Raw genomic sequence first — 72,089 nt, 5'->3', positions numbered from 1 at the left:
CGTCAGTGCCACGTTACACTGACAAGCTTCTCCCTGGAATTTAGCTCTTATAAGAGCTGTTGGTTGTCTTCTCCTTCCTATCCTAGCCTGTCCCTGCCTACCCAGAATCTAACCCCTAGCTAACTGGACGGAAACCTCCGTCCTCGGTGAATTGCAAGCTCAGAATGACGCGAAGCTGGGCGGCGCTGTTCTTTTAAATTAGAGGTCACATGTTTTCGGCAGCCAATGGGTTTTGCCTACTTTTTTCAACGTCACCGGTGTCGTAGTTCCTGTCCCACCTACCCTGCGCTGTTATTGGAGCAAAAAAGGCGCCAGGGAAGGTGGGAGGGGAATCGAGTAATGGCGCACTTTACCACGCGGTGTTCGATTCGATTCGAACATGCCGAACAGCCTAATATCCGATCGAACATGAGTTCGATAGAACACTGTTCGCTCATCTCTAATCTCTATATGGCATTTAGACCCTGAGGAAAGATAAGTAACAACCATCATGGATGTCAACGTCTACCAGTGACGGTCATCCCTCTCTGATGGAAACCAAAATATCTGTTTATCTATTTTCTTTTACTTTAGTTTCCTCTATTATTCTTTGCTATGGGTCTCTTGTAGAAATCTGGTATATTCCACACTATTTGCTTCTTGGTAACAAAAACCTTTAAGCCCCACCCTAGAGGAACTGCATTGTCAGTAAAACCGGAGTAAGGATTGATACAAGGGTCACAATAACGTTCAGATCTTTGGATCCAACCCATTTGTCCTGGATGGTAAATATCATCACTTTTTCATTTCTCCTTTGGGGCCCCCTCATTAAACCGTTATTATAATGAAAGATATTTTTCTTCAACTATTAAATCACAAACCCAAATATGCGTTTTCTATCCCCCAATCTTGATGGATTGAATTTCCTCGGTGTAATGATATCATAATGGAATTTTTGTAAGATGTTTCTTTAGAAAAATCAAACCACTTTAAGAAAGAGGATGGAAGACATAAGCCGTAGATTTAAGACTGATGTATTAAAGTGTAATCAAAGGAGACCTATCAAAATTGAATAAGACTCTGCAACAAAAATGATTATCAGATTAAAAGAGTCAGGGATTGAGACTGACAAGGTGATTTATAATTCCAGAAACAAGGGATTTCAATCTGAAGTCAAGCGAATATTCAGCTAGGAAGACAGCAGAATATTAAACCACTAAAATAGGGTTAAGTGATATGGAAACGGATTCGATTCCATGGTATAGAGAATATGATCTCATAAAGTCATTGACTTTACAATGTACTGTGCATGGCACATTAGTAGGAAAGTTACTGTACGTCTGCAACTTGCAAGAGAACTAGGGAAAAAGTTTGCAAAGAAAAGTAGAAGAACCTACCAGGAATGTATTAATACATATATAATACATGTATTATTCCAGGGGGCCCAAAGCAAAATTATGTCTTGGGGCTCCATAATATTTTTTTTTTTTTTAGGACATGCCTCCTCTCTACAGCCCTTGCAGAGCTTAATAACCTCTTTATTGCGCCCACACAGTATAATACCCCCTTTACTGGCTCCCACATATAATACCATTTTTAATGGCCCCCACACAGTATTATGTCCCTTTATTGACTCCAACACAATATAACGTCCCACTTACTGGCTCCCACACAGTATAATGCCCTCTTTACTGGCCCCCACATAGCATAATGCCCCTTTACTGGCTCCCACATGGTATAATGCCCCCTCTATTGGCTCCCACACAGTATAATGCCCCTTTATTGACTCCTACACAATATAATGTCCCACTTACCGACCCACACACAGTATAATGCCCCCTTTTCTGGCTTCACACAGTATAATGCCCCTTTTACTGGCTCCCACACAGTATAATGCCCCCTTTTCTGGCCTCACACAGTATAATGCCCCTTTTAATGGCTGCCACAAAGTATAATGCCCCTATTACTGACTCCATCACAGTATAATGCCCCTATTACTGACTCCATCACAGTATAATGCCCCTATTACTGACTCCATCACAGTATAATGCCCCTATTACTGACTCCATCACAGTATAATGCCCCTATTACTGGCTCCCACACAGTATAATGCCCCTTTTAATGGCTGTCACAAAGTATAATGCCCCTTTACTGACTCCATCACAGTATAATGCCCCTATTACTGGCTCTTACATAGTGTAATCCCCCTTTACTGACCCTTACAATGCAAAATGCTCAATTTACTGCTCTCCACGCTGCATAATGCCCCCTTTATTGGTCCCCGCACAGTGACAATAGGATTATTCCAACAGGTAATGACCACTGCTCACCGGTCCCTGCACATATCCACACATAGAACCATTTCCAGCTTGTCTGGAGGGAACGTCACACATTATATGCTGCTGACAATGTGGTGCACTTTTTGCACAAGGCCCTTTCTTGCACCAAACGTGCACCCCAATGCCTTGTCACCACATTGGGTTGGCCGGATTGATTTATTATAATTCGCGCAAGTTTTTTTTTAGCTCTTTACTTCAGCACTGAGACGGTCCGGCAGATTTATGGAGAAGTCGCAACCTTTCTCTGGTTCTCTCCATTACGGCCATTTATTGCTGGGTGTATGCTACTCTGAATACATTTGCTCCAATGGGCAGCGCTTCATAGAAATGAACTGAAGGTGATCTGTTCTGGAGCAATACAATTCAAGGACTGCAGTTAAGACTGACACGCAGACAAAAGAAAATTTTCAAAATCTCATTGTGATATAATTGTGCATAACAATACAGAGGAATGTGTTATTCAGAGTCCGGGAAAGCTGAGTGACCCACCCTTGGGCTTTATTTTACTGCAGAGATCTGGAAGGCTTCAAGTATGAGCGAGATTTCTAGCTGTCTCACATCTTTTATGGAGCCATTTTAGGAGGAGTCCTAAAACATTTTGCAGTTTGTCATCAATTTTTATATTCACTTAATTTCTTTAATACTCCTTATCATTGATTTGCTGGCAGCTTTAAGAAAACTCTTAACTTTTATCTCCCCGGTATTGTCATCAATTCATTTTACTGTTGGCAATTTTCTTCTACCTATACAATCCAATGTGAGTGCGGCGCATAAAACAATTAATGGACCATGGATGTAAATAGCAGAAATATTTGTGTTGTTCACTCTTTGACGTTATTTTACATTTTATATGAAAAAGTTAGAATGAAGTACAAACGGATCTCGCTTTATGGCGCTGATATTGGGATGTACCAACCTTACAAAAACATCATCAACTCCCCTTTATGTTTTAATAGGATTCCGGGGATAGCAAATTTATATTGTTTTATTTAGCCCTTAATAAAGTTGGGGTTTTTTTTGTTTTTTTTTTTTTTTTTGCGGACCAGGTGTACTTTTTATAAATTTGTAGAGCGGACGGTCTCAGTCATAGGGATACCTAATGTGTATCTGTTTCATAGTATTTAAAGGGGTATTCCCATAACTCTTGTTCTGCAGCCTCCAGGCTCTGTGCTCTCTTCATTTCCTGGATTTCTCAGCACATTGGTGGGCGGGGTTTCACTGGCTTTGCTATGTTTGCAGTTAGTAAAGAGGGATTGGTTGTAAATGCATTACCACAGTATAAAGCTGATGTGGAAAATGATGTAGCAGAGCTGGATTTGAGTCAGCTTGCATTACATACAGAGGTACTGGACTCCTTATCTCAGCCCTTATCAACCAAATTCAATTAAAAAGCTGAAGAAAGACAGCACAGTAATCCCGGAGCTCTCACCTCCCCCTCCCCTATCTGAGGAGCTCTGTTGCTTGTCAGCCCCTCCCTCCACCCCTGAGAGCAGGCAGCTATGTCACTTGGGAAATGAGCAGATAAGCCCAGTGGCCATAGAAAGACAGTGTCAACAATGAAGTGAATAAATTAAGATAGTGGCCAAACAAAGCAGTTTTGATAAAGCAATGTATTTAGGAAATGTCTTAAATCCACATAAACTAGCAGTATCGATAGGATGCTTTTCATGGGACAACCCCTTTAATCTAAAAGTGTAGACTTTCCTATAACCGTATCTTGTCATCTGTCCACAGAATTGGTGTCGGGTCTGATCAGTGGGGTCCTATGACTGAGATTGCCATCAATCACACACGCAAGGTTCCATGTTCTCCTGTCTCAATGGATTGGTGTTCATGTGCATTGCCGTTCCATTCAAAGTCTAAGGGACAGATGACAACAGCTGACCTCTGACCTCCGCTTTCTCCATCAGTCCCATACACTTTGTACAGAGTGACTATTAATATTGGAGAACACAGGACAGTCTGACCTCGCAACACAACAGTCGGGTCCTTATCACCTATTTAGTTTAGAAATTTTGAATACCAAAAAACCCCTTTGGGTGAAAGGGGAAGGTGAAAAATAAAACCCACACTTACCTGTCCCTGGTCCTCCCACCCCTGTCCGATCCAGCGGTGGCCTAGGTGCTCAGAAGCCTAAGGAAAGGAATCGGGTTTTCACTCACATAAATCACCTGTGATGTCACTCATACGTCACCTGTTATGTCACTCACATACGTCACTTGTGATGTCACTCACATACGTCACCTGTGATGTCCTGTGTAGAGATGAGCGAGTACTGTTGGGATCAGCCGATCCGAACAGCACGCTCGCATAGAAATGAACGGACGTAGCCGGCATGCGGGGGGTTAAGCGGCCGGCCGCCGTCAAAGCGGAAGTACCAGGTGCTTCCATTCATTTCTACGGAGCGTGCTGTTCGGATCAGCTGATCCGAACAGTACTCGCTCATCTCTAGTCCCGTGTCCTTTCCTTAGGCCGCTGATTGGCCTCATCCGTTACGTGTGGCAAGGACTTCTCCCAGAACAAGTCCCGGGGCACTGCTGGACCAGACAGCCGTGGGAGATACCGGGGACAGGTGAGTATGGATTTTCTTATTTTTCACCTTTCCTGACCTCCTTACAGAAAACTGTAATTCCTGGACAACCCCTTTAACATCTCAATATACCAAGGCCTGTTTCACATCTGTGTTTGGGCCATTCGTTCCCCTATATGCATGAAATATGGGTCCCCAAGCAGACTCCCCAAACGGAAAACCAAATACAGATTTGAACCGGGCCTGAGCATCACATTATATAATTCAGTTCTAGTATGTATAATGGTAGACATGTATAGAAACCAACGCAGATAGATAGATAGATAGATAGATAGATAGATAGATAGATAGATAGATAGATAGATATTGATATGCTGCATATACTTACATACATACCCATCTATTCATACACATAGATTCATATAAAACATATACACACACACACACACATACCTATCTACAAACATACAGTACTCACATAGTATATAAGACACTGTAAACAAATATACACATATTTTACCCAAAAATATACACTTAAATATAGCTGAACTGCTGGGTAGACAGGACATGGGAGGAAACTCATGTGCAGCTCTGTCTGGAAGTAGAGAAAGCTGTTACATCGCACAGGACTTCTCCCCTCAGACTTCAATGAGATGGATGAGTCACTGCTGTGAAGAGGAGGAGGAACGGGACAGGAAGCTGCTAACTGCGGGAAGCTTTTACAAGAAGCGATCTAAAGCCCCTGCAACTGCCAAAGATCTTTCTGCTGCCGGTGCTTAGTCCTAACAGTAGGGAAAGTATATGGTCCCTAAGGGTGTGGGGGCCCTGGGCAATTGCCCAGTTTGCCCTCCCCTAACGTCGGCCCTGGGTGTGGATTGTGATCCCCATAAGGGTAATGCTATAGAATTAGTGGGAGGCACATAGTTATTTTGCTTTTTCTATCACTGCCTGTCTAATCCTCATAATGTAAATGTCACCATCCCATCACTGATCATATTCCGCCATCCCATAGTAGCGCTTTCGATTATCACCCATATATCTCCTCACATATCAGCACGCCACTATATATCATATTCCCATTATCACTCGTATATCTCCCTTACACCTTCATACTGTCATCTCGGATTGATCCATCGCCCAGAACGTTTCTCTATCACATTCATTGACACCTATTAGTTAACAATTATAGGCAAACTTATCTCCATGGAATATACTTACTCTGTGTCATCGCAGCTCCGGTATATACATTTGTGGTTGTCAGAGAGAGGAATGTGGTGGCTCTGACACCCTGGGGGGTTCCAAGGTTTTTTGTATTTTTTTATTTTGTGGCTACAAAGAGGATCAATGGGGCTTCTGTTTGCTGATGTTTTTGCTATATGTTGCTATAGACACTGAATGGCCACTTTATTAGAGACCCCTGCCTTTTCCCGGGTTTGGATCTTCTGTATGTAAATTAGGATCGTGACCCAAAAATACTGCAAATTTTCTGTGAACATAAATCCACGTTAGATGAGAAAATCCAATGACCTGAATGACTTAGAACAAAGCCTGGTCACCTCTGTTAGACTTGCCGGAGCCTGGATTTCATACGTTTCAAAAACCTTGTGTGTGTTTTTTTGGTGCAATGGCATACGTCCCAACTTTTGAAAAGCAGAAAGAGGGACAACATTTGGCTCCTCCCACTTTTATGTTGACTCTGCCCATTCTCATTCATTTTTCACGTGCTCCCACACAGTATAATCCTCCTACAGTCACCTGTAAATTATATGTCCCCCCTCTATCTCTCCCCCAGTTTCATATACACCCTTAATCTGCCCCAGTTTCATATACACCCTTAATCTGCCCCCAGTTTCATGTCCCCCCTCCATCTCTGTCCCCAGATTCATGTCCCTCCATCTCTGCCCCCAGATTCATGTCCTCACATCTCTGCCCCCAGATTCATGTCCCTCCATCTCTGCCCCCAGATTCATGTCCTCACATCTCTGCCCCCAGATTCATGTCCCTCCATCTCTGCCCCTAGATTCATGATCCCTCCATCTCTGCCCCAGATTCATGTCCCTCCATCTCTGCCCCCAGATTCATGTCCCCACATCTCTGCCCCCAGATTCATGTCCCTCCATCTCTGCCCCCAGATTCATGTCCCTCCATCTCTGCCCCCAGATTCATGTCCCCTCCTTCATCTGCCCCCAGTTTCATGTTTCATTACACATTCCCCCGCTGCACTCTGCGCGCCTCTCTCTCTCGCACACAGTTGTAGACGCGATGTGACGTCATCACATTGCGTCTACACAACCAGTAGCCCGGAGGACGCGGTAAAGCAAGGAGCTGAACTGTGACAGCTCCTTGCTTTAGCCGCATATGTATTCAACTCAGATCTGCATCCTCCGGATGCAGATCTGAATTGAAATTGGGACATACCTCCCACCAACCGGGACCGCGGGACACGTCACCGGAATCGTGAATTTCCTGCGGAAATCGGGACGGTTGGGAGGTATGGCAATGGTGTGGAGAGTACAGTGAGAATGGTGCAATCGAGGAAAAACAGCCAGTAAAAGGGGATCCTGTGTAAGGGTGAATTCACACTGAGTAAACGCTAGCTTATTCTGAACGTAAAACACGTTCAGAATAAGCGGCGTCTAAAGCAGCTCCATTCATTTCTATGGGAGCGGGGATACGAGCGCTCCCCATAGAAATGAATGGGCTGCTTCTTTCACTCCGTGCAGTCCCATTGAAGTGAATGGGGAGTGCCGGCGTGTACGCTCCGGCATGAGCAGAGCTTGCCGTATACGCCGGCACTCCCCATTCACTTCAATGGGACTGCACGGAGTGAAAGAAGCAGCCCATTCATTTCTATGGGGAGCGCTCGTATCCCCGCTCCCATAGAAATGAATGGAGCTGCTTTAGACGCCGCTTATTCTGAACGTGTTTTACGTTCAGAATAAGCTAGCGTTTACTCAGTGTGAATGCACCCTAACATAAGATTCTGCCCCGATTCTTTCTTCTATTGTTTGCAATGGGAGGCAAAGGTCAAAGCAGGATGATGAAAAAATAAGCAGCTCTGCTTCGACTTTCCATCATGGGTGGCAGAAAACGAAGAGAAATCTGAAGTGGATGACGGTGTGAATTTAGCCTTAGTCTAACTTTCCTCACCCTGTGTTTGTCTATTTTTGCTATGGGTAAGAAGCGCAGCCGCAACCACAGCCATGACTATCGGCCCAACGGAAAATGTGAAATTGCGAATCACACATCATCTCTGACATAAAGAGAAAATGGCCCAATGTTTGTGTTTTATAGCTCAGCGTGATCCCAATTCATAACATTATACCTGTAGAAATGGAAAGAGAGATAAAAGCAACGTGTATAAAATCATGACAAGTAAGTAATGTGCAGCCTCCCCTCCATCAGCCGCCATTATCTCCTGACATTGCCCATTTACGTGATTGGATCCTCTTACCGTAGACACAGTATTATAGCTATCGGTTACTGCAATACTACCGAATAGACTGAGATATTGAGACGTGGTGCTTATTTCTAACGCAATGCCATGTGACAGGGAGCTGGGGGGGGGGGGGGTGTTGGAAGGGGGAACCCGGACAAAAGTTTGCACCCAGGCCCACAAGACACTTGTTAAGCCACTGGCCACAAATGCCCACACACCCACCAAAATGTCCAAAAATTGTGAAAGCCATAGTATTCCTCCAAAGTCAGTCAGTATTTCATAGCTGTCCCCTCTCAAGAGATGTCAGACATAGATTAGAAGTCGGGAAATCCCGAAAAGCGTGCCAAGAGTGGCTTCAGAGCCTTAACTCCCTGGCATGGCAGCTACTGATAATCTTCCCCCGTTTTGTCTGTCTATGGCACCTGCACGCACTGATCTCATCCGTAGCTTGGCAATAAGTAAACGCATTAGGCTCCTTGCACACAATCGCATGCTAATTCAATGTGCTATCCAGGTTTCTCATGGATATCATACTGACCCATTCATATCTGTTGGGCCATGCACATGACCGTGTATTAATAAGGGTGTGTAGGGAAAATAAAGGGCATTATACTACGTATAAGGGGAAATAAGGAGCATTATACCATGTACATTGATGAACAAAGGATAACAATGTTTTAACCTTGTGACTTTCAGGCTCCATATCTCACCATCAACTACAGCTTGGAACTTGAGCCTACCATCATTCTATAGACAATCTTCTTGGCTATCTCATACATAAATGTAACTTGCAACTATTTAGCATATGCCTAGTTATAGAGATTCTTGTCATGTAACCTCATTGTTACTGTTTTGCTCCTGATGGTGGAAAAGTCTTTTATCCTGCAAATAACACCCTGTTCTCGCATTCCCTAATATCTTATTAGATGGTTCCCAAGTCAAAGGTTATAGGTAGAGTTAAGCGATCGTGTTCGGAAAAGATCGGATTCCAATCGGCGATCGAGAAAATTTCACGATCGCCATCGGAATTCCGAACACGATCTTTTTAGGCGGGATTGAGATCGGTGATTATTTCCCACAATGCTTTGCTACTGGCCAAGCATTGTGGGAAAAGTTAACAATGTTAGCCTTCATGCTGAGTATATGCTCAGCTCATTCTGAGCAGAGTGTATACTCAGTGTGAAGGCTCCGCTGCGGTTCCATAGCAATGAATGGAAGCAGCCGGCACACAGCCTTAACCCCCTGCGCATCGGCTGCGTCCATTCATTCTAATGGGAGACTAGCTAACATCTCTAGTAGTTACTTACCTGCAGAGATGGCTGGTCCGGTGCCCAGTGTTCTCTTTCTTCTTCACCTCGCTGCCCCCTCCTCCCAGGTTAGTGTTTAAAGAGCTAGGACGAAGGTGGGGCTTGTGGCTTAGGAGAATGTGGGCGGGTACAGGGCGGGGAGACCGCCGACACTCTCCTAACCCGCCCACACTCTCCTAACCTGGGAGGCGGGGGCAGCGAGGCGAAGAAGAACGAGAACACCGGGCACCGGAATGGTGGCCACGAAAAAAGGTGAAAAAGTCTCAACTACAAAATCGTCATATGAAGCTTTGGCTCAACAGGTGCCAAAAAAAGGTGATTTAGAGCAAAGGGATGGAAGACGATAGACGGCTGTAAATGGGTCTGGGAGGAAAAAGAGGACTAACAGATTAGGAAATTGAAGGATCTGTCAAGTTTGGTGGAGGAGGCCTGATGATATGGGGTTGCTTCACAGACAAAGGTGTTGGATACTTGACCAGGATCAATGGTCTCAATGCTTAGCTATATGTGAGTATCCTACAAGATGGGTTACTTCATACACTCCAGTACTATGGGTATAGAAAGGATGACATAGTGGTCCAGCAGGACAATGACCTGAAGTATCCATTGAGATTAGTGGAGAAATGGTTCAATGACAACGAAGTAGAGGTGCTGGATTGGCCCCCGCAGTCTCCAAACCTCAACCCAATCCAACACTTGTGAGTAGAGTCAAAGAAAAAGCTGTGTTCTTACCCAGTATACACCAACATTGGGAACTCATAGAAGAGACCTGGGATCAGATTTTGGTCAGGACATGCTTGAATCTGATTCAGAGCCCGGAAGGACTGGGGCAGTGTTGAAAGCCAAAGGTGAATTTACAAAATAATAAATTTAGATTTTTAGGAGCAAAACAGTAACAATGCAGTTACATGGCAAGAATCTGCATAACTAATCATATGCTAAAGTGTTACTATTGAAAACTATGTATGAGATAGCCAAGATGGTTGTCTATAACATTATGGTAGTCTCAAGTTAGAAGTTGTAGTGGATGGTCAGATATGGAACCTGAAAGTCACAAGATAAGAACATTGTTACCCTTTTGCTCATAAATGTAGAAGGAACATTGTACTGTGTTTGGGGGCAATAAGGAACATTTTACTGTGTATAGGGGTGATAAGGAACATTGTACTGTGTATAGGGGCAATAAGGAACATTGTACTGTGTATAGGGGTGATAAGGAACATTGTACTGTATATAGGGGTGATAAGGAACATTGTACTGTGTATAGGGGCGATAAGGAACATTGTGCTGTGTATAGAGGTGATAAGGAACATTGTATTGTGTATAGGGGTGATAAGGAACATTGTAATGTGTATAGAGGTGATACGGAACATTGTAATGTGTATAGGGGTGATACGGAACATTGTAATGTGTATAGGGGTGATAAGGAACATTGTACTGTGTATAGGGGTGATAAGGAACATTGTACTATGTACACTCCATCACATTCTCATCTTTGCTTGACTGTGTCCCATTATAAATGGTATTTGCTAGAGATGAGTACTCGATCGAGGAGGTATTCGATCGAGGAGGTATTCGATCGAATACTACGGTATTCGAAATACTCATACTCGATCGAGTACCACTCGCTGTTCGAATGTAAAAGTTCGATGCAGAACCAGCATTGATTGGCCGAATGCTATACAGTTGGCCAATCAATGCTGGTTCTTCTCCTACCTTTAGAAGTCTTCTCCGTGCAGCTTCCCCGCGGCGTCTTCCGGCTCTTCATTCACTTTGCCAGGCATCAGGCCTGCTTGTAGTGCAGGCATGCGCAGTCGGCTCTGCCCAGGCCCGATGCCTGGCAGAGTGAATGAAGAGCCGGAAGATGCCGCGGGGACGCTGCAAGGAGAAGACTGCTCGGAGGATCCAGCCCGACCCTCACTCGTGGACTTGGTAAGTATAATTTGATCGAACGTTGCCTACCCCTGAAACGAGCATTTTCCCCCCATAGACTATAATAGGGTTCGATATTCGATTCGAGTAGTCGAATATTGAGGGGCTACTCGAAACGAATATCGAACCTCGAACATTTTACTGTTCGCTCAGCTCTAGTATTTGCTAATTCTATTATATTTTGCTATCTCATTTCTGTCATAGATAGCAATGACCAATTAAAATAGAAGGTGATTTGGTGATCGACTGATCACTGAGGATCTCTAATCTCCAGTGACCAGACCTCTTCCCTGCAGCGGCCACTGCAGGCCACATATGGTATTACATGGAGTAATTCAAATCAGTTACCAGTATTGTGATATACTCACTGCTGTGGTGTATATAAGGCATCCCAAATAGGGACCACCCCTTTATAATGTCCATATAAGACATATGGACAGGGATTGTCTCAAAGTCTCACCCCCTTCAGTCGAAACCTCTATCGCCTTGTTTTCTCTTATACATTCATGGTGATTATGTTGCTTCAACTTTGTAAGCAACTTCAGTAAAAAAAAAAAAAAGAAAAAAATTGCTGAAAAATACGTAGAAACCAATACGTAATAATAATCCCAAGGCCTCAACCTCTTAGATTCAGCGACGTTGTTGATTCTTGATTTAAGCCGAGGGACGGATTAGAACAAACCGCACACGGAAGGAGCTAAATTTAATTTATTGTCAAAGCAAAGGAGACAGGAAAATGATCCCTTGAATTATATGTAATACAGGAATAGGGACGTATTCCATAAATAACGCGCACAGGTCGCCTCTAATAAATGCTTATGGAGACACAATCTCACATAACTCACAGATTAACTCTGTTTCCATCCCAGGAAGCTATTTCACAGATGATTAAAGATTAATCACCGTCCGGCAGAAAGGAATAGGTCGGAGTAAATTCCGAACAAATAAAGGGTAATACGACGAAACACAAGTCATAAAGCCGCAGAAGTAATGGAGACTCTGAAGATAATCCTTGTAACGGAGACGATGTAAATAATTCGGACAGACTACAAATACTTTTACTACCGGCACATTTATGGCCATTGGTGTATATGTATTTTTTTTACTTATTTATATAGCGCCAACATAATCCATTGTGTTGTACATAGATTGTCATCAATCACTTTCCTTACTGGGGCTCACACAATCTAAGTCCCCAAAATTGGAGGAAACCTGCACAAAGTTGGGGAAACCTGCAAACCCCATGGATGATGGAAGCCAAGGAAAGAGTCCTAACCATTGATCCACCGTACTGCCCCGTATACAGGATTCTGCAGTAGGATATAAGGGCATTTATCAGCACCATTAAAAAATTAAGGTAAGGGATCAATACTGGTAAAAAATAAGTACTATTCATCTCCAAACATGGCAGACTGGATCTGACTACAAGGTCCCAAGTTAAGTTATGCCCCAGAGAAATCCCATGTTTGTCATATGTTTCCAATATAATGTACGGTACAGACAAGACCAAAATGGTGAAGGGTCTTCAGGAAATGACCTATTATTTAATTCACGTGTTTATTAAAAGTAGAGTTTGCAACACAGACATCTTTGACTCCTCACTTCTCCACGCACTGGACCCCCATGTGTGTGTATATATATATATATATATATATACATACAGTATATATACTGTATATATATATATATATATATATATATATATATATATATATATATAATGTCCCACAGCGGCCCCCTGCAACCACTATTATGCCCCACAATGGCTGGAGCATAATAGAGGTTGCAGGAGGCCACTGTGGGGTATAACAGAGGTTGCAGAGTCTACTGTAGGGCATAATAGAGGTTGCAGGGGGCTGCTGTGGGCCACATCAGAGTTTACAGGGGCTGCTATGGGACATAATAAAGGTTGCAGAGGGGACAGCGGCCCCTGCAACCTCTATTATGCCCCACAGTTGCCCACCCAACTCTATTATGACACATAGTGGCCCACCCCTGAACTAGTATTATACTCAGGGGTCTTTTCATACCACCGAGTATAATAATCAGAGACCCAGGGGAGGTGAAGTAACATAATAAACAGTGTTACTTAGCTCTCCAGGATCCAATGTTACTCCTAGCAGGCTTCGGGCCTGCATGGTAATGTCCCAGACGTCACGTGGTCTGGAACCTTACTATACAGGCCTGAAGCCTGTTAGGGTTAACATCGGATCTAGGCGAGGTGACAGCCATGAGCAGGCCTGGGGAGGTAGGTAAATAGGCCGCCACCTGCTGAGGATACACCAGCAGGTAGCAGCCTGTTAACCCTTAAGTACTATCATGGTGTCTATCATACACCTCTACCATATCATGATAGAAACCATGATAGTACTTAAAGGTTAAATAAAAAATAAAAAAATAAACTAAAGGATTTACTTACCTACCTTGCAAGCCCTTACCGCTGCTGCTTCCACGCCACCCCCTCTTCACCCGGTGAAAGATGCCTGTGTCTGAGAGCGTGATTAATCTACCTGTGCTCAGACGCAGAGGCGCAAACTAGCACAGGATAGGGTCACTCAGTTAGTTTTCAGAGTGGCTCTGTCCTGGGCTAGTTTAGGAAAAAATATATATATAAGTCCCGCCGCCCCCTCCAAAAGTGCCACCTAAGGCAGCTGCTTCACCTCGCCTCATTAGAGGTGCAGCCCTTTCTTGGGCACCTCAAAAGAGAATGTACACTATAACTACAGTCCACAGTTTGGGGAGAGAAGGTGGGAAGGGGTGGGGCACTATTACAGTAAAAGTTCTCCCCCACAGCTAATTACATAATTACTTTTGTGTGGGGGGGCACTATTACTACAAACTACTGCTGCCTCCCCTTCACTGTTAATAGCATTACTTATGTATAGAGGATCCATATGCATGCAGAAACTTGACAACAGATACAAACCTTCCCTGTATAGCTAGAGGTAGATATACTGTATATACCTATATATTTTGGGGACTCATTCTACTTATATTGGTTGTTCCTGAAATTGCAAAACGACTTTTGCTTCCTGATAACTATTGCTTACTTGCATTCTCCTTGGTACTGGGCACTGGGTACTGTGTTTCCCATTCCCTAGACAATGTCTAGCTGTAGTTTTGTAGATAATTCACAAAGTCATCGTAAAAAAGACCAAAGTTCTGTTAAGTTAAGAAAAGACTTCCTCTCTTCTTGCTATTGGTTGGTGTTGGAGAGTATGGGGGATAGTTATGAGACATGAATATATCCTATTGTGTCTAGATATGAATTTTTGTTCATTGTTAGTAGTAATGTCTTGTTTTTAGTGGGAGTGTGTTCTGTATGGGTTAATTCCACATCACATTGCACATCCCTGGATCCAGGTAACTAAGTAGGGCCTGGATGTCAGTTCGGTTATAGATCGTCAGCCTTGTTTACAGGTTAAGGCGATGAACTCAAATGCCTTTGTGTGGGGGCAGGCGAGACACCACAAATGCCTTTGGCAACCTGATACCTGGGGAATTCTCTGAAGAAAGGTAAAATTATAACTTCAAAGCCACATATGTCATAATGCATGTTGTATAACAATCTGCATACAGAAATACAGTCTGGGTACACAGATGCTTCTCTGAGCCCAAGACTCAGGCTGATAACTTTCAGAACCTCCCCAATTTATGTAATATTATATAATTTGCATAATCTAAAACGATTATGATTTCATCATGTTTCCTATACCTGGACTGGTAAAAGCATTCGGAATCACATGTCTGGCATATCATTCTGATATAAGGGGCCCATACAAAGTTACAATACGTCATATCACTGTTGACTTGGTGCATGGTGCACTTCCCATGTGGGAAGTTCCCAAAAGGAGCTAAGTTAATGTTCCTACAAAAATTACTCATGGACATAACAACAGGGTTAGGTACCCGGAGACTACTACTGGGCCTATAGTTATAATAAAAAAGTAACACAAGTTAATGTGGGATGTTGCTGGGCGATTGGCATAGTTGCCAAAAAGATCCTGGGACACTTAAGTTCTACCAAAGCTCTGCTCTCAGGACTAAACTGGAAGTTGCAGACCTCCACTGGTATGTCTAGGACTGGCCCAATTTTGGGATGTGTATAATTTGCTCAAGCGCCATACCCTTGGCAGCTGGTCATTTCTCCATCCTACTTATTCCCCAAGACTGTTCAGAACTATACCATTGGGCCCTCTGAAAAACTAATAACTGGGAATCGCTGCTAACTTTGTACTGCTACTTTGCCATTGCCGGGACATGGACTATATGGCTGGCATCAAACTCTTCCATGGCCAACACCACACTGCGTGCCTTCTGTCTTCTACCAACCCCTGCAGGTCATCCAAAGCCACCAACTAGCAATGAAGGACACATACCTTTCTCTTCTCACTGAAGTCCTCTTGCAAGCTATGGAAACCTTCCGTGGCAGTGTTGTGAGGGATGCACTGCCCATCATCAGAGAACCCACCTCTTACCCAAGAGTACATTAGGTTGTCCAGTTTGCAGAACCAGATGACCTTCTTGTGCCCAGGAAGAGCTTTCTCTCCAATGCATCCTCAAGCTGATTACCTTCCAAGTCATCCTCTACTCTTAGAAGTGGTCCTCCTTATATAATGTCCTCAGAACTGGCCCATTCTGAAAGAGCATGTGAATGGGGCCCTAATTAGGGAGCCATTCTCTCCCTGAGTAATCTGGGAAACGCCAGATGTCAATGAGGTGCAACACAGGAAAACAACAAACAACTCCGACGGTGCAACTCCGACATAACTATTCTGCACCTCTTAAGAACCACTGAGCGATACAGCTTCAAGAACGTACTAGAACACTGACCACATGGACCAATGAAATTGGGCATATAACATAGCGTAAGTACATCGGAACACACTGGCCATTGGGTCTGCTCAAAACACACTGACCATGGTGGAAATTTTTGGTCAGATATCGGATGAAAATACAAGGTCAGCCACTTTTGACCAATCATCAGCCACCTTGTAGACTCAGTGCCGCTCCCCCCCCCCCCCCCCCCCAAATACAGCTAAATTGCTCCCCTGTTCTAGTAGTTTAGCTGTTAATGTTGATGGTGGGATCCCATGTTCGGACAGACACAAGACAGCTGTCTAAAATCTAATGAGTATGGGCCAGCCGTATTCTCCCAGAATACAATACAGAAGAGACCATTACAACATTGGAGCTCTGAGCAGCTGATCATAGGTGTGTCTGTCCACAGAATGTTGACCGATTCCACTACCGACAAGCAGAATTTTGATTACAGCTCCGGACTATGCAGAACACTATAAATAATTCAATGTATTTACAATGTAACACACTATGTAAACTATATGTAAGCATGAATTGTAATCTGATGGTCCACATTGGATGAGTAGCCACAAAAAGTCAACGAAAAAATTGAATATTTTTTTATGTTTGGTAAAAAATCCCCCCCCAAAAAAAGAATTGTCTTTATGTCTGAATAATATAAATGCTTAATAGATTAAAACTGACTAGTGGAGAATTGACTTGACAATTATAGGAGATCTTACGAACCTCTTAATCAAATATACATGGAGCCTCCCTTTCAAGTTGACAGCACATCTCATAATAGTCAGGTCTCACATAAATTGGAGGAAAGTACAGTCTGGCCTCTACCTAATAAGTTATTAAAGTATCTCAACTTTATACTGAGGATGACGGGCCACATCCAGGGTGCGGATGGGGAAAAGCCTTGTTACAGCGATGACCTTGGACACCATAGGGAGTCTCTTTCAAGAAATAGGTCTATTCGGTGATGCGACGGAGATTGAGATGTGGGTTTCTAATAACATTATATGACTATTAGGCACATTTTATGTCAAGTCAATCTCAGCATTCCTTATATTCTTTGTGGACTACTTTTTGGTCATCTTTTCATCAATGAGTTATCAGAGCTTCCATGGAAATTGTGGAGATCCAATGTCATCAACTTCAGACTGTGGACAACTGGGCGATAGATATTAAAGGGGTTTCCAGGCCCACAAAAGAATGGTCACAAAAGGAAATGGAAATATATAGGAAGTCCTTATACCTCTACCGTCTGCACAATCCAAAAGTACAGCAAAAGCTGCGTTTCCGCAACGTGGAGCCTCGTCCTACAGGGTTTCCATTTTTTACCTTTTCACCAGGGGTGCTCACACTTTTTCAGCATGTGAGCTACTTTATAACATGACCAAGTCTGAAGATCTACTACCACTTCTTGTGGGCGGGGGTGGGGCGGAGCAGTGGCATTCTGTGGTTGCCTAGTAATGGCCCTCGCTCAGCATGATGGGAAGCCACAGAATGCCCACAACACGGAAGCAAGGCGGCTGCTCAGAGATCCCCGGTGTCTGCTTGTTCACAGCACAGGCTGAGAGTCATCTGGAGACTCTCAGCCTGCGCTGTGAACAAGCACTCTGGACACTTGCAGGCCGGGCAGCAGCAGCTCCGGGGGATGACGTGCTCCCCGCTCTTAGGGATGGAGGGAGCAGCCGGGGTGCTGCTTGTTCACACAGCGCAGGTTGAGAGTCATCTCCGGACACTGGCAGGCCGGGACCGCCGCAGCTCTGACTGCGAACGAGTGCAAGGGCCTTGCACTCGTTCACAGTCAGGGTTGTGGTGGCCCCGCCTGCAAGTGTCCGGAGATGACTCTCAGCCTGCTCTGTGAACAAGCAGACACCGGGGATCCCTGGCTGCATCCCGCAATCGACCCATACGTCCTTTGCAATCGACCGGTAGATCCTGATCGACATATTGGGCACCCCTGCTTTTCACTCTAAGAGAAACTTCCCAATCCGTTCGGAACCTAGTTGCACATCTTTAACCCTATCCAGCTCTACGTTGCCATGTGTACTTGTTTTACAATAAATTTATAGTATGGAAATATTACATTTGAATTATAATTGGTGATACACCGTAACTTTTTACAGTAGTAGCTCTTGCAGCTGCTTCTTGACATTGAGTACTAATGCATTGTTGTTTTGCTCTATCTATGTTTGGATGTTTGTTCCTCAATCACAGGCAAACGGCTGAACGTATTGGCTTCAGATTTCACACATACCTTCAAATTCACCAGGAAAGAAACATAGGCTACTTTTTAGCTCCCACACTCCTCCCAAATCATGGCTGTGTCCCTCAAACTTCACTCCTGCTCCACTGAAGGACCTGAGATGACGTCATCGCAGGTCTTTCAGCGGGCCTCCGATTTGCTGCCGGCCATCTCAGGGCGGGCCGTAGGGGAAGCCACGTGGCCGGATAAGTTGGTGGCATTATGTGGGCGGCATGGGCAAGTCCATACCGGGGAACATGCCGACTGCTCAGGCCTCTGTCGCGAAGGTGTCATGCCGGCTGGTAACTTCACGCCCAAGCCCAGGTATGTTTACGGACATGCACCCACCCATTCTTTCGACGCCCACGCCTGCCCAGAGAGATCTCGTCTGCACGACCCGAGCATGGGGAGAGGACCGCGCCTGCCAGTAGGTGTTGCGGCCGTGTGCCGTCTACCTCCCCTCCACCTCTTCGCTGACTCCAGGGGACCGGGTGCCTGGCCTTGAACTGCAGCGTGGCCAGCCAGGTAGCACGGCCGGCTGCAGGGGGGAGTAGCATTCAGGGTGCGTGGGGCTTCGAGAGGGGGGGGGGGGGGGGGGGAGGGGCCTCAAAATCCTGACCAAAAAACCCCGTGTGAGCTTACCCTTAAAGTGCTGGTCTTTCACCCCTAACAGGTTTTCTACTGAAACTCTACCTCCTCAGATTGGCTGCTGTTTATTGGCTCAAGAAAGGCTATTCTTCTCCTACCCTTCGATGTCTTCTCCGCGTCACCGTTTGCTTGAAATCCCGTTTTTTGTCTTATGCAAATGAGTTCTCTCACAGCACTCAGGTCGGGCCCAAGCACTCCAACAACACTAGTGGCGTCCCCAATGCTGCGAGAAAACTCTCCAGCAACACCTCCATCTTCTTCAGGAACGTCCTCTTCACGCGTCTTTGTCAAACTTGTAGGCCTTGGGCAGAGCCGACTGTGCATGCCCACAGGCCACAAGAAAATGGCCGCTTGCTTACTGTGTCATTTTTCAGCTCCTGCACAGACCAAGTTATAGAGTGAAGTCCCGAAACGACATTGCGTCCTATGATCTATCCTTCAGGAATTCATCCAACAAGCTAAGGTGAAGATAACTATTAACACAGTAAATAATTCCAGAATCTGCTGCGTGAGCGCGAGGAGCTGAGCGAGTTCCAGCCGCTTATTACAATATTTTTTTTTTTTTATTTCTTTTACTTTCCCACTTTGTTAAATATTTTTATAGGGCTGTATATCAAGTGGCTGCCCTTTACAAGAAGCGCTGTTCAGAGTCTCACTCCGAGAATGGACTCGCACATTGTACCGGCATGGCGCCTCCCGGAGCTGTCAGTATAAATACTTTTGCTTCATTCTTGCTTGCCCTTTCTTTCTTAGCCATCCATGAAATTATTTTGCCAGGATAAAACAAGACAAAACACCCCGAACACCTGCAGAGACTTCCGTAACCTTGAACTGAAACAGCAATGAAATTCAGTTGTAGTGTCCAGAATCCACCACTAGGCAATGACATTAAAATATTGACTATGGGAAAATTCTTACCAAATTTTAACAATTTTTGAATTTTAATGAAAATGTTCTAAACTGTCAAAATAATTTTATGGTTAAAAAAAATTCCCATTTTTCTGCAACCCAAAAATCCTACAAAATAGAATAAGACTATATTTGTCTATACAGGAGAATCAGATGTAGGTGCTCCATAAATATGGGTCAGCCGCAGACGATCCAGAAGTACCTGCGAGGGAAACCTCCATATTTGTATTCGATACTGAACAAAAACGTGAAGTATCTGGTGTGTTTTAGCAAATATTGGAAGACGTAAAGTGTCTGTGCCTCCAGGATTTTATAATGTGATCTGTTGTGTGTACATGAGGAGTAAGACTTTCTGGTCATTATATATATATATAGCAGTTTTCACTAGAGATGAGCGAACAGTGAAATATTCGAGATTCGATATTCGTTTCGAGTAGAGCCTCAATATTCGACTACTCGATCGAATATCGAATCCCATTGCAGTCTGTGGGAAAGGAATGCTCATTTCAGGGGAAACCACTGTTCGACTAAAGGAGAGTCACCAAGTCCACGAGTAGCAGGAGGAGAGTGTTTAGGAGGAGCGCTGTGCAGTTAAAGTGCAGGGACCCCATAGACTATAATGGGTCCATACGCTTTAACTGCACAGTGCTTGCAGTTGCACTGACATCCTGTTCGCAGGGGTCCTCCTGCGGACTCCTTCCGGATGGGAGGCAAGCGCTACTGTGAACTTACTCCTCCTGCAGAACCAGCATTGATTGGCCAAATGCTATACAGCGTATCAATGTTGGTTCTGCAGCAGGCTCTTCTTTGCTAGTTGGGAGAGCTGGCAGCTTGTGGTTATGCGGGAGCTGACTTTTTCTCATAGGAATGCATTGACCAGTGTTGATTGGCCAAATGCTATACAGTGTACGGCATTCGGCTAATCAACACTGGTTCTGCCAGAGGCTCGTCTGTGAGGAGGCGGAGTCTAAGATCGGACCACAGCAGTCTCCATTGTGGTCCGATCTTAGACTCCGCCTCATCACAGACGAGCCTGTGGCTGAACCAGCGTTGTTTGGCTGAATGCTGTACACTGTATAGCATTCGGTCAATCAACGCTTGTCAATACATTCCTAAGAGAAAAAGTCAGCTCCTGCATAACCGCAAGCTGACAGCTCTCCCGACTAGCAAAGAAGAGCCTGCTGCAGAACCAGCATTGATTTGCCGAATGCTGTACACTGTATAACATTCGGCCAATCAATGCTGATTCGGAATCAAATGTTTACTGCGAATAGGAGTAGTATTTGAACGAGTAAGAGTATTCCGAATACCGTAGCATTCTATCCAATACCTACTCGACCGAATACTACTCGCTCATCTCTAGTTTTCACCTCTACATTTTATATCTGGATTTTGTAGTTCTCCCTGAACTGGTCGGTGGAGACTACCTGCCATACAGAGATCACAGTATGTAGAGGAGAATCTGCTCCATAACGGTCTCTCACTGTCCCAGGAAATATATAGCGAAGTACTAACATCTGCTGATGTTCATATAGTACTTTGGTTGTGATGCAAAGCTCTTCCTTAGCTCCAGTATCAGACAAGTCTGTATTTTATCTCATATCTCATTTTGTTAAAAGAATTCTAGCCCAATTTTAACCAAACAATAGATAGTCTAACCCTAGACTTGACAGTAAAGATGCAGCGACTTATCATCCAGCATCAGACACTGTGATAAATCTGCCACGTCTACTCACTGTCTACTTTTACTCCAACCTTTGCAAATGCTGGCTAATATTATTACTTTATGCTTCGATGTAGATACAATTTTGGATTCTGAAGGTAGAGTGGCTCTCTATGGGCAAATTATGGCTCTCTGTGGCAAGAGTAGCTCTAAAAAGACAATCTAGCTCTGTGGGTCATATAGTATACACAATATACAATGATGTGAAAAAGTTTTAGGCAGGTTTGGAAAATAAGAGCCCTTGATATTTGGCGTGACTTTTGCCTTCCATCAGTTCTTCTTGGTACTGAACTGGGCAGGGAGGTTGTTCCCGCCATCTTGGAGAACCAAGCCCAGATCTTCTATGGATGTAGGCATGTCCAATCCTTCTGTCTCTTCATGTAACCCCAGACAGACTGGGTGATGAGATGGGTCTGGCGAAATGGGACTATTTTAAGAAAAATACTATGATAGTCCAAGATTAAGTGGGAGCAGGTGACTGCCGATATTCTGCAGATCTATAAACAGGAACGTGCTGTGAATAAGATTCCGATACGAAATTTCACCTCTATCAGCGGCGCTTTCACATGTGGAGGGATATTACTAAGCGGACATGACAAAGGGATTAGCTGCAGTTACCTGGATGTGTCTTCTGCATTGCCTCATATTTAAATCGTGTCTTCGGGGGGTTGGCGAATATCCTTACGTCTGCTGTTTTATTGTCAAAAAACATTTGGAATCATTAAAGCGGCTTAACGATTAGACGCTTCTTGACATTTTACGATTTTTTTTTTTTCCCCGCACAATTCCTCATATTAAGTAACTAGGTTCTAACCACTTAATAAGAATATTACATGCAGCTGCAGCTTTGTAAGATCTGCTAATAAGTTCAAGATATTCCAAGTGGCAGACAGTCCCTACAGGCTTGGCAGCTGCAGATTGTGCTGACTTGAATGAGATACGTTGCTGCAAACACATTAGCATATCTACTTAGCTGACAGCGGGATCTGATCTGGTCCTATAACTCATACAGGTGATGTATGCCTTATATTATACATCAGTCTAATCTCTCATGATGGGGTGTTGTAAATCCTTCCGCAAAGTGCTGGGCATGGAAAAGGAAAAAATTCTGGTGATAAAAGCGGCTGCTCTCTTACTTATAGATGTCCTGCTGTAGTATACGGTATTACTGTACAGACCGAGCAGACTTTAGTGCAGCATTGCAGTGGATTTTTCGGGATTGTTTTGAACATTCTAGTGCACTATTATATGGCGGATTACAGTGCAAACATACACATTAATGTGACCACCTGTCAAAATCTAGAATAACCACCTTTGGCAGAGCGTGTCGCTGCGAGACGTGCAGGAAGAGAGGGGATGTTGTGATGGTGATCGCTGGGCCATGCCGACTCCAGTGCCGTGTCCAGCTGCGTTAGGTTATGCGGTTGAGCATGCATGGCGCGAACACCCCGATTGAGGTGGTCCCACAGATTCTCGATTGGGTTCAAGTCCAGGGAATTTACTGGTAAACTCATCCTGGTGCTCCTCGAACCACACACGTACACTGCGAGCTTTATGACACGTCACATTGTCCTGCTGGTAGATGTCATCATCCTGAGGAAAAACAATTCACATGTAGGGGTGAACATGGTCTGCAAGGATAGATGCATACTTGTGTTGATCCATTGTGCCTTCCACAATGATGACTGCACCCAGATGACTGATGACATGTGCCTTCTGCCATTGGTTATTTAACGTTGACGTCACAGTAAGCGGTGGTCACATTAATATGACTGGACTGTGTAGGTAGAATGGATTGGGTTTTTTTGTTTTTTGTTTTAAAAAAACCCTGAAATGAAATGATGAGGCTTAGACCAGTAACAGATTTGGGGGAAGGGACATGGGTGAGGGTAATTGAGCCAGTGAAAAGGGCTCTGGCTTGATCATTGCGCTATTATTGCACTGTTGTCCCTGGCCCAAGACCAATAATGATGAACCTATGACACGTATCAAAGATGAAAGGCCGAGACATTTTGGGTGACACACATCGGCATTGTGTTATTTGCAATGAGCAGCTGCCATTTTATTCACTTGTCCACGCTCTAGTCCTTGCCGTCCTCTTCTGGCTCCTCTAGGCGGCGCTACACTTACGTCACAAAACTGAAGCATTCCAAGACGCTCTGTACTGCGTCCCAGTGTTCTTAAGTGTCAACTTCAGCGCACCCTACAGGCAGCAGTTAGAGGGTGGACAGGACTAGAGCATGGACAGATACGAAAAAATTATTGGCCACTACTCTATGTGGGACTGGGGGAAAAAAGGGGGTCATATATTATAGATCGGCTTTAAAAGAGGTGTCATATACTGTATTGGGGGATATAAAAGGGGTCATAAACGGTTTGGGGGTTATAAATAGGGGGATCATATGCGGTGTGTGTGGAGGCCATAAAAAGGGAAAATATACTGTGTGTGTGGGAGGTTATATATTGTGGGGAGCACCATAAGAAATGGGGCTCACAATCTACATAAAAAACAAACACGAAAACCATTGCACACCACTCGCCGATCCTCTGTTTGCAGAGTCGGCCTGGCTTTTCATTTATAGGCCCTCCAGCTGTTTGTGCAAGGTGCCCACTCAAGTGTATCACCAGTCTTAGGGGTGACCTCTTCATAAAGGGCACATGACTCACTACTGAGGCCTATGATTGGCTACATTGGTCACCTACCATAAAAGGGACATCACTGGTGATGTCAGCCAGGGGTCTGAAAGTGGGAAACCAAATCTGCTGTTGCTAGACACGAAAAAAACCTTTAAGGGTAAGTTCACACATAGTTTTTTGGTCAGGATTTTGAAGCCGTATCCACCTCAAAATCCTGACCAAAAAGACGGCTCCTTATATTGAAATCAATGGGAGCCGCTCAGGAGTTTTTTCCGGGAGCCGTTTCTTCCGGCTCCCAGAAAAAAGAAGCTGGGTGCTCATTTTTCAGGTTGAGTCGCCTGCGATTCGGCCTGAAGACACTCCCTCCTCTGGACTAAGCCCATTCACTGGGCCTAATCCAGAGCGGAGTGCATGGCTGGATGCGGCTCACGGCTACCCGTGTGCACTTACCCTAACAGTTACTACATGACCACACACACGGCTTAGACCTTCCCCTATATATCAATTTGGCATGAACATAGAGGCCTGTCCAAGGTGTATATAACTCGGCTCCCTGCACTGACTCTTAGCTTTGTGCTATGGAGTGTGCCAGTATAAGCCTTGGGTTCCTTGGGCCCACCAGATGAAATGATCCAACAACCCCTAGGAAATAGACCACAGTACCCTTCGTAGTTCGGTGTCTTATGTTTGACCCTTATTGTGTTCGGGCCTGGACCCACCGGAGGATTCTGGTATTCTGGTAGGCCAGTCCAAAACTGGAGTCTGCGGTGGTAGCTGTTTGGCATCTTGTGGAAGTGAGGGAAAAACACACTGAAAATTTCCCTAAAAACAGTAGGCCACATCATAAACTGGATCCAGCACCTTAAACTTATGCTAACCTCGAGTACTGGAATAACTTCTATGTGCATTAGCGTTACATTGGTGTAAATCTGAGCTATTTTTATCAGATTGTGTAAGTCCACCTGTAAAGACCAGACGACCTCCGTCCGATGGGTATAGACAGTAAACATTATACTTGTAGGTTAGGAGAAGTCTCTCTTGGAACTAGGCCTATAAAATGTATTTGGGGAAGGAGAGAACATCTTCATTCTGCACTAATTACTAAGAGCCTCGGGCGTCGTGCACACAAGAGGGCATTTTGTCTTGCAATAAAGTGCACAAAATGGAACCGTTTGGAGGCCGCGTAGTTCTGAAGAAGGTTTTATGCTTCTATGGTGGAATCTGGTCTGATACATGTCGTTAGATATTTTTTTTAATGAAGAATCTGCATGTATTTTTTTGCCAGGGTTTTCTGTGAGTATGGGCGAACCTTTCAAGATTGGTTTTGGGTTCAGTGGCTCGGGTCTCCGAGTTGTTTTGATACAAGTCACACCTTCAAAATTTGCTTTAACATTGTCAGGGCTCCATCTAATTTCTAGCTCTCTAAGTCAAACACAGCCAAAGTTATGTCAATAGGATGGTGATGTTATTATATTACATGGTATCTACAGACCTCTCGTGGTCACATGAGCACACCGAGCGTCAAAAAATCATTATAATTGGCAAGCCCATGTCATCGCTATGACCCAATCACAGGCCACGGTGATCTGCATGGGCAAATGGCATCACAGAATAGTGCCGGACATCACCAGGAGAACATCGGATGGTATAAGGTGGGCCATAAGAGGTAATGGAAGGTTAGTATGAATGTTTTTTTTATTTTTTTCACCTACTCTGGGTCTCCACTTATTATATTTTGAGGTCTGAAGATACCCCAGAGTATGATGCAGTGGCAATTTGTTATTTGTTCGATTTTGGCAAAAAAAATTTTTTTCCAATATTTGAGTCGAACCGGCTTGAAACGAACCAATTTGCCCATCTCTAGTGATATGTATAGCATCAGTAAACTACAGTGATATTATAGTCAGGATCTGAGTGGTTACTGGGATTATTAAATAATAATTGTGTACATGAGACCTTTGGCGGGGTACACAGGTCTGTAATATGGACTCATTTTAGGGTCCATATTATGGATGGAAACCTCTGATTCCTCAGAGTTCTAGTGAATGAAATTATGGATATATAGAAGTCCATGGTCATCTAAATTTTGGTCAGTAGAAACCTGAGATGACTGCATATACACTGTCTACCAATAAGTATTTGGACACCCAGTAAAGTTCTGCAGAGATGGAGTTATGGTCTGGGGGTGTTTCTCCTGGTATGGACCCTTAGTCCCAGTACATGGTAAATCAACACCGACGCCTATTGCACTATTTTAGATAACAGTGTGCTTCCTACATTATGGCGGTTCTATGGATCAGACCAATGTTACTTCCAGGATGACAACGCCAGCTCTCATGTAGCGAGGTCTACCATGGCTTGGTACAGTGACAATCAGGTTAACCGACTGGACTGCCCAGAGCCCAGAGACCAGACTTGAACCCTATCAAGCACCTCTGGGATAAGTTGGATCGCCGAACTAAGGGGTGCAGCAGCTGACCAAAATCGGTAAAAGAGCTTATCTGTCTTCTCCAAGCCGAATGGAATAAAATACCACTAGCCGTCATATAAAGTCTTGTGGAAAGCCCTGGAGGGTTGAGGCTGTAATGACTGCTCGGACCACAGGTGTCCAAATACTTATTGGTAGACAGTGTACAGAAAACATGAGGGGGTAACAGAGAATCAGAGAATCATTCATAAGTACAAGTATATTTCTACTTTTCGCTCAGTTCCTTTGAATGCCTGACCCCCCCGAGTGTATTTGTAATCCTAGGAAAACCTCAGTACTACAAATTTTTAGGCAGATGTGGAAAAAATTTCTGCAATTTCTTTCTTTTTCCTTCCGATCGGCAGAATGAAGTGAAGTCCGTGCCTGTGTAGTTGGGTGTCCCCAATATAGTCCTACCTAAAGATAAACACAAGAACAGACCAGAAACTTAAAAGATCATGGAAACATAATGTAATTTCAACAATTACAGGAATCCCATCATATACCTGGAAAATATTATTATTTATGGAACCTAAAGGATTCATTTCATCTTTACATACTCACTATACCTAGTCTAAATTGTCAAGTTCCCGTTTGCGGGGAGAAGATAAATGGGCCATTCCTTTCTCTTACCAATGAGGATCGGAGTGAGGTTACAGAGTCTCACTTAGCTGTATCTCCTGCTGCGACTGACCAGCTTATGGAGTGACGTATAATCCATCAATGGTATTCTACACCTACCAGATTACTGAAAATAGATGTATTGGGCTCCTGTAGGCCATCGATTCTTCTGGTTGAAATTATTACGTATCCCAATGATGTAACATGGTCAACATGATCATTCCCTATAAACATGGTGTGACTTGTCTTTTACCTTGTTTACCAACAGAGATGGGCAAACCCCATGAGATTTGTATCCACAAATATTCGTGATGTTCGGTCCTACCATTCATCCATTCGGTCCTATTATTATAGTCTGGTGGTCTCTTTGGAGATCCAGGGAAGGACTCGCCTTTTCTAACCATCCTCCTTGTGTCCACTGATTCTCTCAAAGTCCTCTTTTGGCCTCTAGCTTATGCCAACCCCCTGGGGTCACTGTAGGCGTATGTGATTGGGCCTCAAGATATTGGGCCAAAGGGACTTCAGCGTGGGATCACCTCTTGAGGCCCAATCACAGGCCTCCACTTATTACACTCTTGGATGTGAGGATACCCCAGAGTAGAATAGTGTTTCATGGGTGACAAACGCCAAAAGTTTTGGGTTTGGATCGAGCCAATTTTGAAAAATTCTAGTTTAATTTCAAACGGTTTGCTCATCCCAATTCACCAAGTTCATCACTGCTATCTGATACCGGGTAAATTCTTTAAAATGGGTAATATTCCTACTTCCAATGGAATAGGTGCCAGATACTGACTTTATACATTTAATATGGTCCTGTTTGGAGATTCAATCCTTCTGGCCAAAGTCATTGACTTTGAGTGGTTGGTCTGCCCATGCCATTTGCCAGGTGTATTTACTGGACATGTTTGAGACTCTCTACCTTGTACATAAAGTCATTGTAAAGAAATAGATAGACAGGCGACTCCTCTGTACCCCAGTCGTGTAACATGGTCAACACCGTCATCTTCTATGAACGAATCCTTTATGAGTTCTAGAATTCTATACAGCGTGGTAGAGATGGTGTGACGTCACTTTCATCTTCTTTATGATTAATTTTTGAACTCGCCCATCTCCGAGGCTCGCCAGAATGTTCACATAAAGGGTGAAGCTTTGTACTTCAAATATTAACGCCAAAGGATGCTTTATTAAACGTAAAGGTTAAAAATGTCGTAGAAATATTTAGTGCCAGTTTATGATCGAATCGGAACCGATGATGTTCCATTCTCCAGATGTGTATCTAGCTGGAAAATAAGAGCACGTTTTCCTTGTGTATGATGTTGCCATGTCTCCTCGTCTAATACACCGAATAGAAACTTTTGGAGAAAACGGGACAGGACAACTCAGAATATCTGCCAGGAGGTCCACCACCCCTCTCCAGAAGGCTTGTATGGCTGAACAATTCCATACCATGTGCCAGGAGTCCGCACGGGGATGCAGACACCCGAGACAACCTGGACTCGGCAAGCGACCCATCTTATGAAGACGGGCTGGGGTCAAGTAGCATTGATGTAGAATAAATATTTGGATCAGCTTGTTATTGGCCAAGGGTGAAACGTACAGGGGGGACTCCAAAATATCCTGAAATGTCTCATCCGTCAGCTCGGGAATATTGGTGCGCCAGTGTGTCAGGGCCGGGGCCTCGGTCAGAGACACCTTAGCATGAATTAAATGATCATAAAGAACAGAAATCAGGCCCCCTGGACCGTGAGATCGCAGCACACCAATCAGTGGATAAGTTTTGGTCCAAAGCCATATTAGAAACTGAACAACTTTGAGGACTGGTTTTTGGTGGTAGACAAGCCCGGGCTAGCCTAGCACTGTCAAACAAGAATGGCGTGATTAAGGAAAAACATCTTGCAAAAGAGGATCCTGTGGACAGAGACGACACATGGACTAAAGGGATCTGAAAAAGACCAGAATGATTCTGATGAACAGGAGCCACACAGTCAAGCAAAGAGCAGCCGAACGCAGTTGGTGCGCCAACTAAGGCTACGATCACATCAGTGTTGAGGTCTCCGTCATAGTGTCCACCTAAAATCACCAGACGAAAAAGACCACATGCATGACTTTTACATCTAGCACTGCCAGCTAAAAATAATGGACACCCAACGGATCCATTACAGCCAATAGAGTCCATTGGGATCCATATGCATCTGTATGGTAGAGGCCCGTTGGTCTGTCCATGGGCTATAACCTCAATTGACCAGTTCAAGGTCCAAGAACAACAAAAACGCAGGATCCCAGTGGGCAAAATACCACAAAAAGAGTATCTCTACGCAGCAGAAAAACTGACTGGTCAGATGACCCCAGATTTCTAACGCACTATGGTGATGGGAGAGTCAGGATTTGGCACAAGCAGCAGAAATTGACGAACTCCGTTCAGGCTGGTCGAGGTGCAGTAATGGCGGTGAGGTGGTTTACTTGCTAAAACCCGAATCCTCCAATACCGGTGTCTGCCACAATGAATCGCCGCTAGATGGGCGTCTCTAATAGAGGCCAGTCAGTATATGTAGACGCTATAGATGTGCCATATAACATGCCTCCAGACGTGATGTGTATTTTTGTGTGTCGGTGGGCTTCGTCCACTGCCCCTCCACCTATAACCATTTTCCTTCATTCATCCTTTACCCGAGTTGCAGACAATGTAATGACATTTTACCTGCTCTATTACAGGTTTGAGTAAAGTGATTTTTAGGAAATAATATAGTAAGGCTGTGTGTTTTATTACAACCCAAGTGTAGTGGTAGCGCTCCGATTCTCAACTCCAAAGGTCAGCCTGCACTTCTCACGCCAAGGACTGAAGTGTTGGTTGATGCTCCTCACCCATTAAACCTCCATTTGGAGGCGGCTTTGAAGTGCTGAGACTTTAGAAGAAAACATCTTAATCCTGTCAATCTTCAGAGTCTGTTTTTATACCATTTTTTTTTCTTTTTTATCTTGCATTTTGCCTTGGGTTACAGATTGACAATCGACCTTACCAGATCAGCAGATCAATAGCGATCGATACTATGGGGAAAATGTTATCCACCCAACTATTCTTACATTAGCCGCCAGTTTTAAAAACGAAGGTTTACGTGATATTACTGCCATATAGTTTTTGTGGGAAGGGTTTAGCAAGAGGGGGTGGGACCGCCAGATTACTAGAATTCGCACCAGAAATGGCGTAAATCTACATATTCTAGTGCAAGTCATTTTATAGCCAAAGTCTATTCACATGGTCAATTTTCATGACCGTTAAAAAATCCCCCCAAAAAACTTACCTGCATTATAATGGTCTATGGGAATGGACATCTATATCCGGGCTTCTATAATGACCATGTGACTGCCGTTCAAAATAGCGCCATCACATGTCCAGTCATTCACCACTATGTGAAAAAGGTCCGTCCATACCCTTGCATGGACACACATGACAATTTATCGTGGACATTAAGATGGCACTGCCATGTGCATAAGGCCCAAGGGCAAGTTCATACTCAAGTTAAAAACATCCTCTGTCCTCATCCAACATAGGATGAAACTCAAGGCTTTGGAGTCAGTAGGCAAGACCTCCGACTCCAACTCAGACTCCTTCATAAACAGATAACTATAGTCTGCGTCAGTAAAGATCCAAAAATTCATTAAAGAGCTAAACATTGAATTACCGTGTGAGCAAATCTGTAACAAGCCATGGATCGAACTCCTTCTAAAAATCTTATTACCGTACATTCTCGAGTATAATCCGACCTGTATATAAGCCGAGGCCCCTAATTTTATCACAAAAAACTGGGAAAACTTATTGACTCGAGTATAAGCAGAGGGGGGGGGGGGGAAATGCAGCAGCTACTGGAAAATTTTAAAAATTAAAATGGTCTGAGTTTTTGGGTGCAGTAGATGCTGGGGAAGGGGAGGGGGTGTTTTGGTTGTCTGTCTGCCCCTTCCCTGAGCTTGAGGACTGGGTTTATTCCCCCCCCCCCCACTTGGAATTCAGCCTGGCTGTATATAGGGGATCTGCAGTGCTCCTATTAACCCCTTCCCGACGGACCAGGAGCACTGCAGATCCCCTATATTCAGTAGACACAGGGATACCTAATGTGTTTGTGTCTCACAGTCATTTTCTTTTGTATGTATTCTAGGGAAAGGAGGGATTTAGAACTTATTTTTTTTTAAAGCTTTTTTTTTTTTCTTTCCACTATTTTATGGGAGATTCTATACATTGATATTGCGGCTGGTCATAGACCAAAAAAAAAATAAAAAAAAATTTTTGCGCTGACTTGAGTATAAGCCGAGGGGGGCTTTTTCAGCACAAAAACTGTCCTGAAAAATTCGGCTTATACTCGAGTATAAATTTGAAGCTGGGAATCGGAATCTTTTTCCTTCCCCGACTCCACCTAAAACTGACTCCAAAGCCCTGATGAGAGTGATGGAGCAGAACCTTCATCAGGTGACCCGTCTCTGTGCACGAATGTGTAATGTAATTTTATGATGGAAGAAAGTCAAGAGTCGGAGCAGGTATCGGAGTCTGGTTGTGGTAAAGTAGTCAAGGATTCGACCTACTGACTCCACAGCTCTGTCATAGTATTTCAGTACACAACTTTTAACGCCATATACTTGCGGGTGTCAGAACTTTTACTATACGCACCGAAATCCATTCTGAAAAGAGGTCAATCCTGGAGGAGACATGCAGTCACTCACTATGGAGACAGATGGAGGAAGACTGGTACCATATTTCTCTAGTCCCTCGAAGTGGTCTTGGGGCCTACACGTTATAGGGTCAGAGTTATAACCTTGTTGATGGCAGAGAGCGAGCTTCGCATAGAACAAAGCGGCACACGCCACTGCTGGGCCATACACCTTGAAGGAAACCCATAACAGATAGCCGCCATAGATTTCTAGCATCGTGTATGACAGATTTCTATTGTAATAATCTGGAGAGGCCATAGTCACACCCTCTTTTTGGGAACGTGGCAACGGCAGCACAAAACTAAGCCTGTACAAAATATGAGACTTTATGCCTTCTATGCCAAAAAGTATGACACAATAAATCTGCCCTACAGACTTCAGGCTTTGCCCTCCCTACACAAACTATAGTACAGATATATAGCTCACTTTCAGGCAAATCGCTGCTTTGGTACCCCTTGGACTAAAATGTAGGACAGTGCGCAGGGTCAAGGTTCATGCCCACATAAGACCTTCATGCCTACATCTACCGTATTTTCCGGACTATAAGGCGCACATAAAAACCTACGATTTCCTCAGAAATCGTAAGTGCGGCTTATAGTCCGGTGCGCCTTATATATGGATGGAAGCGGCGGCAAAGTCTGCGTGCCGCTTCCATACATACATAAAAGGCACCGTAAGGGTGCATTCACACTACGGAACGCCGGCGTGTATCACAGCCGTACACGCCGGCGTTACAGCAGGGCTGCCGGACACTTCCCATTCATTTCTATGGGAGCCGGCATGCGAGCGCTCCCTATAGAAATGAATGGTAAAAAAGCAGTCCATTCATTTCTATGGGGAGCGCTCGCATGCCTGCTCCCATAGAAATGAATGGGAAGTGTCCGGCAGCCCTGCTGTCACGCCGGCCTGATACAGAACGTGAAACTTACCGAGCGGTGCAGGGCGGGCGGGCATTCAGGCTTCCTCTTCCTACAATGTTCCGTCCTTCTCCTCCGGCGCTCGCTGATAATGGCCTGGGCGCATGCGCAATATCATAATGCTTCTACTACGGCTACTGCGCATGCGCCCAGGCCATTATCAGTTCGCGGCGCCGGAGGAGGAGGACGGAACATCGGAGGAAGAGGAGGCCTGAATGCCCGCCTACCCTGCACCGCTCGGCAAGTTTCACATTCTGTTTCAGGCTTTTATTTTAAAACGGGGGAGGGTAGTTTAATATAACTTTTACGGTTGGGCTCTATCAGCATGATTTTGCTGATAGAGCCCCTCCTCGCCTGCCGAGCGCTTCCAATAGAAGCGGCTGGCACGCGGGGGGTTAAGCGGCCGCTGGCAAAGTCTGCCTGCCGCCGCTTTCAATAACATATAATGCGCACCGGACTGCGGCTTATAGTCCGGTGCGCCTTATATATGAACCGAGACGGACTACAAGGCGCTCATGGGCAATGCGGCTTATAGTCCAGTGCGCCTTATAGTCCGTAAAATACGGTAGTATATCTCCTAAGTGTACAGTCTCCAGTTAATGTATGTGTATATATACGCACAAGCCAGCAGAGTAAATGTAGACATGGAGGAGGCGGAGAAGAGGAAGTCAGCGCGGTGCAGCCTCAGCCAATAGCTGTAGAGTAGGAAGTGATGTCACAGAGGAAAGTTGATGTCTTGGCAAGGCTTCCTAAACAGCTCAGCTACACTTAGAAGTAGTTCCATTGCTTGTTATGTTAAAGGGGGTTGTCCCATTAAAGACACTTATCACCTGTCCTGTGGATGAGGGGGTGATTGCCGAGTCCTCCAGTGATCCTAAGGACAGCGGGAATTAAAGCACTCCCACATCCCCCAAGGCTACCCTATGAGACCCTTGTCCTGTGGATAAGAAATAAGTGTCCACAACAGAACAACCCCTTTAAAAGGACCTATTGTGCACAGAACCTGAAACAAGGGCAGGCCTACAAAACAGGCCTTCAATGTCACATGACCCTAGTCGATGCTTCGGCCTAAGGTACGCGCTTCAGTCAAAACGAAACCCGTTTTAGGATCCAAAATAACTGGTAATATTTATTTAGGAAGGCTGTACAGTCTAGTGAACAGATCCACACAGAGATCCTCCTGATGTCAAGAAAAGGCTAAGATAACGGTTATGGCTCCACATGTGGATGTGCAAAGACAGCGGTGCCGAACGAGAAGATCTGGACGAAAAGAAACAACGCGGACGTGATGATGTGCCGAGGCTGGCGTCCTCCTCTCCACACTTACAGCATTTTCCTCTTCTCGAATTCCTGCGGGGAGATAAATAATGTATGTTAGTGACATGGAACAAGCTCCAGGCAAACGCCGCCTTCAGATTAATACCTGCTAATTTTTTTAGGTAGTGTGGGCGCAGTGATGAAAACGGACGCATAGCAGCACTCCAGGACGCTCCTAATATATGGCAAGGTGAAGGACGCTTGCAGCGCTTGGTGGAGGCACTTGGGTATTTGCATGTAGTTGCAGATCTGCCACCTATCACCTCGGTAAATCACACCTTGCTTAAATTAGCACACAAGACGTCCACAGCGCTCTGCAACAAAAACCTTACAAATTGGCTCTCAATCTGCCTGTCACCGGCAGCGTCTGGTGGAAGAGCTGTACTCTGCTGCCATCAAGTGTAAGGCGCACGTCCCTGAAGCGAGTCGTTCCGGACTGCGGGAACATCCCCACCATCACTGGACAGCGAGGATCTCTACTACACGTATACTCACTGGATAGCCACTGCTGTTAGGAGAACATTGCAGCCCAATCAATCCCCAAGAGGGGGGAGGTCTCACAAAAATAGCCCCTGTCCAAGTGCATTACTCAACCCCCTATTGTAGAGGAGATTTCTAGCAAAAAAGCAGCTTCATCTGGAGATCTATTTATATTAAAAGGGATGGCGTCACCCCAAAATGACCCCATTATAAACCATCTTTTTATGTTAAAGGGATCCTATCATTTAAATCCTGTTTTTTGCCAGTATGCAAATGAGTTGTCTCACAGCACTGGGGGCAGGCCCCATCGCCCATTTTCTTGTGGACGGTGGTTATGCGCCGTCGGCTTTGCCTTAAGCCTAGAAGTTTGACCGCCTGCGCCGGAAAATGACACGTGAAGAGGACGTTATTGAAGAAGATGGAGGCGGCGTTGGAGATTTCTCTTGCAGCATTGGGGACCGCCCCCAGTGCTGTGAGACAACTCATTTGCATACCGGCGAAAAACGGGATTTTAACCGAACGGCGGCGCGGAGAAGACATTTAAAAGGTAGGAGAACAATAGCCTTTCTTAAGGCTATTCCTGCGTGATAGGAAGAAAAAAAAAATTGAGTTTAAAGGATAGGATCCTTTTAAACATAAGATTTTTTGATTATTTTATCATATTACTATTAAAATATATATATATATATATATATATATATATATATATATATATATATATATCTATTATTAGATCTTGCAATTTTCACTCTGACCACTACGCCAAAAAAAAAATTGACCATGGCAAATTTTATAAAAGTTTTTACGGTATTCAACTCATGTATATCACAGACAGGATTACAATAGAAGATAACACCATTGTCCCATCACTAAACACACTAGTCACAATAGATGATGTCTCTGCTTATCTCCTCCTCCCCACTACACCTCTAGAAAACTTTCCCCTAGACGTTAATGAGTCAGCTCCAGAGTGAGTGTGTGTGAGAGTGTATATATATATATATATATATATATATATATATATATATATATATATATATATATATATATATATATATATATATATATATATATATATATATATATTTTTTTTTTAATTTATTGCATACCCCAACAAGATTTTTTTAATGCGGTGTGGCCAAATAAAAACAAAAAAAAAACAAAAAACCCTACCACCATTTCACCCCCCTCACCTCCAACCGTACACACCAACACTCCCCTTCTCCAATATCCTACTACTATGACTCCATTGCAGCTTAGTTTTCCCACTGGTCTCTACTTCCTGAACCCCTTTGAAATACAGGAAATGCAGCTCATGTGGCCAACTAGTGGTTACAGGTGGTATTACACCACAGAGAGGCTACAAAGCTTGGTCATCAGCAGATCACCGGGTGAATGAGCCAACGCTTGTCCATCGGGTGATTGTGTATTAGGCTGATTGTATGAGCCTTCTTTCCCAATAACAGCCTGCATAATTTGCTGTGACTAAGAAGGGTCATCGCTAGGGCAAGTGACTGGCTGTATGTTAAAGAAGGACCAGATGCACCACCAGTAGATATGCGAAAATACCTTCTATTACTGTTCAACCCATTTACTCGCTTAAAAAAAATAAATAAAAAAATCTTTTCAAAAACATCAGTTCCAAGTCTGTAAATCTAGCGAGTTCCTGCTCCTTGGTTTCCATTCTACATCCGACTACCTGGTAAGTTGCTATTTTGAGAGAAGGAAAAACGAAAAAAAAAAAAAAAAACCTGCAGAAATATTGTGCTGCAAACAGATAACAAGGCAGACGATCACCTAGAGAACACATTCCGGATGAATATGACAATTACACGTTATTAAAAAGAAAAACCGAAGCCGTTTTCAGCCTTGAAATACCTCCAACATCGCGGGATGAATGTTTCCCAAGTAGCGGGACGAGTGCGCCGTTTCCTGACAGCTGTGCTGTAATATACAGATTTTTTTTTTTTTTTTGTGTTTTCCCTTTTGCCATTTGCTCGCTTCTGTGCCAAATGCAATTTTAATTCTAAACAATTACGTTTGGCTCACGCTGAACGGTGTTTTTCTCCGATAAGGGCTTAAAAGAAGGGACGTGCGGCACGGCTGGGCGCTCCGGCGGCTCTTAAAGAGCCTGCGGGTGAAGGTGAAAATCAAATAAAATAAAAACCTAAGTCTTGTATTGTAGCCAGAAGAGCTGGTGACGATTAAGAATGGAACGAGGAGATGGAAGCGCGCACCAGGCCAACAATCATGGCTGAATTATACTGAATGGCTCGGAGAGTCGCTGCTGAGAACGGAGGGAGGGGGACAGTGTTTTTACCTTGTGCATGGTGCTTCCGAGTTGGGCAGGAGACATACTGACAACCACGCCGGCTCTCTGCAAGGCTGCAATCTTCTCTTTCGCTCCACCTTTCCCACCAGCAATGATGGCGCCAGCGTGTCCCATCCTCCTGCCGGGAGGGGCGGTCAGACCAGCAATGAAAGACACCACAGGCTTAACATTGGAGCCCTGTTACATACAAAGGAAAGAGATAAAATAGTAAAGGTCAATCACGTACAAAAGTTTCCAGTTGTGCGAATCACCAGACCCCAGTCACAGTGAAAGGGAAATTTTTTGGTTAGGCAATCACACATAAGAAGATGCAATAAACCACATATGACACAATGCTAAAGTGTAACCCCAATAAAACGGCACGACACAGTGTCACACCTCCTGTAGGCCGCCATACAATTACTACTGCAACGTCATCAGTTACGGCAACTATGGCTGAGGAACCAAGCGGAGGATTTGGAGCTCTGAGCCCGAGAAAGACTTATGAAATACAACCTAGGGTTACCCTAGTGCTCGTTCCGTTGTTCTGGTCCGTCAGGAGACCCAAACAACGAAGAGGTGGGCAGCTATAACAGCGATGACACACAGAGCCCCGTGGACCACACCGACTATAATGGATTCAGTTGGTGGGGGACAATTTGAAACCCAAAAGCGGCAAAAAAAAAAAAAAAAAAAAAAAAAAAAAAAAGTTCACCGTGCATAACTTTTTTTTTTCCTCCAATACTTATTGGTGGCCACAGGCTCATCGGTGCAGATATGGCCAGTGTGTGACAGGAGCCTGTCTAGCCATCAGCAGTGCGATAGGAGCCAACACTTCAATGGGGTTTGCAGGCACGGCCGGAGGTTACAGTCCCAATGACGTGAATGAAGGGTCAATCACATAAGTGCACTGGTGGGCATTCACAAGATGGCTTTAGGGGTACTTCTGGGAACCCAGTGTTCAGACACAACCTCTTATCCACAGGATGGGGAAGGGTAGGGGGGTCTAGATCTGCTTTAGACTAGGCACCAAGTGAGCTAAAGTAATAGTAGAAGATCATGTAGATGACAGCTGACTACAAAACAAACTTAGGGTGCATTCACACTTAGTAAACGCTAGCTTATCTTGTAGAGTAAAATTACACTTGTAAATTTTGCTATCCCATTGACTTCAATAATATTTTTTTACAAGTGTAAAAATACGCCTGTAAAAAATACGCCTGTAAAAATACGCCTGTAAAATGTCATTGAAGTCAATGGGATAGCAAAATTTACAAGTGTAATTTTACTCTACAAGATAAGCTAGCGTTTACTCAGTGTGAATGCACCCTTAATGATATCTGAACGAGCTGACACAAACCAAACGGAGTCGATCCGATACGGTGCAGTGGACAGGTGAATACCATGGGTGGAGTGCATCTTAAAAAAAAAAAAAAAAAAAGGATTTTTGGACTCAATGTAAAATCCTTTTCTTGTGTTTACTGGGGGACACAATATCCCATGGGGCGCACCATGGCATATAGAACCACGGTGCTGTGTTCCCAAGTGAAATAAGCGAGGAAGGAGACTATTCCATAGCTTAGGTTGACCTTTGGGAAGCCTAACCAGCAGACGCTCACCCTCTGGCAGTCTTTGGTACACCCCAGCAACACCGAAATATGGTCACCTATCTACTTGATTGTGGGCCTCTAGACTCTCCCCAATGTAGGGGGGAGATATGGCCCAAGCTATTGGAGTTAAAAAGGGCTCTATCAGCAAAATGATGCTGTATGAGTTCCACGTATGCGTGAATAGCCTTTAAAAAGACTATTCAGGCTCCGCTAATCTTATTTTAAACCCCCCGCCCGTTTTGAAATAAAACTATAAAAACATATGTAAATCATACGATGGGCGGTCGTGCACGATCCGACGTTATGTTCAGTCCCTCCTTCTTTCCTCTTCCAGCAACATCCTCCTGTTCTGGCTCTTCCCCGCCTTCATCTTCTGTTTGTCCGGCAGGTTGTGTTCAAATCCTGCACATGCCCAGTAGCGCTCCCTCTGGAGGAGGGACCGAAGATGACGTCAGATCACGCACGACCGCCCACGTTCGGGTATCATTTACATCTATATTTTTATAGTTTTATTTTGAAACGGGCGGGGGGTTTAAAATTAGATTACCGGTGCCTGAATAGCCTTTGTAAAGGCTATTCACGCATATTTGGGGCTCTAGCAGCATAATTTTGCTGATAGAGCCCCTTTAAACCCCCCCCGTTTTAAAATAAAACTATAAAAACATATATGTAAATCATACCTTTGCATGCACGGGGGGCGGTCGCACGCCTACCTCTTCTTTCTTCTTGCAGCGACGCCCTCTGGTCCCAGCTCTTCCATGGCTTAATTCTCGTCTTCTTCCGGCTGATTGCTTGAAATCCCGCGCCTGCGTAGTAGCGCTTCCCTCCAGAGCGCTACTGCGCAGGCTTCAGCGCCATTTTTATCAATGGCAGATCGCAAGCATGCTCAGTTCCCTTAGAAGCCTGCGCAGGCGCGGGATTTCAAGCAATCCAGCCGGAAAAAGACAAGAATGAAGCCGCAGAGGAGCCGGGACCAGAGGACGTCGCTGCAAGAAGAAAGAAGAGGAAGACGTGCCAGAAGATGACGTTTGATCGTGCACGACCGCTCCCCTGTGCACGTTTAGGTATGATGTACATATATGTTTTTATAGTTTTAATTTTAAAACAGGCGGGGGGATGAAAATAAGATTAGTGGTGCCTGAAGGGCCTTTTTAAAGGCTATTCACGCATATGTGGGGCTCATACAACATAATTTTGCTTATCGAGCCCCTTTAAACATACAAAATCCCTTTCTACCTACGCTCTCTGAACACATGCATGCTTGGCTGAGCAATTCCGTGTATGGCACGGGTGGGGGTGAACCTGTGATGTACCCAAATGACGTCCTTCTCCAGTGACCACGGATTGGTCTCACCCCTCACACAAGCCTTCCGGGCAACATGGCACCAGCATGAGAGCACCAGTGCCAGGGGGATATGGATATAATTTTACTTTACGCCTCCCATAGGTTTCCCCAATTCCTGTATAACCCCTTTAAGGGTTTGAACGTTTCCTATTGAAATCAAAGGAGTAAAGAAATCTGGAACCCATCAGATGTGCACAGGAGAATTAATATTTTTTAGGTTTGGAAACGTGCACAAACTCAACACGAAAGTCTGCCTACAAAGTCGGCGATCAATGCAGAATAAGACGGCGTAATTGCAGAACAGCGAGTGCCTGGGGCGCGCGGCGGTGTTTGTTCTCACACGACGCGGCCTCATGGAAGGAAGAAACTACCTCAGGACAGAGACGAGCAGATGTCAAGCCCGTGTGAGAGCGTACACAGTCTGCGAACTGATGAACGAGCTGCGGCAACATTCCTAATCAAGGCAAATGGCGGATCTTTAATTCCCCCCAAAAAAACCTTAGAGAGGAGACTAAGCGCTCCCCTCTTCCCTGTGGTCACATAACTTCAAGTGTCAATTTCCAGCCGCCTCCCGATGTAATTCAATAGTCATTATAAAAAGTTACCGGGGTTAATTTTTTCCACTTTGTCTTTAAAGAAAAATAAATTGTTCACAAACGGCGTGAGAAAAAAACTGCACTAAATAAGAAAACAGAAAGTCAATAGGAAGGAGCCGGACCATGGATACAGGCGGAGGAGAAATACTGAGAGAAAATTACGAAACCGCTACGTTTATTAAAAAAAAAAAAAAAAAAAAAAAAAAAAATATTCATTAGTAGTGTTGAGTGAGTAGTATTCAATGACATACCTCGCCGGCATAGGAATGCGTGTAATCAGCCAGACACCAAGGGGTTAAATGCATCAAAATATTCGATGTGCTTAAAAGGCTATTCGTCACTTACCTTTAGAAGTGGTCTCCGCCGCGCCGTTCCTTAGAAATACCGGTTTTTACCGGTATGCAAATGAGTTCTCCCGCAGCGATGGGGGCGGGCCCCAGCACTCAAACAGCAATGAGGGTGTCCCCACCGCTGCCAGAGAAGTGTCTCCAAGCGCCGCCTCCTTCTTCGTCCTCCGCGTCATGTTCAATATCTTCTTCCGGCGCAGGCTCGTAACCTAGCAGAGCAGACTGCGCAGGCCACGGGAAGACTGCCACTAACAATATTGTGCAAGCGGCCATTTTCCCGTAACCTGTGCACCTGCGCAGTCTGCTCTGCTAGAAGTTAGGAGCCTGCGCCGGATGACATTGAAGATGACGCGGCGGACAAAGAAGGAGGCGGCGCTTGGAGACACTTCTCTGGCAGTGGTGGGGACGCCCCCATTGCTGTTTAAGCACTGGGGCCCACCCCCATCGCTGCGGGAGAACTTATTTTCATACCAATAAAAACCGGTATTTCTGAGAAACGGCGCAGCGGAGACCATGTCTAAAGGTAAGAGACAAATAGCCTTTCTAAAGGCTATTCCGACGTCTTATCCACAAAAAAAAAAAAAAAAAAAAAGTTTTAATGGGTAGAATCCCTTTAACTCCTTGGTGTTCGGCAGATTACACGCATCTCTATGCTAGTGAGGTATTTGATCAATTACTACTCAGAAGCCAAATAAGAGCGGATTTCAGACCCTCGTGAGCCACCGTAGAAGGGCGATCAATGGTTCAGTGCGAAACCAATGGAATGGTCTTAAACGGGAACCAGTCAAGAGAATCATACAGTCCGAACCACAGGCGGCATGAAATCCGGATAAGCTCCTTGTTACAAACAACTAGGCTTCTTGCTGACTTCTCCTCACCTGGCTTTGCCAGATTGACAGGTTTTTCCCTACACACAAATTGACAAACCTATCACTGAAGCTATACTAGGGAGGGTCACCCAGATAATTCCATTTCCAGCCAATTTTTTGGTAAGCGGAATGAAACGTCTGGCCAGTCTTTCAACTCTTCCTAAACTGGAATCAAACTGAGCCAGACAGCTGCAATGAGCCCATATAATGCAGTCTCTATTACAATGTAAATCCTGTCCCAATGCTGGTTCTAGTGCCCTGTACTTACAGCAGCATAGGTAGGTCTCTCCATAGTTCATTAGACTCGCTGTCGTGACCGGATTTGTGGCTGTATTGTATGCTACACACTAGAGTCACAAATCTCATCAGGAGAACACCGGAGAGGCAGATGCTGCTGTAAGCTCGGGCCACAAGACCTGACATTTGCACTTTAAAGGGATTCTACCATTAAAACCCTTTTTTTGTGGATAAGACGTCAGAATAGTCTTTAGAAAGGTTATTCGTCTCTTCCCTTTAGACGTGATCTCCACTGCATCGTTCCTTAGAAATACCGGTTTTTTTACCGGTATGCAAATGAGTTCTCTCACAGCATTGGGGGCGGTCCCCAGCACTCAAAAAGCGATGGGGGCGTCCCCACCGCTGCCAGAGAAGTGTCTCCAGCGCCACGTTATCTTCAATGTCTTCTTCTGGAGCAGGCTCGTAACTTCTAGCAGAGCAAAGCAGACTGCGCAGGCCACAGGAAAATGGCTGCTAACAATACTGTGCAAGCGGCCATTTTCACGCGACCTGTGCGCATGCGCAGTCTGCTCTGCCCAAGGCCTAGAAGTTACAAGACTGCGCCGGAAGAAGACATTGAAGATGATGCTGCGGACGAAGGAGGCGGCGGCGCTTGGAAACACTTCTCTGGCAGCGCTGGGGCCCGCCCCCATCGCTGCAAGAGAACTCATTTGCATAATGGTAAAAATTGGTATTTCTAAGGAACGGCGGCGCAGAGACCACGTCTAAAGGTCAGAGACGAATAGCCTTTCTAAAGGCTATTCCGACGTCTTATCCACATAAAAATGGTTTTAGTGGTAGAATCCCTTTAATACAGGCCATATAATATGGATGTATTGCCGTCATCTGGATACGACTTTATATTGTTTTGTGGAAGCTTCTCTTTGAAAAGATCCTGTCAGGACAATTTGGGACAGTAAACCACACACAGGTCCTTATGGATTGCGGGTTTAGTGACCCAAATCATAGTTGTAGAGCACCAAAAAAAAAAAAAAAAAAAAAAAAAAAAGTGTGACCTCAAAATCAGACTACATAGAGCTTGTGTGTAGTCTGTTACGATGGAAACAATGTTATATACTTTGTAGCAATCAAATACATCATAACTAAAACAAAAGACGTACATGACCTGACCAAGTTAGTATAAAAGGAAAGACAACCATGTGACATTGGCCGAGCGCCCCGAATACTTACAGTGTTGTGTTCCTTCAGGTACTCAGCAGCATTTTCCTCGGCACTACCTCCAATCTCTCCGATCAGAATGATGCCTTCTGTCTTGGGGTCCTGTAAGAAGACCTCGAGGCAGTCGATGAAGTTTGTTCCATTAAAGGGGTCTCCACCGATACCTTAAGGAACAAGACGGAAATTGTGTTATATCCCTGCGGCGCCACCACTGGAGAAATTAGACATTGCACAGTCACCATTAAAAGGAATAGGGTGCCTGTTTTAGGTTTGGTCCTGAAAGGGGAAGCAGTTACCGTATATAGGGTTCTCCAGAGAGTTTCTATACTTCCTATGGCGGACAAAGCACAATTTTACGGGCTGTGTCATGTGATCAGAACCAGCACCTGGCCCCAGAGTCCCTTGGCCTCCTCTCTCCTCTGCAATGTATCATGGGGGCTAGTTTTACTATTATTATGAGGGCTTGTTGAGTACATCACTATACCAGGTGACTACCTATAAACACAGGAGAGGAAAGAGGAGGCCGAGCAAATGGAGGCCAATTCTGATCATGTGACCAGGGGAGGAACAAGACTGGTGAACCACGCTTCAGCCATGATATACAACCAAGTGGGTGGGGTTTAGAAACCCTCTGGAGGACCCTTTAAAGGGATTTTCCATCCCCCACAATTGTTTTTCATACTGATGGTCTATTGGAAGTTGCTTGTGGACGTGTATTCCAGGGAATTGTAGTGGCGCTCCTAATACTTGCCGCTGTGTCACTCATACTACTTGTATAGCAGCCGGACTACACACACTCCCCTTACACAAGAAATCTCCAGCACCCGCAGGTTGTTAGATCCTGCACAGATCAGCTCTTCTATTTTTCACATCCCATATCCCTATCCTATGAATAGGTCATCAGTACGAAAAATCGATTTGTGGCCGGCAAAACCCCTTTCATTGGCAGATTCACCAATGATTAAACCCTACACACTACAAAGGGTTAAAACCAAAGTAAAAATGTGCACTTTTTTCTGCACAAAAATCTGCAGCATATTCCGATTTCTCCTCACCACACAGGCAGTTCTGAAAACCCCTTTAACTTGCATTGTAACCCTGCCCTAGATTTGAGGTTGCATCGCAAATACTACACATCTGAACATGGTCTTATATTTCAGTTTCCTAAGACGGGTCTGGAGCATGAGCACCAGAGACTGTATAAAGGGGAGCCCCGAAACTGCAGGGAAAAAGACTTGCACGGACATTATAGTACACGGGGTCCACCAGACCTATTATAGTCTGAGGACACCTGCCAGGCCCCATTATAGCCTAAGGACGTCCGCCAGGCCCCATTATAGCCTAAGGACGTCCGCCAGGCCCCATTATAGCCTAAGGACGTCCGCCAGGCCCCATTATAGCCTAAGGACGTCCGCCAGGCCCCATTATAGCCTAAGGACGTCCGCCAGGCCCCATTATAGCCTAAGGACGTCCGCCAGGCCCCATTATAGCCTGAGGACGTCCGCCAGGCCCCATTATAGTCAGAGGACGTCCGCCAGGCCCCATTATAGTCAGAGGACGCCCGCCAGGCCCCATTATAGTCAGAGGACGCCCACCAGGCCCCATTATAGTCAGAGGACACCCACCAGGCCCCATTATAGTCAGAGGACACCCACCAGGCCCCATTATAGTCAGAGGACACCCACCAGGCCCCATTATAGTCAGAGGACACCCACCAGGCCCCATTATAGTCAGAGGACACCCACCAGGCCCCATTATAGTCAGAGGACACCCACCAGGCCCCATTATAGTCAGAGGACACCCACCAGGCCCCATTATAGTCTGAGGACACCCACCAGGCCCCATTATAGTCTGAGGACACCCACCAGGCCCCATTATAGTCTGAGGACACCCACCAGGCCCCATTATAGTCTGAGGACACCCACCAGGCCCCATTATAGTCTAAGGACACCCACCAGGCCCCATTATAGTCTAAGGACACCCACCAGGCCCCATTATAGTCTAAGGACACCCACCAGGCCCCATTATAGTCGGAGGACACCCACCAGGCCTCATTACAGTCTGAGGACGCCCATCAGGCCCCATTATAGTGTAGACCCTATTTCAGAGGTCATTCTCTGTTCTTGCCCTCTAAAGGACCCGAACAATGGAGAGACAGGACGCATGAAATATTCTTACAGTTTTTAGCGTTGGGAGGGGGAATATTATATCATATCCAGTTTTAGAACAATTCATTAGAGATCTTGTAGCGATACACGAGACGCTATAGCTCATGCCGCAGTTCTATAAAAAAACAACAACATCCAATTATCCAAGTCCTGAAAGAAAATCAATCGTCGCTCCCCCTGAACATGGCTGGCAATGTGATCTGCGCCGTACAGACGCCAATGACAGCGAGCCGGCTTATTAAGCGTGCCGCACATTTCTTTTTAATTGGGAAGAGAGCAGCAGGTAAATTGGCTAAAGAGCTGTAAATAAGATGAAAGAGACTGACGGGATCAAAGCACCCTCGTAACGCCGCGCCGCACCACACAGGAGAGGTATGTGCAGATTTAGTCAATAAATGAAAAGGATATCACATGTTACAAGGAGCCGGGGGTCAGCCGGAGAGTAGATATAGTCATTATGGAAGAGCTGAAGGTGAAAGCTGACGAGACCTTCGTTGTAACATATGTTATATATAGGTAGAGATGGAAACCACCATAATGCAGGCCAACGCTGCCGAAGGTCAGGTGACCGACAACAACACAGTCGTCTCTACCTAACTAAAGCGTTATCCGAGGAATATCAATTTGCTTACCTGGTCCAGTGGAAGGCGTCTGATGGATCCAGGGATTGCGGCGACATCATGACCCACAGGTCATGTGATCAGAGGCAGAATTCAGCTCCCTGTTCCTCTCCTGATCTATGGCTCACTGACTTTAAGTAAAGCCTGCCCCCATAGATTAGGTAGTTATATGTGGGATCGGGGTGCCATCCGTCCCGGGAACCCCCAGACCCACCAAAAGTGTTCCAGGAAATACTCCCCAGACAACCCCTTTAAAGGTCTGTCAGCAGGTAATAGGAAATACAGAGCTGACAGTCATGCAAGTTGTATGGCCAAGAAATCAATGTACTACTACACGAACACCCTTAGAGCAGCCAGGAGGGAGTCCCTTCATGTGTCCTGGGCTCGTCACTGTGAATGTTCCCCAGGCCCCCCTGTCTTTGCAATCAGCGATGTCTCTCGCACTAGCAGGAAACAACTAGACGAGGGGTAGGGAACCTTTGGCTCTCCAGCTGCTGTGAAACTACAACTCCCATCATGCTCCATTCACTTCCATGGGAGTTCCCAGAACAGCAGAGCCAGTATGCATGCTGGGAGTTGTAGTTTTGCAACAGCTGGAGAGCCGGACGTTCCCTACCCTTGCACTAGCGCAATCCCGCACCGCACAGAGCCCAGCCAGTGCTGACAGCAAAGGGATCGGACCTTATAACTGTGGGACTGGAGACACCCGGCATGGACTAATACCCTAGGTTGGCTTGCATCATCCACTAGTACAGACGGCCTCTAGTCCGGCACTGCACCAATCGATGAAGCCTTAAACTTTTACACTCTCATTAACTTCCTCTGGCCCCATGACAAAGAACCCATAAAACCTACCGATACAGAGGGACTGGCCCAATCCGACCTGCGTCGTCTGATGCACGGCTTCATAGGTCAGAGTTCCTGATCTTGAGACGATACCTGCGGGTAAAGGAAAGCACAGGCCCTTAGCGAACGTTACGCAAGAGAGATTTCATCTTCATTTCAGCGGTACAAATAATAATAATACATTTTATTTATATAGCGCCAACATATTCCGCAGCGCTGTACAATTTGTAGGGTTCAAATACAGACAGAAAGATACATTACAAAAAGTCGTTTCACACAATGGGACTGGGGGCCCTGCTCGCAAGAGCTTACAATCTATGAGGTAGAGGGGGTGACACAAGAGGTAGCAGGGGGATACTGATGTGTACAGTGTCCTAGTGTGACTAACAGACCTCTATGGCTCGTTCCTGTACAGAGTATACAGATGTGGTGACACCGCCACCCCCCACCCCATTACATAATTAGCCGTATAATTTGCAGCACAAATCTGATTTTCTGCAAAAAGCATTACAGCTAATTACAGAAGTGAAGGGCGGAAAAAAAATAAAAAAAATCTACAGTTCAATAACAGATTCGCACTTAACTACAGTTGGCTTCTATTTGCAGAAATACTTATGGCCCTACTCTAGTTATGGCATATAACCCCCCCCTCCCCCCCGATCACTGCAATATTTTATATACCATTTTAAGGAAGTTTTTTAGCACCACCTAGTGGCAGTAACGGGATGTTGCATGAGAATCAGTCAAGGCACCTCCCTTTATTTACACAAAAATATTAAAAAATAAAAATCAAGTGGAAAGAAAAAGAAATAACTCAAGCCAAAACAACATATGGTTAGAAATAATAATCTGAGAAATTGAGTATTTTCGTAATATGTGAATAAGCACCAAGCGCTACTCTTCAGGCCTCCTCCACCGTTTGTGTCGTCCCTTCCGTCAAATGTCTATTCTACATATCCAGGAGACAGGCAGGGCTAGAGGTGGGACTTGAAAAGAAATGGGGTGTTTATAAGGGCAGGTCACCCTATAAGAAAAGTCCCGAGTGACACTTAGTGATAAATTTCCAACTTAATAAAAAGCTTCTTTGCATTGAAGCATCACATCTGAATAGGACATGTACCATCTGAAGCAGTGTGATGTGCCCAATATGGCTGCCCCGCCCCACACATTCTCCTTAAGTCGCTGTTTGTGCTCTGTTATTAAGCACATGGGCAGCTAGAGAGAGTACCATTCCTACCTGCTGTGTAATTACCGTATTCTTGACAGTCTCCTACAAAAACTGAAAACTAGTGGAAGAGCAAAACAAAAACTAATATATCATACTTCTACACCTGGTCTGAAATGTGTGTGGCTTCATGGGGAAAGGGCATGGCTTTATTGAAAGTGGGCAAGGTTTAGGTTGCATCACTACATGTTAAAGATGCACCAAATGGGATGTACTTATACATTAGCTGAGATATAACGTTCGACTAGACAGTCCAATAACACGACAGATTTATCAGAAAAGGGAACCTGTAAGGGCCAGTTGGGACACTAAATGACCCACGTGACCTTATGGACCAGGGGACTAGTGTCCCATATAGCGTTGTAATAAGTTATCTGTGCCCATACCAGCACAGTTCTTCACCTCTTCAATGCACATGCGCCATACCTCCGGCACTTGTACAGTGTAGCTGGGGTGTATGTCCTCTGTGTCACTGAAGACCTGCATACACCTCGTAGGTGTCGGCAGCAGCAGAGATGAGACTCATCTCTAGGAAAGTATAAGTTCACACAGTGTTTTTTTTGGTCCAGATGTTGCCTCAGGTTCCGGACCAAAATACAGGTAGCTGCGACTGGATGCCGCTGTAGTGCACTCCGCTCCAGATTAGGCCCAAATGAATGAGTCTAGTCAGGAGTGTCTTGAGGCAGATGTCGCGAGGCAAATTCGCCTGAAGAATGAGCATGTCGCTCAACAAACGGCTCCTGGAAAAAAGAACTGACCGGCTCCCATTGATTTCAATGGGAGACGTCTTTTTGGTCAGGATTTTGAGGCGGATACGGCCTCAAAATCCTGACCGAAAAACCCCGTGTGAACTTACCCTAAATGTGTCGGAGCACGGATGGATTTAAAACAGGACGATTTTGGATACTAAATGCCCGATCTATAAGGACCTTTAGGTGGATTAGTGTCCCAAATTATCCTGACAGGTTCCTGATGGGCTCAAAGTGAAGCCATGTAGAATAATAGTATATTTTATGTGTCAGAGAGAACATTGGGGCCTTTTCAACACCTTACTTTCTGCAAAGATGGGCGGTGTGGGGCAGGTCAAGTCGGGAACTAGGCCCAGACATTAAAGGGGTATTCCCATGTACATAATCATATCTATATTTGTAGATAATTAAAACATTTTTTGCAAATATAGTTAAAAATTCTGCAGAGTTTTAAAGATTTTCTCCAACTTTCTTAGTGGTGACAGTCTGTTATCTTGATCAGTTGCCAATGGATAGGACCACTAATGCAGAAACTTTCTATGGTCTGGGACTTGTCAGGACCCAGCCATGGTTTTCTTATTGTAGCCGGGTTATCAGGCAGGGACACTACATGTATCAGAAGATATCCTGGACACAATAAGGAAATCACGGCTGATTTTCTGACCTTAGAAAGATCCTGCATTAATGGTCGTATCCACTGGCAACTGATCAAGATAACAGACTGTCACCACTAAGAAAGTTAGAGAAAATCTTTAAGACTTTGCAGAATTTTAAATTATTTTTGCAAAAATGTTTAACTTAATTATCTGCAAATTTAAAAATTATGTAAATGGGAATACCCCTTTAAATTTAATGCTATCATTATTCACGGTCCTGTGAACAGTCATGAAACCTTTACCAGTTCCTGACTTCGGCAGATTTCCATCCCAGTACACAGGCATGTGCCCGATTTGTGAACAGCCCGGAGTCTCTTGGTAATTTCGGGCCCTTATTAAGGCTGGTGTAGTAAACGGCACTCTTAGGGTGCATTCACACTGAGTAAACGCTAGCTTATTCTGAACGGAAAACACGTTCAGAATAAGCGGCGTCTAAAGCAGCTCCATTCATTTCTATGGGAGCGGGGATACGAGCGCTCCCCATACAAATGAATGGGCTGCTTCTTTCACTCCGTGCAGTCCCATTGAAGTGAATGGGGAGTGCCGGCGTGTACGCTCCGGCATGAGCAGAGCTTGCCGTATACGCCGGCACTCCCCATTCACTTCAATGGGACTGCACGGAGTGAAAGAAGCAGCCCATTCATTTCTATGGGGAGCGCTCGTATTCCCGCTCCCATAGAAATGAATGGAGCTGCTTTAGACGCCGCTTATTCTGAACGTGTTTTACGTTCAGAATAAGCTAGCGTTTACTCGGTGTGAATGCACCCTTAAAAGGGGCTCCATCAGCAAAATCATGCTGATAGAGCCCCACATATGCGTGAATAGCCTTTAAAAAGGCTATTCAGGCACCGCTAAAGTTATATTAAACTACCCCCCAGTTTAAAAAAAAAAAAAAAAAAAAAAAAAAAATGAATTACGCATCGTGCACGCTGGGCGGGCATTCAGGGTCCGCCATCTTTTTCATCCGCACCTCCCCTTCCTGCGATGTCCTCGGGTCCCATCCTCCTCCGGCGCTCACAAACTGACATTGCTAAAAAAAAAAAAAAAAAAAAAAAATAGCCTGGGCGCATGCGCAGTAGCATGCTGCTTCTACTATGGCTACTGCGCATGCGCCCAGGCCATTTTTTTTTTTTTAGCAATGTCAGTTCGCGACTTAGACGGGACCCGAGGACATCACAGGAAGAGGAGGCGAGGATAAAGAAGACGGCGGACCCTGAATGCCCATCCACCATGCATTCACGCATACGTGGGGCTCTATCATGATTTTGCTGATAGAGCCCCTTTAATAAATCCACCCTGAAGGATCTCCCTAATTCACATAAAATAGTCAGCAACCAGCCAAGGTCAAGACCTAATGCGAGCTGTGGATTCTTACAGGTAGGGGGGGCTACAACCTTAGCAGGTCTAACAGCAGCACCCAGTCCGGCGCTGCTCACTCCCTCCGCCCGCCCGCCTACTATTTCTCAGCCCTAAACACGTTCTGCCGGCACATTTTACAATACCCTTTTTATTCAGCTCCAAATTGAGGGAAGCAGTGTGACTCTGCCATTAAACCCGCGCTTTATGAGCGCACAAAAAATATATATCCACAAAATGTAATTGCATTCCTATTTGATTTTTCAATTTTCAGTTTATGGGTACTATCCTGGGCGCGGAGATGCGCGGAATACTAATATTCATCTTCTCCGCATGTCTATACTTAACTCTCACATAGGTATCAAACTAGTGCAAAGGAGGGAAAAAAAAACAAACGGAATATTAAAAAATAAAAAAAAAAACCCGTCAGCCCGAAATCTAATTACTAGCTCGGAGAACAAAACTGATTTCGTCAAGGGTTCTTCCTGGCCGTTCATTTTATTTCCCGATACCGGTGACTGCAGAGAAAACAACACACGAGAGACAGGCGGCGGTTTATTAACACGGTAACATCCGTCTACTCACACGTGTAAAACAGCCATTTAGATGAGGAACGTTTCTATGAATTTTAATAGGATCGTATTTTATTTTCGCGTGAAAAATTTTCCCTCGTTCGTCTGTGAAGAGCGCAGAATGACTTCAGGGCTTGACTAGGGGGGAGGGGAAGCCTTGCTGTGAAAATTGGGGTGGGGGGGGTGTCCAGTGTGATGGAGGAAACTATCAGATATCATTAAAAAGGGAGGTCACATGATGATAACCCCTTATGGAAATTAAGCTGCCAAGGTGAACAGATGATACCTGCTAATTTCCCTGCAACACCCCCGCAGGGGAAATGAGGTATTACACAGCGCCCATGCAAATGAACGAGTTGTCTGTGTAATAAACGACAGGGCGGGTCCTCCAGTGTGAGAGAGTTTTGCTTCACGCTTTGGTAACCCGAGACCCTTGCCCTCTATTACCTTACAGTCCAACCTATTGGGAGGAGATTTAACCCTTGTGCCACCTAAAAGGGAAGCCTGTTCCATTCGGATACTGCTGGTGACACCCCCAGAAGGAATGGGGGATAGGAGACCCCCTAAGATACGCCGTAAAGGTCTAAAGTCGGGAATACCCTTTAAGAGATAAAGTGCAGGACCGGAGGAGCCGAATTTTATTGTACAAGATGAATCGTCTCCGTCTCCAGCTCTCCACTTTTATCATCCCAGAAGTAACATCCGGCGAGTACCCAGCATGCTGTGCGGCCGCTCCAGGCCAATGTGTCCCCTTGTCTGAGCATCCAGAAAACGTATGTGCACTGTAATAGTCCTGCGAGAGGCTCAGGGGTCTTGTCTAATTCATCTTTTTACTGCGTAGACCTGGGCCGAACATATATTAAGGCGATAATGGATGCCGGCCCCCAGAAATGACCGCCATCCCTCTTGTTTATCCCCCTCTGTAAGGGGAAAAGATGGCTCCTGCGAGTGGTCGAGATGGTCTCGTAAAAAGGGGCTTCCCTTCACATGAAGGATGAGAACATTGAGAAAGCTCCTCTAAAGGTCATAAATAGACCAGCGCTCATCTCTAGGAATAGATCAGCCAGGCGGACAGATTTATACAGGAATGGAGATGAAGGGTGAACTCTGCTTACAATTGGGTACAAATAATGTTCTTCATTTCATACAGTGTTGGCCAAAAGTATTGGCACCCCTGCAATTCTATCAGATAATGACTTACTTGTGCAATGGGGGGGTTGGTTTTACGCTAGTCCTTTAACGCCAGTCCCCCATTTCTTTAACGCAACAGGGTCATAACCAGAGGTCTTAGTCTCTTCGCTGGCAAATTCTGCTGGTTTCCCCATTGACATCCTCTGCCTCCCCCACCCCGAGGGGACGCTGATAGTTAGTAATAGTAATCCGTCTAGTTATAGTGGCAGCATATTCTGCAGCAGTGTACAAAGGCAGCTTTTACTCGCATTAGTCCATTCATAAATAGAGATGAGCGAACACTGTTCGGAACAGCCGTTCCGAACAGCATGCTCCCTTAGAAATGAATGGAAGCGGCCGGCACACGGGGGGGTTAAGCGGCCGGCACACGGGGGGGGGTTAAGCGGCCGGCAAAGTCTGCGTGCCAGGTGCTTCCATTCATTTCTATGGGAGCGTGCTGTTTGGAACGGCTGTTCCGAACAGTGTTCGCTCATCTCTATTCATAAAAGCTGCACCATACGGAATCCGGTGCTATCAATTAGAAACAGCGGACACGTGACGGACCCCATTATAGAGATTACGCTATGTTCTTCATCTGGGTGTCTGGTCCATCAAAGATCCACCCAAATGCAGGTGTGAATGTGGCATATACAATTTTTTTTAATGATACTAGACAAGGATTGACCTTGTATAACTGGATACCTTGATCCCTACACATGTACTCTCATAGGAATCAGACCAAGAAAACTGATTTGGAATGTTGGTCTACTGACTCCAGGGCGCCACCTAGTGCGCCAGCATATATATCCTACTAATAATATTATAAATGTGAAAGTTTGTGTTTGTTCCTCAATCACGCAAAAACGGCTGAACGGATTTGAATGAAATAATATAAATATACCGTATATACTCGAGTATAAGCCGACTTTTTCAGCACATTTTTCCTCGGCTTATACACGAGTCAGGGTCCACAGAGCACAGAAAACTGGAAGGACCTGGAAGGGGGAGGTCCTTTAGTGCTACTGCCCTGTGATTGGCTTGTCATGAGGTCACGTGACTGTGATGTCATCAAAGGTCCTGTAGCCACTGGTATGTAACATCTGCAGATAAGGTTGAGTCTAAATCCTAGTAGCTCCGCCCACACCAGAGTGCGATCACATGGTCATGACGTCATCAGAGGTCCTTTAGCACACTAGGTTGTAGTATCTACCCTGCAGATGAGTGGCCAGGATTCATTGTGTCTTATGGAAGATGTCTGTTGTATGGAGGAGAGGAAGCTCCAGTAACGTGACACACAGGGACCTTCCTGTAGTTACTCTGCCTAGTAATGTCAGGCATTTGGGGTTATTCATTTAGTTTCAGTAACTCCATGTGCCTCACATTAATAGCAGTTAACCCCATCATGTCCCTCCTATTAACCCCTGTGTGCCCCATATAAGGGTTACTAATATGTGAGACATGAGGGGACTAATGAAGGACCTTAATTATGAAGATACCTAATTATTACCTCCATATGTCCCACATATCAGTAACTCTTATGTGAGGCACACAGGGGGTTAATGTGAGGGACATGATGGGGTTAACTGCTATTACTATGAGGAACATGGAGTTACTAAGCTGCAATGCACATGACCAGACTTTTTATCAGCTTATACTCAAGTTAATAAGTTCTCCCATTTTTTTTTTGCGGTAAAATTAGGGGTCTCTGCTTATATTTGAGTCGGCTTATACTCGAGTATATACGGTCTATCCATCCTTCCATCCACTAGTACTACCTGTACACAATATGACAAACAGGGTGGGGGAGATCTAACCACACACATGTATTGATATGTAGATAGACACTCAGGAATATATGGGATATGAGAAATCAGCTCACACGACCACATCCCATTTACTTACCGATCCGGCCTTTCTTGTGGATGTGTCCCGGCATGATACCAATTTTACATTCTCCAGGCTTGAGAATAAAATAAAGTAAAAACATCATAAATAAAAAGTAAGATTTATAACAAGGAAAAAAACAGAAGTCCAAGAAGACTAAAATTTCTATATCGTAAGCAGGGGCAGAATAACCATGCAGATTGTCAGACCCTGATCCCCCTCCTCAGGCACATGCAGCCCTCATAGACTACCCAAGGGCACCGGCTACTCAGTTAACCCTTACTGCTCACGATTCATACAATTCTTCCATTCATTGTACATTATGAAGTCTTCTATGGCCACACAGGGCGCTTGGACTCACATTGATGACTCCGGGACAGTTGGGGCCGATAAGCCGGGTGGTGGACTGACGGAGGAGCCGGTGTTTGACCTGTACCATGTCTTTCTGGGGGATTCCTTCGGTGATGCATACTACTAGTGGCACCTCAGCGTCGATGGCTTCGTGGATAGCAGCAGCAGCAAACGGGGGTGGCACATAAATAACAGAGGCCGTGGCACCGGTGGCTGTCTTGGCCTAAATAATAAAATAGTTGCCGTTATATAAAACGTTTACATTTCAGACTATTTAACACTTCTACGGAGTCATGGAGGGGTTAATATTGGATTTCCCAGCAGCCTGGGTTCAATGTCTTCTTCATTACCGCTGGGTTACAATATAGTCAACGATCTATCGTAAAATCGGGGGCAAAAGTGTTAATATTTTACTCACTGAGGGCTTAGGATACACGAAGGGTTAATGTTTTTAAGAGAACGTCTATCACCAAAACCAGCTGCGGCGTCTTCACTACTTACCTTGCACATGGCTTGTGCATTGGTATAAGAGCTCAGCCCCATCCACTGACTGCAATGAGCGCTGAGCTGCAGTGATGGCGTCCAGCCACTATACAGAGGCCAGCCCTTTCTGTCTATAGGCCGGGTGTCAAAGGCGGCTCCATACAGCTGACCAATCTGGGGGCCAGTTGTCGACCACCCCCAACAATCTGGCATTTAGAATACACCATCCCATAAGGACTGGAATAGTATGGACCACTGGTATCGCCCCCTTCCCTGAACACTAGATCCCCTAGATCCCTCTCTGACCTCCCGATTACCCGGCATTACCACCAGACTCCCCCTGTTCAGGTACTCACAGCACAGATCCCAGACATGTGAATGTAATGATCTCTGTATACAGATCCCCGAGATCAGTAAGTGATGACATATCCACGTAGCATAGTGACATTCATCTTACGGACACCTACCTCTGCCACAGAGTTGAAGACTGGTAAACCTAGGTGGGTACTGCCCCCCTTGCCAGGAGAAACCCCTCCAACTAACTTAGTTCCATATTCCAAGGCCTGTTGGCTATGAAACGTGCCCTGGAGGAAGAGAATGAAGAGAACATCAGCAACATGCATAAAAGTCACCACATATAGAAAATAACAATAGCACAAGCTGTATCAACTCAGTACAGTGAGATTATATTATAGAGATATTAATATATATATGCATCTCCTCCTCCCCCCAGTCTACATCTATTTCATACATGTGGGCGGCATACACAGGACTCTTACTGTCTCTCCTAGGAGTCCTGACAGGATAAGCACTGCTGTATACTCAGAAATTCTGCTTTAAATCATAAAGTATAAACCTATATATCACACAGCTCAGCTTCTCTCCTCTATCATATAACCCTATATATCACAGAGCTCAGCTTCTCTCCTCTATCCTATAACCATATATATCACAGAGCTCAGCTTCTCTCCTCTATCATATAACCCTATATATCACAGAGCTCAGCTTCTCTCCTCTATCCTATAACCCTATATATCACAGAGCTCAGCTTCTCTCCTCTATCCTATAACCCTATATATCACAGAGCTCAGCTTCTCTCCTCTATCCTATAACCATATATATCACAGAGCTCAGCTTCTCTCCTCTATCATATAACCCTATATATCACAGAGCTCAGCTTCTCTCCTCTATCATATAACCTATATATCACAGAGCTCAGCTTCTCTCCTCTATCATATAATCCTATATATCACAGAGCTCAGTTTCTCTCCTCTATCATATAACCCTATATATCACAGAGCTCAGCTTCTCTCCTCTATCCTATAACCATATATATCACAGAGCTCAGCTTCTCTCCTCTATCATATAACCCTATATATCACAGAGCTCAGCTTCTCTCCTCTATCCTATAACCCTATATATCACAGAGCTCAGCTTCTCTCCTCTATCCTATAACCCTATATATCAAAGAGCTCAGCTTCTCTCCTCTATCCTATAACCCTATATATCACAGAGCTCAGCTTCTCTCCTCTATCATATAACCCTATATATCACACAGCTCAGCTTCTCTCCTCTATCCTATAACCTTATATATCACAGAGCTCAGCTTCTCTCCTCTATCCTATAACCCTATATATCAAAGAGCTCAGCTTCTCTCCTCTATCCTATAACCCTATATATCACAGAGCTCAGCTTCTCTCCTCTATCATATAACCCTATATATCACACAGCTCAGCTTCTCTCCCTCTATCATATAACCCTATATATCAGTCTGACAAGACGTACCTGCTTTCCGGTGAACCCCTGGCATATCACTTTAGTGTCCTTATTGATGTACAGGTTTTTCCGGGAGGCTGTATAGGAGCAATGTCTCACTCCATTGTGTTGCACTAAAAGAACAAAAAGCACATATGATTTCTAAAACAACGCAGGGCTGCCGTGTAATACTCAATATTCACCACTAGATGGCACTCAAGTTGACACCAGGCTACAGCAATGACATAGGTATAATGTTTTAGTGACCCTCCCCAATAAATGCCCCCGGCCTAATGTAATAGACACACAATATATACAAAACTGCTTGATGCATGGATACTGTTATACGCTCAGCACCCCCTCCCCAATAGATTATACATCATGCCATCCCTGGGAGAGGTTTGGGCCCCTGTACACATCCATTATGCAGAGGTTTGCTCACCTGGATAGGGGCTACGTAATATTAGATTACCCTGGCAGCGGCCATGACTGGTTACTGAGGAACAAAGACTGATATTCTGAATTATGTCGCCTCCCCCTTGTCTGTGTTTGGCAGCTTTTCTAGGGGGTGTCTGGGCAGACATGTGCCAGGGCCCTCTTACTTGGAGTCATGTGAGACCGACACCCCAGGTCATGCAAGGAGATTATAGTCAGATCTTATGAATGGGCTCCCTTACATACAGAGTAATGTGAGGTTGTAAAGAAGCAATCCAGACAAGAAACAGTTAACTGCAATGGGCAAACACAGAAGGCACCGCCAGAATAAAGGTAAGGAAACGCATCGAAACGGAGAGTCAAAGGTAGAAGTGAAAGACGCTGATTGAGAAGCCACAGCCTTACATGCCGCCATCTCCAAGGCCTAAGGCGTGGCTACAATAGTGAAGACAACACGAGATATCCATCTGTGCAGAGGATGTGGCAGGTGACGGACCCAGCTTTCCAAGAATCCGAACTGCAAAGTGTCTATGTGGTAGCAGGGGATGTAATGATGTTTAACCAGGAAAAGCTGGGTGATAATCTTTGCAGGAGCTTCCCTGAAGGCTATATACCTTACAACAGACACTGGGAAAGCTGTGTGACAACGGCATAGGGGACACGAGGATGGGATCTGTGACCCACGAATCTCAAAGCATGAGCCCAGGATGCAAGAATTGGTCTGGGCCTGAGATTTGCCCCCTACCATGATTATATATAGTCATGTGTATGGGGCCATAAAACACAGTGAGCACACACAGGAACCTTAGACGTTCATAAGAACATTATCACAGTCCGTTGTTCTCATCCGTCAAAGCAGCTCATCAGCCTGTAGTAGAGGGATGGACAGATACGGCGCCCCCTCCCTCTGCCTCCCCTTACCATTAGTGTTGGGCGATTAGAACCTTAATAAAAATAGCAATTAATGGAGCATTTTATCTCAATTATGATTAATGGTGACGCCCTGTAGGCAAGTGGAGGGAAAGGTGGTGGAGGGAAGGTATATCCCGTTGAGATGGCTCCTCGCCACTAGGTAAATAATGAATCGAGTTCCGGGTCTTGGGGGTAGTCATAGACCCAGGTTCCAAGCTCTGGCCCTGAGTTTTCGTGCAGCACATTTGAAGCCTTAACCCTGTGAAGACAGTAGGGTGTCTGTCTTTCATTACTGCTGCTGCTATTGAGAGTTGAGGACCAAATCCCTGTGTAGCTGTGGAGAACCAGAAGGGCCAGCCTGCTAAGTTTGTGGACTGCACTGCCTTGTGGCTGAAGTAAGCCTTTTGTTTTCCTTTTTGCTGAAGAAAAGCTGTTTATGTTGAACTTTGTGAATTTGCACCCAATAAACCAAGCACCAGTGTGAACCTGAAGACCAAGCTTCACGTGTGTTTTACTTGCCTGACAACCAGCCCCAAGCACCCGCTATTACACCCCCTTTACAGTACAATCGCGTTGGGTGAACCCAGTGACATTCGCCTGGTGGTTTTCGTTCGGACCAAACCGAAACTACTATTATACTGGGGTACCTCTTTAGACTTCAGAGTATAATAAGCGGAGGGCCAGGGAAGGTGCGGACATCTAAAAACCAGTGTTACTCACCTCTCCTGGGCTCTGGCGCGACACCCTGCTGTCCTCGAGAATAGAGAGACACCGAGCACACTTTATAGTGTAGATGGTCTATTATAAATATATAGATGAATTATCTGGTGTTTATGAAAAGAACTCAGGACCTGGTGGCCTCTCACCTGATCGGGTTGTGACTCCGTTCACAACTCCGTTTTCAGCAATATTAGGCTTCGTCAGAGTGAGAGTGGCAGCACGTCTCTATAACACTGGTCAAAAACCAGGAGGATGCACCAATGGAAGAACAAAAGGACGGCGCTCTCAGGTCCAAAGGAATTTATTCAAAAAGAAGATTGCACTCTTGGTGCAATCTTCTTTTTGAATGAATTCCTTTGGACCTGAGAGCGCCGGCCTTTTGTTCTTCCATTGGTGACCCTGCTGTCCTCGGCCTTTCTGGCGGACGTCAGGAATCGCTGATTGGGCGTCACATGGTGTCGTGATGCATAGACACAAGCATCGCAACACCATGTGACATCATCCAGAACCCCCCGGAGACAGCAAGGAGTCAAGCCAGAGCCCAGGAGAGGTGAGTAATATGGTTTTTAGGTTTACCTAATTTCTCTAGGGTCTCCGCTTATTATACTCTCGGGTCTGAAAAGACCCAATAATAGCTAATAACTAGAGATGAGCGAGTACTGTTGGGATCAGCCGATCCGAACAGCACGCACGCATTGAAATGAATGGATGCACCTGGTACTTCCGCTTTGACGGCGGCCGGCCGCTTAACCCCCCACGTGCCGGCTATGTCCATTCATTTCAATGCGTGCGTGCTGTTCGGATCGGCTGATCCCAACAGTACTCGCTCATCTCTACTAATAACCAACGTGAACAAAACCATGCCGGGTATCCACGCTGACGTTCGCTTATTTTTCGATTCCCATATAATGTCATGTGCTTCACAGGGGAGCGAAGGGAGACTGATACCAAATGGAGGGGGCTCCATCTATATCTGTTTAATGTCCATTGCTCTCATCCTATGACGGACATTAAATAACGCTAGTGTGAACCTGCCCCAAGTCATTAAGCAGTCCATGCCGAAACGCCATCTGGTGGTGGCTGTAAACAACCATAATGTCCCCACTTCAGGTTCCTAAAAGGCTTCCTCCACATACCTGAGCACAGGCTCTATGAGGTACTCAGCGTCATTTACTTCCATGTCGTTGAGCTGCAATACTACACACAACCTGTCGACAGAAGTGGCGCCGGTTTTTTTTGGAAGCAAGCAACCATATTTTGTAATCTTGGACAAACCCTTTCACCAGAATCCTGGATCTATAAAAACGCTGTAAACTTTTGCACGCTAGCATTATGGGGTTAAAGGTCTGGTATAAGGCGCGCGGTGAGATCGGCAGATTTGCAGCCCTATGTGAGAGGTCAGCAGAGAAGCCGGCTCTACCCCGGAGCGGAGACGAGAGCAAAGTCCGCAGGTGACTTGTATGGAGATCACCGGCTCGCACAACCTGTTTGGGATTCTTACTCCAGTTTAACAAGGTGAAAAGTAACAGATACAACGGAATAACAGAGGGGGCAGAGCCCGGGGGCGAGGTCACACCGGGCGGCCGCAGACCACGCCGAGAAGTAGCTTAGGTTTTTTCCCGATCTGATGGTTAAAAGGGTTTTCCAGCCCCAGACGGATTTTTCGTACCGATAACCCATACAACTCTTCTATTTGCTCTGCTGTTCTTGGAACTCCCATAGAAGTGAATGGAGCATGCTGGGAGTTGTAGTTTCACAACAACTGAAGTGCTGACGTTTACTGTCCGATGCACTAACTCTACAAGAGACGCCAAAGATGTACGGCCATCCCGGAAGCGTTATCTGCAGGACACGGAGCGGCGTCTCCTCATCATCTTGGCCTGCTCCTCCATGTAGTCCCAATACATTGCACATTGCCATTCTCCAACTTGTGGCTCTCAGGCCATGCTGGGAGTTGTAGTTGCACAGCTGTGGGGACTCTAGCTTGTGCATCCCCAATTTACATGTCCCCATTAAGGAAAGGGCTTGGACAAGGTGTTGAGTTCTGCATAAAATAGACATAAGAGCAGGGGTAGAGAACCTTGGCTCTCCAGCTGCTGTGAAACTACAACTCCCAGCATGCTCCATTCACTAAGATGGGAGTTCCAAGAACAGCAGAGCAAGTATGCATGTTGGAAGTTGTAGTTTTGCAACAGCTGGAGAGCCGAAGGTTCCCTGCCCACTAGGACAAAGGCCCATTGTACACAGCGCCTCCTACTCTAGAGTGGGGATCAGCAACCACTAGGCCTCCAGCTGTCGTGACACACTACACTTCCCAGCATGCACACTCTCTTAGAACTCCCACAGAAGTGACTGGAGCATGCTGGGAGTTGTAGTTTCACAACAGCGAGAGGCTATTGATCTGTGTCGGTATTATAAGTCATCCATGCGAGTCGTGCAAGACCACTTTTGTCCTGAAGTGGGGGGAGGGTAAGTGTGGGTCTTCCATAGGGGCTCACTGTGTAGACAACGCCAGCCGCCAGGGTGTCCTCCAGTGACTGCAAATGGATACAACCTCGCCTTCAATAAAAACTGTACAACCCGCCGTTCCTCACTTCTGAAAGATTTGCTACAAGGTATCGGGACAGTGAACGCCCGGCTGATACATTGTAACAAACTCAAATGTGAGAGGGTCTGGGCCTGTACAAGTCTCCACTCCCTGACAGCAAGCAGAGATCTAGAGAGGGGTGAAGAATACAAAGTACATGACAAAGCCGCAGACCCTATTACTACACAATATATGATCGGTTAGGGCCTGACACCGGGGACTCCCCCTGATCAGCCACCTCACTGAATACCAAGCACAGCCCCAGACGTATCACTGGAATGGGACCACACAGGGGGAACTCGGGGACCCCCACCCTGCCATTACATTGGGGATGAGGCCCACACTGAATCAGGGGTTATCTTTATAGCACCAAGACCACCCAGAGACCTGGGCTGTGTAACAAACAGGACCACAAGTTACAATACCGGCGCCATCCAGGAGGGGCACCACTGCACAAAGTAGCACTACAACTCCCAGCATGCCCTAGTCACTCCTGTGAGACTACAGAGGGCAGCCAAGCATGCTGGGTATTGCAGTGTCACAATACATGAAGTATCGAAGGTCGCTGATCCTTGACCTACAAGACACATGACCAGAGTGGCATCAGGGGAGGACAGGGGGCGCTGCAGTAATCTACAAAGCTTTATTAGCACTCCAACACAAAGTAATCTCCACCTTACCACATGCCACCACAGCAGGAAGCCAAGTCACCTGTGACCTTGGGAAAAACAGGATGACGGCACAATACAGGAGGCAAACTGCACACAGAATAGAATGCAAGAGGCGGTAGAGACTGACACAGGACAGAAATCACAAGTCATTGGAAGGTGCAGAAAACCCTACAAGGGGGGAGGGGCTGAGCGCCACACAAAGTGCACAAACCCCTCCAAAATAAACTTTATTAGTCCGCAAGGCTGTGACAGTCACCAGGACTAGCCATGGCATTTACCAGCCCGCACCCCCAGACCACCAGGGGACATGTCTGCGCTCCCCGCTCCATAACATCCACCCCCGAGGTAGGAAGGAACAGCCCGGCCCTGAAAACACCCGGAAAACTTACAGAGAGAGCGGGCGAGCAGCCTTCCCTGGAACATGGTGCAGGTCCTTCACCAATGACAGCCCGGGGCCCAGGTACAAGCCGCGGCCAGGAAGGGGAGGTGCCTAGGGGTCAAGACCTCGAGGCTGTCCTGCTCACTGCCGGAACGAGGACGTGACAGAGAAGGGGCCTGATGGACTGGAGATACTGGCGCCTTGTCTATATAATAGGATATAATGGGAAACTAGTAAGCGAAGGTGGCTCAGGCACTGCCTGATTGAAAAGTAAGAGGCGGGGGTCCTGATGCTGAAGACCTCGGGGCTGTCTTATTCACTGCCGGGATTATATCGTGACAGAGGAGGGTCCTGATTGATTGGTTTTATTGCTTCCGATAGTAATGGATGATTAGTATACGAAGGAGGGGTGGCCATTACATTGCCTGCGGAAAAAGTAAGACGCGGGTCCTAGTGGTGAAGGGGCTGGCTTTATTATTGCCTGTATACATTTAAGACAGTAGTAGGGCAAGGTCCTAGGACTTCATAGGCGTCTATATTGCTGCCAGACTAGACCTAAGCCGGTACTTGTAGTCAGGACCCCTGGAGCTGTCTGTGCAAAAGGCCTGAAAAGCAGGCTTAAAAGACACAGTCCTTCTCCCACTAGAACTTAGGCTGCTCTGTAGAAGAAAACTAAGTCCCATTTGGCTTTTTTTTTTTTTAAACATCAAAATGGTTTATTGTTATTTATTCATATTATTATCTATACTGGCAACATATTCCAAATATTATTAATAATACATTGTATTTATATAGCACCAACATATTCCGCAGAAGGACTAGGGCCCGCTAGAATTTAGGGCTCTTTCACATCTGCGCCCGGTCTCCGTTCTGCAGGTTTCCATTTCCTGCACAAAACTGAGCAGGAGACAGAAAGCTGCAGGACTGTTTAATACTCATTCATTTGAATGGGTTTGAATGATGTCCGGCCGTGAGCAGTGAGCGTTTTATGCTCTCCGCCGCGAAACCGTTTTTTTTTTTTTTAAATCAGACATGCAGTACTCTGTGTCCGATTTAAAAAAAAACGGTTTCGCGGCGGAGAGCATAAAACGCTCACCGGCACTCACGGCCGGACCGATCTGAAAGGTTTCCGTCTTCTGTATGCAGAAGACGGAAACCACAGAGTGGAGACCGGAACGTTGGTGTGAACCTAGCGTTAGCCTGCTCTTTATAAGGATGCTTCACCCCAAGTGTGAGAAGGAGCTATCGCAAGTCCTTCCTTCCAACCGTGATCAGGCTGTATAATCTACATCAGACCAAGCGAAGATCACTCCGCACAGAAAACTTATGATTATGAAGTCTTCCTTCTTTCTCTTCCGTTCCTTAGCTGCTATGGACTTCTAGTATATCTTCTCTTCTCAGCATATGTGTGTCTACGTCTGTATTATATTACTGTGTATTATCCTGTATCTGTATTACTATGCTGCTGTAACATACTGAAATTTCCCCACTGTGGGATTATTAAAGCATTATCTTATCTTAAATCCTTGTACATACCTCCCAACCGTCCCGATTTCCGCGGGACATTCACAATTTGGGTGACATGTCCCGGTTGGAGGGAGGTATGTCCCGATTTCAACTCAGATCTGCGTCCAGAGGACGCAGATCTGAGTTGAACACATATGCGGCTGAAGCAAGGAGCTGTCACAGGTCAGCTCCTCGCTTCGCCACTGCGCGTCTCTCTCGCTGATACATATGCGGCTGAAGCGAGGAGCTGACCTGTGTCAGCTCCTCGCTTCGCCACTGCCGCCGGCTACTGGCTTGTAGACGCGATGTGATGTCCCACAAGCCAGTAGCCGGCGGCGAAGCGAGAAGCTGACCTGTGTCAGCTCCTCGCTTCAGCCGCATATGTGTCAGAGAGAGAGGCGCGCAGAGAGCGGCGAGGGAGCGGAGGAGAAGGTAAGTGTAATGTGGAGGTGGAACGTGAAACTGGGGGCAGATGAAGGAGAGGACGGCATGACACTGGGGGCAGAGATGTGGAGACATGAATCTGGGGGCAGAGATGTGGAGACATGAATCTGGGGGCAGAGATGTGGAGACATGAATCTGGGGGCAGAGATGGAGGGGACATGAATCTGGGGGCAGATATGGGGGGGACATGAATCTGGGGGCAGAGATGGAGGGGACATGAATCTGGGGGCAGAGCTGGAAGGGGGACATGAAACTGGGGGAGGGATAGAGGGGGGACATATAATTTACGGGTGACTGTAGGAGGATTATACTGTGTGCGAGCACATGAAAAATTAACGAGTGGGCGGAGTCAACACAAAAGTGGGCCAGGCTAAATTCACATTTTGTCCCTCTTTCGGTTCTTCAAAAGTTGGGAGGTATGCTTGTAGACAGTGGCGTAACTAGAGACGGCAGGGCCCCATGGCAAACTTTTTTTTTAATTCAAAGTTTTTTATTGAGTTTTTTCTTTTCATAATACAACAAAGGGAATGTACATTCCGATAACAGCGACAATGCACAAATCGAGAGAAGGAATGCAATACAGTTAGGAAGAAGAAAAAACATTAATAAATCGAAATGTTTGTTAAAATCAGCAAAGAAAAATGGGTAGGGGGATGCACAATCCAAGAGAGGAGGATAAACCAGTATCTAGGAGTATCGAGATACAAGGTTGCGAGGATGAAAGTGTAAAAGGGAGGAGGGGGGGATCAGTTAAGACATCTACTATGTAACGAAGGGCTAGGTGAAAGGATATTTGGCAGCATCTCAGTGAGATGCTCAATATGATAGCCAGGGGTTCCAGATGTGGATAAATCTATCATGTGTGCGAGTGGACCAGCTGAGGAGCTCCTCAAATCTCGCTATTTCCTGGACAGAATTTTCCCATACACCTAACGGTGGCGCCAGGGGTTGCAGCCAGTACCTCGGAATTAGCGATTTGGCCACCGCAAGCATATGGGAGACTAAGAGGTCTTTGGGAGGCGAGTAGCTGTCATTCGGCAGATTTAGAAACAAAATTTCTGGTGTTAGGTCGAAAGCAGGATTTGCTACTTGTCTGATCTTCTCCGTCACTGCCTTCCAGAAGGGTGCAATATTTGGGCACATCCACCAGAGGTTTAGGTATGAGCCTGTCTGGGCTTGGCATCTCCAGCACGTAATCTCATCATGTAAGCCCCTTTGGACCTGCCAATTGGGGTTCGGTACCACCAAGACACCAGCTTGTAGTTTGATTCTCACAAGCGGATGGACCTGAAAAAACCTTGCGAGTACTTCAAACCTCTATCAATGTCTTCCTGTTCCAATGTAATATTCTGTCTCCCAGCTCGTGATGTCGTGATGTAAGCGGGTTTGTAGCTAAGTTGTGGGGAGACAAATCTGTGGAGCATAGCGGAAGTTTTGCGGAGTAGTCTTGTTTGTGACAAAAGTAGCTTTTCAAAAGTAGTGACCTTGTAGTGGGGTCTTCACACCATTGAGACCCCACATAAACCTAGTTAAATGTATTGTATTTATTTATATTAAAAAAAAAAAAAAACACCCAGAGGAGAGTCCAGAATTTCATGTGATTTGTCACACATCTTGCACCCGTCCCCTCTCACATATAACTATAGCCTCAATGTACTCCTTTTATCATGCAGGCTGCAGCCGCAATTCTCCATCTTGCACAGTCTGCACCGCCATTTCCTCTTTACTGCGCAATCAGCCTGCACATCATACGCTATATCTCTCACAGCCTACTGCCCCACGCAACCTTTTTACTCAGAGCCTGCACCCTCATGTTCCCCTCTTGCTCACACACAACCTGCAGCCCCCATGTGCCCCTCTTGCTCACACATAGCCTGCACCCCCACCCCCTCCAGTTGTGTGTGGGAGAGGGGTACATGGGTGTGCAGTCTGTGTGTGAGCAAAAGGGTGACAGAGGTGTAGGTTGTGTGTAAGGCCTAGTTCGCACGGGACTGTGTATTTTGGTCTTGATTTGGTCCAAAATACGCCTGCCGCAGCTTCCGACAGTCACGGCTTCCCGCTCAGGAGCAGGCCCAAATGACTCCCATTAATAGCACTAACAGACCTTTTTTTTTTTCTAAATAAGATTTTTTTTTTGCCTGCTACACCCCCTTAAGCAAGGCACAGGAAATTCATATTACCCTTAATGTTATATTTGAGGGGAACAAACACTGCAGTTTTCCCCAATTCCCCATCAGAGTTCATAATACTGCAGCTGAATTCCACAGAAATATAGACACGTTAATCGTTACCCTATACCCAACGTCATAGCGACACCAGACTACTACCAACCTAATAGCGCTACCAGAATACGACCAATCTCTGGACAGATGGGACACGGCCTTTGAAAGAAAGCTGTCAATCTGCTGATAAAATGTAAATGGAGACAAAACCCCATGTAAGGATATTGGGGAAATAAGAATGGAGCATGTCGGATTTCACCATGTCTGTCCCTACAGATTAGCCATCGCCACAAATGCCCACCAGTAGTTTCTGCTCTATCTGCACACAGGTAGATTGAGCCAAAGATACATTTGTAGGTGCAGGACCGGAAGATTGGAGAAAAGCTTCTCATGTATGTGGATGTTTAGAGATATTCAGGTTTTAGACGCTTCCTATACTAACTCAAGGTTTTAGGTCAGCCGACATATCCACCTATTATATAACCATTTTAGTATTATTCTTCAACCTTTTCCTAAAGACAAGCTGTAACTATCTGCCAAGTAATAAAACACACAAGATGGTAGGTTTTTCAATTTTTTATTATTTGGGGAGGATGGCGGAAGAAGTGCTGTATGAAGTGCTGTACGACTATCAAACCCCTGTAAAAGAACAGAAAAAAAAGGTATAAAAAAGATCAGAGAATACACAAGAAACTTATTCTATATGGCGGGTTACAAGAAAGATCATATCACCATCTTATGGGAAAACAAGGAGGTTTACTGGTAGAGAATGCAATGAAATAGTAGGATGTAGATTTGTGTACATAGGATTGCAATGCTTAACCTGTACACTTAGCATCTACTACAACATAGGAAAGATGATGCAGAAGGCGGCAAGACAAAATGCAATGAGCGGGAAGTATCAAGAGGACGTACAAAGTGAAAGGGCGCTTCTATGCATGTGCATAAGATGTACAGAGAAGAGGAATAGCACGTTAGGAAGGAAAACACAGACAAAAAGGAGAAAAAACAAAACAAAAAACGTGCCGTAGGGAAACACATTCAGAGTTTAAGATTAGAATTAGAGATGAACGAGTACTGTTCGGATCAGCCGATCCGAACAGCACGCACACATTGAAATGAATGGAAGCACCTGGTACTTCCGCTTTGACGTCGGCCGGCCGCTTAACCCCCCGCGTGCCGGCTACGTCCATTCATTTCAATGCGTGCGTGCTGTTTGGATTGGCTGATCCGAACAGTACTCGCTCATCTCTAATTAGAATCATACAGAAAGGAGAGTGAACAGCGCACAAACAGATACAAGCGCAAGGAACAAAAGCCAGGAGGCACCAAGTATTCCCCTTTAAAATGAGCAGCAATGCAACAAACATGTAAGACCCTTGTATGGATACCCACCTGCCTTTATTCTAGAGCTTTTACAATGGCCTCACAAGCTTCTAGGTTAACCTGAGCCTCTGCCTTTGCAACTTCATCTCCGGCGCTCTGCAGCTCTGCCAAGGCTTTCTCTAGGTTTGACTTTGCACTCTATCAAAAAGCACGAAATACAAAAAAAAACAAAACAAAATGATTGTTAGGGCAAGTTTACATTTTACACACAAGTTTACAAAAAGGCAAGAAGCAAAGTAGCATGATAATGTCACATTCTACCTCTAAGAAACAGGCACCCAAGTCTGGCACATGCGCTTTCTACTACAGCTTATAAAGTGAATAGATATACAGCCACAGACTGAGGTAGGACAGGACTATTTGGGACTCTTTAACCACCAGTCCAGAAGTACCTGTGGGTGGTTTATTGTCAAAAAGAACCTATCATTGACTTTTGAAATTGCAGCCCATCCCTGATATATACCCCGGCTGTCCACAATTACTGCCCGTCTCCTAACCTTGTCAGACAGGCTAGGCCTTGCTCTCACCAATAGGATTTTCACAGGAACAAAGCCCCAACAGAACCCTCTCTTGGCTGGAATATGCCCCGCTACACAACTTCCTCCACCTGGGCCCAAACTCCCTCACCGACTTCAAAGCCGTTCTCCTTGTCTCGATGACCCCAGCACGTGTCATCTCATTGTTTTGCCATCTCCTCAAATCCCATTTTGTTAATAAGCTGACCCCACCCCATATATCAGATTGCCTTACTGTGGCTGCCCTGGACTTTCTTCAAAGATAATCCTCAAATCCACAACGTGCCGAGACTCTCCTTACCCAGATCCTGACATGATTCTTTAAAGGGATTCTACCATTAAAACATTTTTTGTTGATAAGACGTCGGAATAGCCTTTAGAAAGGCTATTCGTCTCTTACCTTTAGACGTGGTCTCCGCTGCGCCGTTCCTTAGAAATATCGTTTTTTTTTACCGGTATGCAAATGAGTTCTCTCGCAGCAATGGGGGCGGGCCCAGGCATTCAAACAGCGATGAGGGCGTCCCCACTGCTGCCAGAGAAGTGTCTCCAAGCGCCGCCTCCTTCTTCGTCCTCCGCGTCATGTTCAATGTCTTTTTCCGGCGCAGGCTCGTGACTTCTAGCAGAGCAGACTGCGCAGGCGCACAGGCTATGAGAAAATGGTTGCTAACAATACTGTGCAAGCGGGCATTTTCCGGTGACCTGTGTGCCTGCTCTGCTAGAAAAGCCGGCGCCGGAAGACATTGAAGATGACGCTGCGGATGAAGAAGGAGGTGGCGCTGGAGACAATTCTCTGGCAGCGGTGGGGACACCTCCATCGCTGTTTGAGCGCTGGGGCCCGCCCCCATCGCTGTGGGATAACTCATTTGCATACCGGTAAAAACCGGTATTTCTAAGGAACGGCGCGGTGGAGATCACATCTACAGGTAAGAGACGAATAGCCTTTCTAAAGACTACTCCGACATCTTATCCACAAAAAATAAAAAAATGTTTTAATGGTAGAATCCCTTTAACCCTATTATTGAAGAATAGAGGTTTTCGGCTCCCCCATGCCTGGGGCTGCCCCCCCTTTAAAGTTCCACCAGGTTGGCTCCTTCCCCTATCTTCCTGGACTTTTCCCCCACTCCTTTTTCTCTTCTTCACCCCCTTGTTCCCCATCTTTATTCCTTCTTAGACTATATAGTACCTTTCTGTGTGACCCCACTACATTGTATTTTGTGAATATATTTGTAGGATTTCTTTTAAATACATAACTTTAATAAATATATTTGGTAAATAAGCCGCAGGCAGTGTTATCCGGGTTTCCATTAGATGAAGGAATTAGGGGAGAACAAATTCTTTTGGCATTATTTGATACAATAAGCAGCCATGGGCGCAGATGTTGCAGTCGGTCAGTTCACCGACAATATGAACAATTAACATACAACTTCTGGATTCTTCTCTGCCCATGTCAAGAGGTCAAAACGTAAAAAAGTCTACAGTGTGTCTTGTATTAACCGTTACCTGATCTGAACTTACACTTGCATCCAGCATGTCCAGAGTCACGGCTTCCTCGGCCAAGAGCTGCACGGAGGAATCTGCATTCACAGTCACTGACCCGCTGCTCACTACAGAAGACGACAACACTTAGAGGAAATTCTACAACACTAGCACAGGATATCAGTATCAAAAACAATCAATTGATGTAATAAATTAATTTCATACATCCAGACTACACAACACCATCGTGAGCAACGCTGGCCATGCCATCTGTGCCGCCTATGCTTTGGCAATGAATGTGGGTTGCAAAAGCACAGCTGCAAAACACGACCTGTCCCAATATAGGCGGCTCGGACATGGATCTGTGTAATGCACGGCCACGTGCAAGGCCATGAGTCAGTGTGCTATCCAGATAAGGCCTGGATAACACATTGAACTAGTCCAGAGCCATCTGCAATTCCAGCAATAGGACAATCAATCATAAATTAGTGGAGTGTATCCCCCCATATACCGTATTTTTCGGACTATAAGACACACCTAGGTTTCAGAGGAGGAAAATAGGGGAAAAAAAATTTTAAGCAAAGAAAAAAAAAAAAAAAAAAAAAAAGGTAAAATATTTAATATATGGGAGTTGTCGTTTTGCACATTGACAGGTTACCCTGCCGCTGTACGGAGATACATAGAGCGTTTTTTTTGCGGGGCCAGATGTACTTTTTAGTTCTACCATTTTGGGGAATGTCTATTTCTTAGACCACCTTTTATTTAATTTAGAGGCAAAACGGCGAAAAAAAAAACAAAAAAACCACGGCGGTTTGAAAACTATCAGTAGACCAGGCATTTCCGGACACAGGGATTCCTAATGTGTTTGTGTTTCACAGTCATTTTCTACTTTTATATGTATTCTAGGTTAAGGAGGTGATTTAGAACTTTTATTTATTTTATTAAAGCTTTTTTTTCCCCCTCACTATTTTATTGCCCCTTGCCCCTAGGTGGCTTGAACCTGCAATCATTTGATTGCAAGTCACATAGACGGCAATAGAAGTGTATTGCCGTCTATAGGAGATTCTCTACATTACTATTACGGCTGGTCATAGACCAACCGCAATAGTAATATAGCAGTGACAGGCCTGGGAGCCTTCATTAGGCTCCCGGCTGTCACCAGAACAGGTCGGCTCCTGCGACCTCGCCGCGCAGGAGCCGACCTGCAACTTTAAAGGTATAGGGCTGTATTCCACACCTTTTTTTTGGGAAGGGGGGGGAGGGGGGGAGAGGAGACCCGGTTGCCCGGCATTAGAACGGCGGATGCCGGGAAGGGTTTTAGACGCTGGCACAGGTGTCAGGGCCTGCAGCATTGCCACGCTCCTGTCGCTGCAGGAAGCCAGCAGCAGCAGGAACATGGCGATCTCCACATTTGGACTATAAGACGCACCCTCATTTCCCCCCCAGATTTTGGGGAAAAAAAGTG

The 72,089-nt window shown here is 45.4% G+C and overlaps 2 protein-coding genes across 2 annotated transcripts in view; both read right to left on the bottom strand.

The window, feature by feature from the left end:
* Window positions 1-34,307: 34,307 nt before the first annotated feature.
* SUCLG1 (succinate-CoA ligase GDP/ADP-forming subunit alpha) lies at window positions 34,308-63,218 on the bottom strand. The gene is made up of 9 exons (XM_075261631.1): window positions 63,086-63,218; window positions 57,402-57,505; window positions 56,084-56,200; window positions 55,144-55,356; window positions 54,801-54,858; window positions 47,180-47,263; window positions 43,549-43,700; window positions 37,324-37,512; window positions 34,308-34,556 (listed from the first exon to the last, which is right to left on the bottom strand). Exons 1-9 carry the CDS (start codon window positions 63,117-63,119, stop codon window positions 34,530-34,532), a joined length of 978 nt encoding a protein of 325 aa, XP_075117732.1. The 5' UTR covers window positions 63,120-63,218; the 3' UTR covers window positions 34,308-34,529.
* A 4,590-nt stretch (window positions 63,219-67,808) lies between these two features.
* The window catches only part of ATP5F1D (ATP synthase F1 subunit delta), an 8,937-nt gene continuing 4,656 nt past the window's right edge, over window positions 67,809-72,089 (bottom strand). Inside the window, exons 3-5 of the mRNA XM_075261630.1 lie at window positions 70,664-70,752; window positions 68,643-68,771; window positions 67,809-67,886 (exon numbers count right to left, since the gene is read on the bottom strand). Of these exons, the coding sequence (XP_075117731.1) occupies window positions 68,649-68,771; window positions 70,664-70,752 (212 nt within the window). The 3' untranslated portion in view covers window positions 67,809-67,886; window positions 68,643-68,648. The remainder of the gene's footprint in view (window positions 67,887-68,642; window positions 68,772-70,663; window positions 70,753-72,089) is intronic.

Source organism: Leptodactylus fuscus, chromosome 1 (genome assembly GCF_031893055.1).
Source record: "Leptodactylus fuscus isolate aLepFus1 chromosome 1, aLepFus1.hap2, whole genome shotgun sequence".
In the NCBI taxonomy this organism is placed as follows: domain Eukaryota; kingdom Metazoa; phylum Chordata; class Amphibia; order Anura; family Leptodactylidae; genus Leptodactylus; species Leptodactylus fuscus.
Note: the sequence above shows the minus strand (reverse complement) of the source record. Positions and strands in the feature narration are given on the sequence as shown.

What these genes read in the sequence shown, in the direction of transcription:
- SUCLG1 (XM_075261631.1), bottom strand. Translation starts at nt 63,119, where the DNA reads ATGTTCCAGGGAAGGCTGCTCGCCCGCTCTCTCT. An exon ending in ACTGTCCCGGAGTCATCAAT is followed by an intron (nt 54,859 to 55,143) that starts GTGAGTCCAAGC and finishes TTTATTCTCAAG; the next exon opens with CCTGGAGAATGTAAAATTGG. An exon ending in TCGGAAGCACCATGCACAAG is followed by an intron (nt 34,557 to 37,323) that starts GTAAAAACACTG and finishes ATCTCCCCGCAG; the next exon opens with GAATTCGAGAAGAGGAAAAT.